This window comes from Homo sapiens, chromosome 13, assembly GCF_000001405.40.
Source record: "Homo sapiens chromosome 13, GRCh38.p14 Primary Assembly".
NCBI lineage: Eukaryota > Metazoa > Chordata > Mammalia > Primates > Hominidae > Homo > Homo sapiens.
The window spans coordinates 48,556,394-48,628,482 of record NC_000013.11 but is presented as its reverse complement, the minus strand read 5'-3'; the positions used below and the strand labels follow the sequence as shown (position 1 = coordinate 48,628,482).

Below are 72,089 nucleotides of genomic sequence, written 5' to 3'. Positions count from 1 at the left end.
AGACACCTGGTGGGAGGTAATTGAATCATGAGGGTGGGTCTTTCCCATGCTGTTCTCATGATACTGAATAAGTCTCATGAGATCTGATGGTTTTATAAAGGGGAGTTCCCCTGCACATGCTCTCTCTCCTGCCTGCTGCCATGTAGGACATCCCTTTGCTCTTCCTTCTTCTATCATGATTGTAAGCCCTCCCCAGCCATGTGGAACTGTGAGTCCATTAAACCTCTTTCCTTTATAAATACCCAGTCTTGGGCTGGGTGTGGTGGCTCATGCCTATAATCCCAGCACATTGGGAGGCCAAGACAGGTGTATCACTTGAGGTCAGAAGTTTGAGACCAGCCTGGTCAAAATGGTGAAACCCCATCTCTACTAAAAAAATACAAAAATTAGCCAGGCATGGTGGCATGCACCTGTAGTCCCAGCTACTCAGGAGGCTGAGGCACTAGAATCACTTGAACCCAGATGACAGAGGTTGCAGTAAGCCGAGATGGCGCCACTGCACTCCACCCTGGGTGATAGAGTGAGACTTGGTCTCAAAATAAATAAATAAATTACCCAGTCTCAAGTATGTCTTTACAACATGAGAACAGACTAATACAAGACCCAAGAGTGATCTTGTTAAAGGTGATTTTGATCATGTCACTCCTCCAGTCTACAGCCTCCAGTGCCCTCCATGTCAAGGTCTTATGGCTGTGGCTAAGGCCCTCTCTGATACCTCCTTCCTATCCTTACCTCTCTCACCTTCCCCTGGTCACTCTCCCCCTTGTTCACTCCATGCCTCTGTGTTGTTCCTTGAACAAATCAAGCACTCCCTGACAGTAGGGCCTTTGCCTCTGCCTGCAAGGCTCTTCCCCAGCTGTCCACCTGGCTTCTCCCTCACCTGCCTCAAGTCTTTCCTCAGGTGTCACTTTCTCAGTGAGGGATATCTCGATTACTGTATGTCAAATTGCACCCAACCCACCCCTCACTCCCAAAACTCTACTCATTTCTATTTTTTGCATCTCACTTAGCACCTCCTCATATGTCATATGACTTGTCAATCTGTTATGCCTTTTCACCGTGCCAAGATATGAGCTCCACAGGGTAGGGACTTCTGTTTTGCCCACTAAAGCTGACACACAGAAGGCATTCAGTCAATGTTTGCTGAGTGAATGAATGAATGAATGAATGAAATGAATGCTTCTGCTGGGACAAAAGTGTCATTTCTTAACAAAAAGCATTTTTTAAAGGGCAGACAGCCATCCTCCCAATGGTTTGTGAAGACTGAATTCCTTGGTTAATTTATCTCCAGGCCACATTCCTCATACCCAGTTTAAGCTGGGATTTTTCCAAGTCAATAAAATCAGGATTAAATTTTTAAAAAAATGTTGGTGAATGCACCTAACACAGTTCCTGGCACAGTATAGGTACCTTATAAATTGTTTCTTCTCCCCTTTCTGATAAGTATGGAATTTTATTATCCTGAAGGAGTGGGATGGAGGCTTGTTTAATAGGAGTCCTTCCGGTAAGAGGGACAAATGATCTGGGACAACAGCAGAGATTGCTCTTCCAGACTTGTGGATAGCAATGACACATCAAAACACTGACAGCATGGAAAGGCATCTCCATAGAAGTAAGCTATAGAATTTCTGGGCTCCTGAACAAGGAGACTACCACAAGCCTGCTCTCTGCATTTGGGCACAATTTTTACTGTTGATGGCCTTGCCCTTGCTCCTTAGTGTCCCCTGGCATTTTGCTTATTTAAAAAATTGTTTATTTATTTATGTTTAAACTCCTCTTACTATCATTCCCAAGCCTTCTGACATTTTGTTTCAAAGCATAGTATCAATATCAGAATGATCTGAAGTACAAAACAGTGGTTTGTGTTCGTCAAGGGGTGCTGGCACCATGAGTTGCAGTTTGACATAATCTCCCGCTCTGGGAACCCCAGCCCTTGAGATTGAAATTTCTAAGCGGCAGTAAAATCACTTAGCAATGGCTCTTTTTAGTGTAAGTGTTGCAGGATTTTTAAGGAATTAGAGAGATCGATGGAGTTCAGGAGGATATTTATCAATTATTTAGGTGCACCAGCCCAGTCAGATTAACATCCAAAGGATTGAGCCCTGAACAAAGAGTTAAGTTACATTTTAAGCATTTCATGGGGCAGGGAGAGATCTGTGCAGGGGGAGGCATACTACAGAAGTGAGAAAAAAACGCAGTTATTCAATCAGTTGAGATATGCATTACATCATTTCTTACTTTTCAAAGAAAAACATGTTTTGCAACTTGAGTTTATCTGTCTAGTGACCTTGCAGCTGCACAGCTAGGGAAACAGGATTTTCACAATGCCTGGGAAAGGAGGAGAGATAAGGTTCACTAGCCACAGAAAAACAGGCAGTTAATTTTTAAAGGACTCCAACTCTTCCTTTTTCTCAGGCGGAATTGGGTTTTCTTACATACAACTGAGTTTTTGCTTACACACTCCTTAATTTCTTTTAATTCCTGTTCCATAAGGAGGCACCTATCTCTCCAAGGAGAGCCTGGGTGACTGACACTTGCTCCAGTTCACTGTTCCACAATGAGCAGCTCTGTGCAAACCTATCCCCAAAGGCTGAGTTTGCTGAGAAGCCAAAGAAAAAGACTCACAAATCCAATTTCTCAGAAAGAAACATTTAATAGGGACTTATGAAAAGAAGCCATGTCTTGGGAAGCTGAGAGATGGTAGATCCCTGTACCCACCCTCCAGAAAGTATTTTTTACATAGCAATTTGTTTTGGTGAAACGTGTCACTGGTCATGTCTCCGACCCTCGGCAAAACTCATGACTAGTGGAAAAGCTAGGTAAGCATCTTTATGAGGGGTTATCTATGCTGCAGTCCTTGTTTCTTGACCTTGCTGCAGAATGCCTTGGTCTACAGGAGTCAAACATTGGTCATTATGATAGTTTCACTTCAAGGTGGTATCACTCTTGCCATACAACAGGATATTCTCTTATACTCCACCCTATAAAACTGGTCCTTACAATCTCATGTGCCCTCCTCTTCTGGGATAGTCCCTGCACCTAGATGGAGGATGCTTGATATTGTATAGCTTTAGCAATAGTGCATTGGCTCCATTGGAGCTGCCATGACAACAGTAAAGGCAAAGCAGGGCAGTAAACAACATATGCATTTAATACCTAAACCAAGAACTAGCTTCATCCAAACCTGCCCAAAACCAGTCATTCAAAAGAGGGGTTTGGTCTGAAAGAGTGGTTATTTGGGTTTTCATATCAGTCATTAATTTAGTGATGTTATCTGATTCATCAGGAATATAAACATAGCATTCAGTTTTTATGATTGCACAAGCCCCCCTTGTGTAACAGTGAGCACGTCTAAAGCCATGTGCTTTTGGAGGACAGACTTTCTCATGAGAGTGACTTCTGTGTTTCAGAGAGAGATTCTCTTGTGGCTATTATTAAAAGCTTTCTTTGTATAATTTGTTACAGCTTCCACATGCTAAATAACATCTTTGATGTCCCGTTGAGGAAGGAAAATAGAAGCTAAGTTGTTGTACCGATAGAAAACAGATTGGGCCCAATGGGATTCCAAATGAAGGAAATTCCCAGGCTTTGAAAGAGTGTGAACTATCTGACCTTGCACCCGTGTGTAACCGAAAGAACATATTAATTTGTGCCATGCATCCAGGAAGTTCCATGTGGGCCAACCAAGAGATGCCTGGATATATTACCCATTCTGTAGCATGCGAATCCATACTTTTAATATTATAATATATAAACATCTGTCTCTTGGTGTCCATCTTATATCCCTTGTTCTATTTGGACAGATAGCTTTAGAATTATTCTTTTGTTTCCAACATAGGGGGACAAGTTGACTAGGCTGGCCAAAAGATAGTTAACCAAATAAATTCATTCTATATTTGGGTTATTTTCATTGCAGTATCAGATCACTTCGTTCTTTAACTGAAGTGTTTCAGGCTGAGACTGAGTTATTTTCATTGACAGAAAAACTCCTCCCATGTCCCTTCTCAGAAAGAATAATATTAATGGGGCATGAGGTTATTTTATCTCTAGTCACATTGTATTCAATACCATCATGTAAATGTGAAAAGCAATAATATATTCCTGATATTCTATCTGTCATCCTTGGAAGGGAACTACCCATCACTGTAGGCCAGAAACACCGGAGAGTGGCATGAGGCTGCATACCCAACGGGTGTTTTTCTGTGAGCCACCAGCATAGTCTTGGCCCATTGTAGGAAAAGGTTTGCTTCATAGGTGACAGCTGGTAATAATGGTGACAGAACATAACAACTAAAGATGAAAAGAAAGAAACAGCGGGTACTGGCAGGGAAGGTCTCCATCTGTTAGGATTACACTAGTTGCTTTATTGAGGGTCATTAACAAAGATGCAGCTCTTGTGTTTTTCAAAGGAGCAGTATACCATACATGTTGCTCAGAGGACGAAATGTTAGCAACTGTAGTTGGAGTAATTTAGTTGGGAGTTCACCATACCAAGGAACCCACCACCATGCCATAGGGTGTGAGCATTTCTCCTGAACACTTACAGCACATGACCATAGATCTGGTGTTCAGTGAGTTCAGTGGTGACCACTCTAACTGTCCAAGATACTCCCTACTCTCTGGCAGGAAATAGTCTAATCAGCCTGGGGATATTTGCTATTCTAAGCCCCAGTAGAGTATCCCCTCCCCGGTACTATATCCATTGGCATCTTCATGTGCAAAGCAGGCTGATTATCAATGAGGTCTGGGAGCAAAGCTGTTATCTCAGTCATCCATATATGCACAGTGGTAGGTTTTGGGGGCAGTTGTACCAACCTGTCTATGGGGCACATGTCCTCCCTCTGGCTGAATTTAAAGAGATAAAGGCTGCAGATAACACATTCATCTACCTGTGCAAGACAGGATTCCCCAGTAAAGTTTGAAGTCGTGCTTTTAATAGGCCATTGTTTTCTCTCAATTGACCCTACTGCTTGGGGTTTATGTGGGAGGTGGAAATGCCCTGCTATATCATGCTCCCTGGCCCAATCCTGAGGGTCACGTCCAGCAAAATGGATCCCTGAGTCACTGTCAATGTGCCATGGATATCCATACATAGTACCAAGAGCCCCTAATCCTTTAATAGTACTGGTTTGATTTGCTTGCTTACAAGGAAAACTTTGCGGCAGTCCAGTAGCAGCATCTACACAGGTCAATACATACTTTTTACCTTGACTTACATGGAGAGATCCTGTCTATCCACTTGCCAGTCTTTGACAGGGTGGACAGCCTTATAAATGTGTCCTGCTTGATGGGGTCTATCAAGCAGGACACATATGTAGACACAATCGCAAACATGGTAAACCGTTTGTTACAACTGTTGGGAAGTCACTATATTTTAAGGGTAGTCTGCCCCCTTGGCTATCTCCCAGGCTACTCTTGTACTTCTGTGACCACTTGTTATATACCTAGGTTGCTTGTTCAGTGGCCTGGGCCAACACGATGTTAGGGTGTTGCTTCTATATTTCCCAGAACTGAGACTTTTGTGTTTGGGGCCACTTTAAATACAATTAAATAGGCCATAGGGTGTTGCAGCTTCTCCCATGTGTCTTGCCACATGTTCATGCCCCATATGAGTCTGTGCATAATTATCCATTTTTCTCATTCCCTTTAGGCTAGCCACATAGTTAAACCTTAAAAGACAGCCCGATGATCAGTACAGGTGGTAAGGGGCCAAGGCTCACGTGTCGTTACTAACCAAGCAGTCTGCAATTCAGCCCATTGATTACTCTGATTGTACCCGTATCAAGCCAGATAGTGTCAGTTTGTGGTTGTATTGCCACAGCAGTTCAAATACAGGGATATCCCCTGCTGGAGCTGTCTGTATACCAAGCATCATCCGGATGAGTAACACTCCTTCTCTTATGCTGTCAGGCACTGGAGAAGCAACTGAGTAGTAGTTGCTCATATGTAACAGGGCCTAACATAGCATGCAATTCTGGGCTCAATGAACTTGTTACCAGAACCCTTCATCACTGCAAATAGGCATGTCATTTATTCAAGGTAGGTGTCTGGGTTCCAGCAGAGATGGGTCTTTTAAACAATCCTTCTATCCATCCCTTGATTGGTAGGCCTGTTCTCACATACGCAAGAAGGGTCTTTGTTAATGGTTCCACCTTCAGTAAAGCATTAAATACTGCTGGCACTTGTTCAATGGGAGTGTATCTGGTTTCAGCCCCTTTCCACAATTGTGACCAAAATCCTAGGTCCAATTCATACCCTCAGGAGGAGCAGTAACATCCAAAGTCCTAGCTGAACCCTCTAAAGGGGTGCCTAAGGCTTGTGCATGCTGTACTAGCACTTTAGCCTGTTCACAAACTTCCTGCTGAGGCGTGTCCCAATCCCAATGTGTCCCATTTCTAATAATTCTATAGTCCCATTTCGAATAAGTTGTCTTAAACATTGGGCTAAGTGTGGAATAAGTTCTTTCCAACAGCCCAAAAGACCCACACATGTTTGGACTTCTTTTACTATTTTCTGAGTTTGAAGTTGTTGGATTTTGATATGGTTTGCCTGTATCCCCACCCAAATCTCATCTTGAATTGTAGTTTCCATAATCCCCATGTGTCATGGGAGGGACCAGGTGGAGATAATTGAATCATGGGGGCAGTTTCTACCATGCTGTTCTCATGATAGTGAGTGAGTTCTCACGAGATCTGATGGTTTTATAAGGGACTTCCTGCTTCATTTGGCACTTCTCCTTCCTGCTGCCATGTGAAGAAGGACATGTTTGCTTCCCCTTCTGCCATGATTATAAGTTTCCTGAGGCCTCCCAGCCATGCTGAACTGTGAGTCAATTAAACCTCCTTCCTTTATAAACTACCAGGTCTCGGGTATGTCTTTATTAGCAGCATGAGAACAAACTAATATAGACTTTGTCAATTACTGTACCCGGTATGAAACCAGTCTTCTCCTGAGAACTTCACTGCAGATCCTGGGCCCTGGATATTCTGAGGATTGATTACCCATCCTTGTTCCCATAGATGAACACACAATGCTATAAGGCTTTCCTGTGTTAACCAAAAAAGTTAGGCAGATGTCTCTATCAGTAGATGTTTATTGAGCCAACGTTTGAGGATGCACTGGGAAAAACACAAGCCACAGGAACGTCTGTGTCCTGTGCTTTTCAAAGAGGGCTTGGGAACTCAGTGTTTAAGGGTGAAAGAGCAAGAAGGAGGGAAAAAGAAAGGGAGGGTAGGCAGTGAGGCAAATGTTTACATTCTTGTGAAGCTCTAATTAACACTCAGTAAATCTACATTTTAGATAAGATAAGGTAAACATTTGAAAAGAAGGAGTAGCCCAGGTGCAGTGGCTCATGCCTGTAATCCCAGCACTTTAAGATGGCAAAGTGGGCAGATTGCTTGAGCCCAAGTGTTCGAGACCAGCCTGGGCAACATAACAAAACTCCATCTCTACTGAAAACACGAAAATTAGCCAGGCGTGGTGATATGTGCCTGTGGTCTCAGTTACTCAGGAGGCTGAGGTGGGAAAAATCACCTGAGCCCAGGAAGTTGAGGCTGCAGTGAGCTGTGATCATGCCACTGCACTCCAGCCTGGGTGTTGGAGTGAACCATTAAAAAAATAAATAAATAAAATTAAAAAAGGAAAGAATGAAAGAAAAGAGGGAGTAGAGGAAAAAGAAGTTAATTATGCATCCATCTCAACATAGGCAGAGGAGTGATTTATTGTCTTGCCCTTGGTCTGTGCCTGCGAAGACAAGCTAGATAAGTTTGTCATCAATATTGTCAGTGTGAGATTTAACAGAAATCAGTTTTAGGAGTTAAAACTTTGGTTGCAGACCCACGGTTACAATTGGCATGGCTGATTTTGTAGGGGGACATGTATCTTGAATGATTTCAGGGCTAACAAGGAATTTTCTTGTAAGCAATTTGTGAGGCAGGCTATCTGGGCAGGTACATGACCTTTTTCCATTGTTGGAACTTGGCTTAGGTATAATGCTGTGACAGAGTGTTGTGAAGTTACACCTCTCTGGTTAAGGGAAAAAAGGAAGGCAGTGTTGCACGACTTATTTTCCAGGCTTAACTTTCTCCTTGGCATACTGAGTTTGGGGTCCCAAGGTTTCATTTTCTTTTACACCTGTAACACATTAAAATCTTCAGAGGCTAACAAAATGTCATCAATATAATGAAACGAAGAAAGAAAGGATAGGAGTGAGAAAAAAGACAAGTCTCTAGCCACCATTCCTTGACAAATGGTAGGACTTTGAAGACATCCCTGGGGCAACAGGTGAAAAGTCCACTAGCAGCCTTGCCAGGGAAAAGCAAATTGGTCTTGTGATTGTTCAATGGAGGAGTGCTGAAAAAGGCGTTAGCCAAATCTGAGACAGTGTGATGTGTCCCCAGCACAGATACTATGTCATCAACTGTTTAACTAATATTAAGAACCACAGGCCGGGGCTGGGTGTGGTGGCTCATACCTGTAATCCCAGCACTTTTTAAGGCTGAGGTGGGCAAATCACCTGAGGTCAGGAGTTCGAGACCAGCATAGCCAACATGATGAAACCCTGTCTCTACTAAAAATACAAAAATTAGCCAGGCATGGTGGCGCATGCCTGAAATCCCAGCTACTCAGGAGGCTGAGACAGGAGAATCACTTGAACCCAGGAGGTGGAGTTTGCAGTGAGCCGAGATCATGTCACTGCACTCTAGCCTGGGTGACAGAGCAAGACTCCGTCTCAAAAAAAAAAAAAAAAAAAAAAAAAAAGAACTGCAGGCCAGGAACAGCAGTTCACACCTGTAATCCCAGCACTTTGGAAGGCCGGGTGTTAAGGTTTCACAAATGCACCACAATGTAGCAGTCTCTCTTTGTGAGGTATTACCCGGAGTTCTTTGTCTCACCACCAAGAGAATTAAGGAGCGTGGACACAAAGGGTGAGGTCGGAGCGAAAGCTTAATAAGCCAAAGAAGAAAGCTTTCTGCCACAGAGAGAGGGCCCAGAAGAGGGTTGCCATTTTTACAGTTGAATACAAAGGCTTTTATAAGAAACCAATGAGGGCTGGGCATCTTATTTGCATATGGTGCAAATTTCTGGTAGCTCCACCCCATCCTCCTGATGCACATGTGGGCCCTTAGCTTGAGTTACTCTATATTGCTTTGTTCCCCATACTGCACATGTGTCGGGGGACAGAATTTTCCATTGTGGGCCTGTCTGGGCAAGTCACCTGTGTAACCTTTCTTATCTGTGTGGCTGTGGGCATGTCTTAGGCAAGCCCCCCTGTGCGAGTTCCCTTACCTGTGCCTGCAGGCTGTTCTTTTACTTGAAAGAATTCAACCGAGGACCCACCATAACTGCCTGCCTGACCTGTTTCTTCCTTTCTCCTCTCTCAGAGGTGAGCAGATTACTTGAGTCCAGGAGTTCAAGACCACCCTGGGCAACATGGTGAAATCCAGTCTATACAAAAAATACAAAAATTAACCAGACATGCTGGCACATGCCTGTAGTCCCAGCTGCTTGGGAGGCTGAAGCAGGATGATCATTTGTGCCCAAGATGCGGAGGTTGCAGTGAGTCAAGATCACACCATTGCACTCCAGCCAAAAAAAAAAAAAAAGCAAAAAAACAAAGAACTGTAACATTATTCAATTCCCAGGTCTACTGCCATTTGCCAGGTATCCTCTGGTTCATGTACCGGTCAGATGGGGCTGTGAAATAGGCTTTGAGCTGGACAGATAATATGCACCTTTGCCAGTTCCTCAACAGTTGCACTTATTTCAGCATGATTCCCAAGCAGTTTGTATTGTTTAATGTTGACAGCTTGACTAGGGGCAGGGAATAGTATGGGTTCCCGTTTTGCCTCTCTCCTGAGAATGCTTTTACTACACATACCTTCATTTGAATTATCCCACTGAAGTTTGCAAAGTCCTTCCTAACAGAATATCCATGCTCAAAATGTTTTCTGGAATAGAGGAAATAAACGCCATATATGGGGCAGGGGGAGCTTTTCCAATACCTAGATGTATAAAGTTCTTTTTATTGGGATACTAAGGCCCTCATAACCATCAGTGGTGGTCCGCTGACAGCGTGTCTTTCTGGATTTCCATGGATTAAAGTACATTCTGTCCTACTGCTGGAACATGGGGTCAACCTTGGCCCCACTCCTAATCTTGGGGCCAGGGCAAAATCCACCCCTAATAAGCCAAGGCATTAGAATAAGGGGTTGAGTCATCTTCCTCGTCTGATGGAGGGGAAGAAGGGAAGAGACAAAACTGCAGTTCAGGCTTTAATTCCCTCTATAAGGCTACTAATACAGCATTAGTTTGTTTGTCTATTTTTTTCTTAGGGTGTTCCAGCTCCCAATAAATCATGCTGCATTTGCTTATGCTTGACTTGTCAGTCTCCTTCCCCCTTCATTCTCCTTCTCTTAGTGGGGCTTTCTTTTTCCCCTTTGTTAGTCCTTGTCAGATTACCAAGCATACCCTGTCCCTGGCTTTCTTGTTTTCTTCCAAAACTGTGATGGCTTCTCCCACATTATATATGTCTTGTCCCACTAAAGAACTCAAAAAACACAGCAAAGGGCCATGCCATTCTCTTCATGTACCCCATGGCAATCTATTTTTCATCCCGGCAGTAAAATCTGCCTTATCTGGTCCCACGGAAACCTGAGCATAGATGGTTTGCCTCAGTCCCAATTATCAGAGAAGCCCCTGGGGTCTCTTTGATTGACTGCGAAGAGCTCATCCCTCTTGGTAAATGTCCTTCATTAAGCCAAACCTCTCTTATAGCTAGAATGATCCAGTCCATGAAGCTATGATTCCCTTGTGTTTGCCTTGCATTAGCAAGGTGTTGCTGCAGGGCTGGGTGGGTGGTGATATTTCTCATTTTTTCTACTTTATTCTTGGCTAAGAAAATACCGTCAACCACTATGTCCCACTATTGGACCATCCAAGTGTTGAAGTGTTCCCTAGGTAGTTGTTTAAAGGTCTTTGCAATCTCTAAGAGTTCTGCAGCAGTATATTCCCTGATAGTGAGTGTCTCCTGTATTAGTTGATCCCATTTTGCTGCAGGTATTGAGCTTTAGCTTTCCTTTGCATGAGAGGGCAAGCTTGCCAATGCTCTTCATCCCCTCATCATTATCAATGACCTCTATATCATCAAGATTTTCCTATTTGTAATATTTCCAAAGATTCCATATTTTTATATTCCAATCAGGCTTAGTTATGATAGCCCTGATTTTTTGTCATTTCCAGCTCTTCCCCTAAATAGACAAATCTACATGCTAATATTTCAAGCTTTGTTTCTTGCTCCTTGATTTTGTCCACCAGATTTGAGGCAAGGAGAGAAGTGGAAAGGCTCATGTTCTCCTCTAGCCATTTAATTTTCACTTCCAATGCTAACTGGGCCTCTGTTGCCAAACGAGTGGCCCAAAGAACTAGCCAACCCACTGCAGTGGCTGCTAGCATCCCTTCCCAACCACAGTGTGATGTATGGCTCTCAGTTTGGTTAACAATCATTCTAAACTTTTTGGCATTTTCAGAGTACACTCACCCTTCAGATGTTTGTGGACCCACACAGTAGTCTACAAGCATCTAAACGGTGAGCCACACCATTCCAAATACAAGTGACTGGCCACCCTGGGATTTCCCCCACAGTTGCCTCATTCCCTTTACCCATTTCTTGATCTCTCAGCTACTGGCAGGCTCACATATCTCTTAAAGGAGATCCTGGGTAACTGGCCCTTGCTCCAATTTACTGTTTGGCAGTGAGTAACTGGGTCTATGCAAACCTACCCTCAAAGGCCAAGAGAACTGAGAGACCATTTCTTTGGCAAATCCAGTTTCTCAGAAAGAAACATTTAGTAAGGACTTAGGAACAGAAGCCATGTCTTGGGTGGATGGGAGATGGTGGATCCCTATGCCCACCCTCCAGAAAGTGTCCTTTACATAGCAAGTTGAGAGAGCTGTTTGGAGAGACAGCCACAATGCACTCTACAACAGAGCTTCCAGGAATAGCACCCAAATGAACATTGCCTTTATAAAGATGCTACTGACATGGAAAGTGGTGCTTTAGACCTATCTATAGTGTCTTTTTTTTTCTTTTTTAAAAATAAGAATGCTTTTGGGCAGTGTATAGTAAAGGATTGTCTCAGTAAGTCTAAGTCGTTCAAACCCTATACACTTCAAAGAAAGATTTGGCCCCTGCTTGGCTCCTGGAGCATAACCTCTAAGCCTTTGGAATATCCTGCCTGATAAGAGTGTCACCTGGGAGCCTTGGGCCACACAAGATGCTTCATGCTAACAATGTGACTTATGATGGGGGGCCTTAGGCCTGTTTCACAGGCCTGTTTCACAGCCCCTCTGACCTGTACATGAACAAGAGGATACCTGGCAAATGGCAGTAGACCTGGGGCCTTAGGCCCCCATCCTATCAACTTGATCTCTGGAGAGGCTAGAGTAAGGTCAACCATATTGGCAGTCTGTCATGCCAAGATGACAACTCCTTCTCAAATATACCCTGGGCACCAAGGCTCAGGTGAGCTTCCTTTGTTGGCAATACTGTGTGAACATGTTATCACACATTGCTGCTGGGAGAATTAAGCATTTTCCATCTGTCTCCACTGGGAAAGAACAAGTGAAAACTCATGCCTGTTCTCTCCTGTATTTTATCCTATGTACCTTTTTGTGTTATTGATTTTAATCTGTATCCTTTCACTGTAATAAATCATAATCAAGGTTATAAAAGTTTTGCTGAGTTTTATGAGTCCTTCCAGTGAATCACTGAATCCAACCATTGTCTTGCAGACCCCAAACATGGGATAATAAAAGTCCATAATTTTTTTCAGTTCCTTCAACATTCAGTTCTGGCAAAGCCCAGAATTACAAACTTCATTACAGTGAGGATTGTGCCTTTACTATATTCATCTTTATATCTCTCTCCTCCCCACAATACACATAACAAAGCTTTGCATATACTGATATTCAATGGGAACCAAATGGAAATAAAATTGAACTTGGAGACTGTACTGAAGAAGTAGCTTCTATAATCAGAGTCGACTTGCCCTTTCTCCCAGTCATTGGTAAGCATTGCTGTAAATCTTCTTGTGAACAGGATTCAGCCTTGGCTTTATATCAGTCACACAATGAAAACCAATCTGGCCAAGGCTGGTGTGTCTGAATTAATCCTGTGTTGTCAGGGAACATGCATTTCCTCTTTTCTTTCTTATTGACAAGAGATCTCTGGCTATTTGCAAAGGAGAGTCTTTGAGTTACAGCTTCTGCAATTTCTGACACATGTCGTGATGCTATACCATTGTAAGTGGACAATCTTGCTCAATTGAGAGGTTTAGTGAAAGGCTATACTGGGGGCTGAGCAACTTCCTAAGTTGCAGCCCTGAAACAGATGCCATGGCTCTGCAAGAAAAAAAGCAATGTCCTCAACAGGTTATTTATTTTATAACTACAATTTTAATAGACTTCTCAAGTTTGGTAAAAGTCTTAGTCTTTGAAGAAATAAAGCTGATGAATTGTTGAATTATGGCAAATATTAGGATCTTTCCAATTGTCCAGAGCTAGCATACTTCTCAGGGGTCTCTATTTTGTTTGCTTTAAGACAGAATTAGATATTTAAAGTACATGATGCCAAGTAATAATCTAAGAGACTAATTGGCCAGTGTACACTAAAATAGAGAATGTAAGCATTGAACAAAGTGGAGCTATATTCTGTTGCCATTCAGAAATAGTTGGATTTTTTACACTGCTTCCTTTTTTTTTTGTTTCTCTGTTTTTTTCCCCTCATATCAATATCTCCCCCAGCAAAGTTGTTTCAGTAAAAAACAAAACAAAATGGGTAGGTTAGTTGATTTTCAACAAGAGTACCAAGACAATTACACAGGAGCAAGGGCAGTCTTTTCAACAAATGGTTCTGGGACACTGGATATCTGCAAACAAAAGAGTAAATTTGGACCCCTACCTCACACCATCACTAACAAAAACTAACTCAAAGAATCAAAGACCTAAATATAAGACTTAAAACTATAGAATACTTAGTAGAAAAAGTGTTTATCTTCATGACCCTGGATTAGGCAATATTTGTTAAATGTAACACCAAAAACAACAGAAAGAATAGTTTTTTTTTTTTTTATTTTGCCGGGCATGGTGGCTCACACCTGTAATCTCAGCACTTTGGGAGGCTGAGGCAGTTAGATCACCTGAGGCTGAGAGTTTGAAACCAGCCTGACCAACATGGAGAAACCCCATCTCTAATAAAAATACAAAATTAGCAAGGCGTGGCGGCCCATGCTTGTAATCCCAGCTACTCGGGAGGCTGAGACAGGACAATCACTTGAACCCAGGAGGCAGAGGTTGTGGTGAGCCGAGATCGTGCCATTGCACTCCAGCCTGGGCAACAAGAGCAAAACTCCATCTCCAAAAAAAAAAAAAAAAAAAGAATAGATTCTTTAAAAAAGACATCATGAACATTTCAAACTTTTGTAACAAAGAACACCATTAAAGAAAGTGAAAAGACAACTCACAGAATGGAAGAAGGTATTTGCAAACCATGTATCTGCTAAGGGACTTATATGTTAACATTCAATAATAAAAATGTAACATTTTTAAATGGGCAGAGAACCTGAACAGATATTTCTGCAAAGATATACAAATGACCAATAAACACATAAAAAATGCTCAACATTATAAGCCATAAGGAAAATGTAAATCAAAGCCGTAATGAAATACATCACAACCACTAGGATGGTTAGAATCAAAAAGTCAAACAGTAAGTGCTGGCAGGTATATGGAGAAACTGAAATCTTCATATACTCCTGATGGGAATGTAAAATGATGCAGCCACTTTGGAAAAAAAGCTGGTTGTTCCTTCAAATGGTTTAATGTACATTTACTATATGACCCAGCATATACCTAAGAGTTTCTTTCTAGTATATACCTAAGAGAAATTAAAACATATTTTCATGCAAAAACCTTTATACAAATGTTTACAATGCCATTATTCATCATGGCCAAAAAGTGATGTGGGCTGTCAGAAAACAATACCCCAAAATGAATGGTATCAGAAGCAGCTCTCTCTGACCTCCTGCCCTCCTGTTTCTGACTCTTCCTTCTCACCTGAGGTTAGCCATAGAAACTGGAATTCCTCTTCCCCAAGACAGGTCATAGAAACCAGAAATCCCTTTCCCCTATAAAAAGCTAAAAGCCAGCCATAAAACCTAAAAATATTACTGTAACTTTACCCCCATCTCCACATTTCTGCATAAAACCTGATCATAAAGAAATGATCTGATCTACTTTGATTGTAGGTCATAACACCACAAGAGAGGATCTTGCCCCATACCCAATAGAGAAAAATGCATGCTCATAGATACCAAGAAGAATCTGCACAGACAGGCCTTGCTGGATTTCCACATTTGGTCTGTTAGCATTAGATTATACCCTTTTTGTCCAATCATATTTCTACATGGCTTTCCATACTTTGTTGAACCTAAGCATAAAAATAAAAATAAAACAGTTTCCCTTGCATCTTTGGGTCTTCATTCTACAGGATCCCATGTCTCATGAAATCATGCTTTAATAAATTTGTATACCTTTTCTCCTGTTAATCTGTATTTTATTTTATTTTATTTTATTTTATTTCTTAAGAACGGGGTCTTGCTATGTTGCCAAGGCTGGACTTGAATTCCTGGCAAGCAATCTTCTCACCTCAGCCTCCCAAGTAGCTGGGACTTGGCCAATAAACACATAAAAACATGCTCAACATTACTAGCCATAAGGGAAATGCAAATCAAAGCCATAATGAAATACTTCACAACCACCAGGATGGCTAGAATCAGAAAGTCAAATAGTAAGTGCTGGCAGGTCTATGGAGAAATTAAAACCATCACATACCCCTGATGGAAATATAAAATGGTGCAGCTACACCCTGATCTGCTTTTTTTTTTCTTTCCTCCGTCATTTTCAGCAAACTTTCAGTGAGCAAAAGGGAGATTTCTTTTGGCTTCTGCAGTGGAAACAACCCAAATGTCCATGAACTGATGAATGAATAAATAAAATGTGGTATATCCATACAATGGAATATTATGTGGCAATAAAAATAAATGAAGTGGAGGAGGGGGTAGAGCAAGATAGCCAAATCGAAGGCTCTACCAACAGTCCCCCACTGCAAGGACACCAATTTAACAACTATCTACACAAAAAAGGGCCTTCATAAGAATAAAAAATCAAGTGAGTACAGTACCTGGTTTTAACATCTACCATTGAAAGAGGCATTGAAGAGGGTAGGAAAGAGTCCTGAATTGCCAGTGCCACCCCTTCCCCTATCCCACAGTAGTGGCTATGTGGTGCCGAGAAGGAATCTGAGTGCTTGGGAGAGGGTGAGCACCACAACTGTGGCACATTGCATTGAACTTGGTGTTGCCACATTTTAATGGAAAGCAAAACCAGACTGAACTCAGCTGACACCTACCCATGGAGGGAGTATTTAAACCAGCCCTAGCTAGAGGAGAATTGCCCATCCTGGCAGTAAGAACTTCAGTTCCATCAAGCCTCACCACCATGGACTAAACTGCTCTAGGGCCCTAAGTAGCTGCCCCAGCTGGTGTCTCAGCAGGCTGAGGCAGCTAAGGGAATATTTGTGCCATACCTCCCTTAACCCCAGGCTGCACAGCTCGTGGCTCCAAAAGAGACTCCTGCCTTCTGCTTGAGGAGATGAAGGAAGAGTAAAGAAGACTTTATCTTGCATCTCAGATACCAGCTCAACTACATCAGGATAGGGCACCAGTCAGAGTTATGAAGCCCCCTTTCCAGGCCCTAGCTCCTGGACAACATTTCTAGACACACCCTGGGCCAGAAAAGAACCGCTGTTTTGAAGGGAAGGACCCAGTCCTAGTCGGACCCATCAGCTGCTTACCAAAGAGCCTTTGGGCCCTCAATAACAAGCAGCAATACCTAGGTAGTACACCATGGGCCTTGGGTGAAACTCTGTGACTTGCTGGCTTTGGATGAGACTCAGCACATTCCCAGCTGTAGTGGCTAAGAGGAGAGACTCCTTCTGCTTGAGAAACATGGAGGGAAAAGTAAAGGGGACTTTGTTTTGCACCTTAAGTATCAGCTAGGCCACAGAAGAGTAGAGCACCAAGTGGGCTCTTAGGGTTCCCGATTCCAGGCCTTGGTTCTTAGATGGCATTTCTGGGCCTACCTTGAGCCAGAGGGAAGCTCACTGCCCTGAAAGGTGAATCCCAGGCCAGGGAACATTCATCACAAACTGACTGAAGAGCCCTTGGGCATTAAGGGATTATTAGCAGTAGCTTGGAAGTACTCATAGTTTGCCTGTGGAGTTGGTGGCCACAAGGTGAGGCTTCTCTGCCTCTGGAAGAGGAAAGGAAGAGTGGGAGGGATTACATCTCATGGTTTAAGTGCCCACTTAGCTGCAGTACAATAGAACACCAGGTAAACTTCTAAGGTTTTTGACTCTAGTCCCTGGTTCCTGGATGGCACCTGTGAACCCATCCAGGGCCTAGGGGAACTCACTACCCTGAAGGGAAGAACACATACCTTGCTGGCCTTGCCACCTGCTGATCGTAGAGTCCCTGGGCCTTGAGTGAACATAGATGTAGCCAGGTTGTAATTACAGTGGGCCTTGGATGAGATCCAGTGCTGTGCTGGCTTCAGGTCTGACCCAGCACAGTTCCAGTGGCCACCACCCCCAGTGATACCCCACTACTAGTTCCAGATAGCTCAGAACAGAGATAGAGAAAGATTCTGTTTGTCTGGGAGAAAGTAAGGGAAGAGAACAAGAGTCTATGCCTGGTAATCAAGATAATTCTCCCAGATCTTATCCAAGACCAACAAGGCAGTACCTGTATGAATCTGCAAGAACCACAGCGCTGCTGGGTTTGGGTTGCCCCCTAATGCAGATACAGCTTAAAGCACAACACCGAAGTCCTTTCAAATACCTAGAAAGCCTTCCCAAGCAGGATGGGTACAAATAAGCCCAGACATGAAGACTACAATAAATACCTAACTCTTCAATACCTAGACACAGACTATCAACAAGCATCAAGACCATCCAGGAAAACATAACTTTACCAAATAAATTAAATAAGGCACCAGGGACCAATCCTGGAGAAAGAGAGATATGTGACCTTTCAGACAGAGAATTCAAAATAGTTGTTTTGAGGGAACTCAAAGAAGTTCAAGATAATGCAGAGAAAGAATTCAGAATTCTATTAGATAAATTTAACAAAAAAATGGAAATAATTACAAAGAATCAAGCAGAAATTCTGGAGCTGGAAAAATGCAGTTGGCATACTGAAGAATGCATCAGTATTTTAATAGCAGAATTGATCAAGTGGAAGAAAAAATTAGTTAACTTGAAGACAGAGGAGACAAAAAAAAAGAACAAAAAACAATGAAGCATGGCTACAGGATCTAGAAAATAGTGGCAAAAAAGAAAGTCTGAGTTATTGGCCTTAAAGAGGAAGAAGAGAAACAGAGAGGAGTAGAAAGTTTATTCAAAAGGATAATAACAGAGAACTTCCCAAACCTCTACTGATGATAGAAAGATATCAGTAGCCAAGTACAAGAAGGTTATAGAACACCAAGCAGATTTAACCCAAAGAAGTCTACCTTAAAGCATTTAATCAAATTCCCAAAGATCAGGGATAAACAAAGGATCCTAAAAGCAGCAAGAGAAAAGAAAGAAATTACATACAATGGAGCTCCAACATGTTGGGCAGCAGACTTTACAGTGGAAATTTTACAGGCCAGGAGAGAGGCATGACATATTTAAAGTGCTGAAGGAAAATAACTTTTACCCTGGAATAGTATATCCAGTGAAATTATCCTTCAGCCATGAAGAAGAAATAAAGACTTTCCCAGACAAACAAAAGCTGAGGGATTTTATTATCAACACCAGAGCTGTCCTACAAGAAATGCCAAAGGGAGTACTTCAATTGGAAAGAAAAAGACATTAGTGAGCAATAAGAAATCATCTGAAGGTACAAAACTCACTACTAATAGTAAGTAAACAGAAAAACAATATTATAACACTATAACTGTAGTATATAAACTCCTCTTAAGTAGAAAGACTAAATGATGAAACAATCAAAAACAATAACTTCAACAACTTTTCAAGACATAGACAGTAAAATAAGATATAAGTAGAAAAAAAACAAAAAATTAAACAGTTGGGGGAGGGGGATGAAATTAAGGTATAGAATTTTTTTTAGCTTTCTTTTTAATTGTTTGTTTATGCAAAAAGTGTTAAGTTGTTATTAACTTAAAATAATGGGTTATAAGATAGTATTTGGAATCCTCATAGTCACCTCAAATTAAAAAACATACAACAGATACACAAAAAATAAAAAGCAAGAAATTAAATCATACCACCAGAGAAAATCAACTTAACTTCCACAAAGACAGGAGAGAAAGAAAGAAAAAGAAGAATACCACAAAACAACCAGAAAACAAATAACAAAATGGCAGGAATACATTCTCACTTATTAATAATGACATTGAATTAAATGGACTAAACTCTCCAATAAAAAGACATAGCATGTCTGAATGATTTTAAAAAAAGACACAATGATCTGTTGCCTACAAGAAACATACTTCACCTATGAAGATACACATAGACTGAAAATAGAGGGATGAAAAAAGGTATTCCATTCCAATGGAAACCGAAAGAGAGCAGGAGTAGCTATACTTTTATATCAAACAAAATAGATTTCCAGACAAATACTATAAAAAGAGACAAACAAGGTAACTATACAATCACAAGGAGTTAATTCAGCAAGAGGATATAACAATTGCAAATATACATGCACCCAATCCTGGAACACCCAGACATATAAAGCAAATATTACTAGAGCTAAAGAGAGAGAGAGAGAGACACCTAGACAATAATAGCTGGAGACTTCACACCCCCACTTTCAGCATTAGACAGATAGTCCATACAGAAAATCAACAAAGAAATATGAGACTTAATCTGCAGTACAGACCAAATGGACCTAAGAGATACTTACAGAACATTTATCCAATGGCTGCAGAATACATATTATTTTCCTCAGTGCATGGATCATTCTCGAAGATAGACCATATGTTGGGTCACAAAACAAGTCTTAAAACATTCAAAAAAATTGAAACAATATCAAACATCTTCTCTAATAACAATGGAATAACAGTAGAAATAAGTAACAAGAGGAATTTTGGAAACTATACAAACATATAGAAAATAAACAGTATGTTCCTGAATGACCAGTGGGTCAATGAATAAACTAATAAGGAAATTGAAAAATTTCTTGAAACAAATGATATGGAAACACAATATACCAAAACCTAGGGGATACAGCAAAGGAAAGACTAAGAGGGAAGTTTACAGCTATAAGTGCTTACATCAAAAAAAAGGAAAAACTTCAAATAAACAATCCAATGATGCATCTTAAAGAACCAGAAAATCAAGAGCAAACCAAACCCAAAATTAGTAGAAGAAAAAAATAATAAAGATCAGAGCAGAAATAAATGAATTTGAAAATAAATAAACAATACAAAAGATCAATCAAATAAAAACTTTAAAAAACAAAAGACTGATAAATCTTTAGCCAGACCAACTAAAGAAAAATGAAAGAAGACCCCAAAAAATAAAATCAGAGAGGACAAGGAGACATAACAACTGATACTGCAGAAATTCAAATGATCATTAGTGGCTACTATGAGCAACCATATGCTAATAAATTGGAAAATCTAGAAGAAATTGATAAATTCCTAGAGACACACAACCTACCAAGATTGAACCATGAAGAAATCCAAAACCTGAACAGACTAATAGTAAGTAATTAGATCAAGGCCATAATAAAAAGTCTTCTAGTTAAGAAAAGCCCAGGACCCAATGGTGTTGCTGCTGGAGTCTACCAAACATTTAGAGAAGAACAAATACCAATCCTACTCAAGTTGTTCTAAAAAACAAAGGAGAGAGGAATATTTCCAAACTCATTCTACAATGCCAGTATTACTCTGATACCAAAACGCAAGGAAGTCAAATTTTAAAAAAGAAAACTATAGGCCAATATCACTGATGAATATTGAGGCAAAAACTTTCAACAAAATACTAGCAAACCGAATTCAACAACACAATAAAAAAAAGGTCATTCATCATGACCAAGTGGGCTTTATCTCAGGGATGCAAGGATGGTTCAACATATGCAAATCAATTAATGTGATACATCATATCAACAGAATGAAGGACAAAAACAATATGATTGTTTCAATTGATGCTGAAAAAGTATTTGACACAATTCAACATCCTGACATGATTAAAAAAAAACCGTCAAAAAACTGGATATAGAAAGAACATACCTCAAAATAATAAAAGCTATATTTGACAGACCCACAGCTAGTATCATATTGAATGGGGAAAAACTGAGACCCTTTCCTCTAAGATTGGGAACATGACAAGAATGCCCACTGTCACCAATGTTATTCAACACGGTACTGGAAGTCCCAGCTAGAGGAACTAGACAAGAGAAAAAAATAAAGGGCATCCAGCCAGGCATGGTGGCTCATGCCTGTAATCCCAGCACTTTGGGAGGTTGAGTCAGGCAGATCACTTGAGGTCAGGAGTTTGAGACCAGCCCAGCCAACATGGTGAAACCTCATCTCTACTTAAAATACAAAAATTAGCCAGGTGTGATGGCAGGTGCCTATAATGTCAGCTACTTGGGAGGCTGAGGCAGGAGAATTGCTTGTACCCGGGAGGCAGAGTTTCCAGTGAGCCTATACCTCACCACTGCACTCCAGCCTGGGTGACAGAGCGAAACTCTATCTCAAAAACGAAAGAAAGAAAGGGCATCCAAATTAGAAAGGAAGAAGTCAAATTTTCCTTGTTTTAAGATGACATGATCTTATATTTGGAAAAACCTAAAGACGCCACCAAAAAACCACTAAAACTGATAAGCAAATTCAGTAAATTTGCAAGATACAAAATGAATATATAAAAATCAGTAGCATTTCTATATATCAACAGCAAACAATCTGAAAAAGAACCAAGAAAGTAATCCCATTTACAATAGCCACAAATAAAATAAAACACCTAGCAATTAACTTAAACAAAGAAGTAAAAAATATCTACATTGAAAACTATAAAACATTGATGCAAGAAATTGAAGAGGACACACAAAAAATGGAAAAATATTCCATGTCATAGGATTGGAAGAATTAATATTGCTAAAATGTCCATACTACCCAAAGCAATCTATAGATTTCATACAATTTCTATCAAAATACCAATAACATTCTTCACACAAATAGTAAAAACAATCCTAAAATTTATATGGAACCACAAAAGACCTAGAATAGGCAAAGCTATCCTAAGCAAAAAGTATGAAACTGGAGGAATCACATTACCTGACTTTAAATTATACTACAGAGCTACAGTAATCAAAATGGTATGGTACTGGCACAAAAACAGACGCAATGACCAGAGGAACAGAATAGAGAACCCAGAAATAAATCCATACATCTACAGTGAACTCATTTTTGACAAAGGTGCCAAGAACATACAGTGGGGAAAAGACAGTCTCTTCAATAAATGATACTGGAAAAAACAGACATCCATAGGAAGAAGAATGAAACTAGACCCCTATCTCTCACTATATACAAAAATCAAATCAAAATGGATTAAAGACTTAAATCTAAGACCTCAAACTATGACAACCAAAGAAAAAACTGAACAAATGAGATCACATCAAATTAAAAAGCTTTCACACAGCAAAGAAAACAATCAATAAAGTGAAGAGACAAGAATAGGAGGAAATATTTGCAAACTACCCACCTGACAAAGGATTAATAGCCAGAATGTATTAGGAACTCAAACGACTCTGTAGGAAAAATCTACTAATTTGTTTTAAAATGGACAAAAGATCTGAATAGACATTTCTCAAAAAAAGATATACATATTGCAAACAGGTATATGAAAAGGTGCTCAACATCATTGATCATCAAAGAAATGCAAATCAAAACTACAATGAGATGTCTCACTCCAGTTAAAATGGCTTTTATTCAAAAGTCAGGCAATAATAAATGCTGGAGAGGATGTGGAGAAATGGGAACCCTCGTGCACTCTTGGGAATGTAAATTAGTGCAACCACTATGAAGAACAGTTTGGAGATTTCTTGAAAAACTAAAAATAGAGCTATCCCACCATCCAGCAATCACACTCCTAGGTATATACCCGAAAGGAAATCAGTATATCAAAGAGATATCTGCACTTTTTTCTTTTTTTTGAGATGGAGTTTTGCTCTTGTTGCCCAGGCTGGAGTACAGTGGCGCAGTCTCGGCTCACTATAACCTCTGCCTCCTGGGTTCAAGTGATTCTCCTGCCTCAGCCTGAGTAGCTGAGACTACAGGTGCCCACCACCACACCCGGCTGATTTTTGTATTTTTAATAGGGATGGGGTTTCACCATGTTGGTCAGGCTGGTATCAAACTCCTGACCTCAAGTGATCCGCCCACCTTGGCCTCCCAAAGTGCTGGGATTATAGGTGTTAGCCACCACGCCCAGCCTGGATATCTGCACTTCTATGTTTGTTGCAGCATTGTTTACAATAGCTAAGATTTGGAAGCAACCTAAGTGTCCATCAACAGATGAACAGATAAAGAAAATATGGTACATATACACAATGGAGTACTATTCAGCCACAATAAAGAATGAGATCTTGTCATCTGCACAACATGGTTGGAACTGGAGGTTGGAATTTCATTAAGTTAAGTGAAATAAGCCAGGCACAGCGAGACAAACTTCACACGTTCTCACTTTTTGTGGGAGATAAAAAGTAAAACAATTGAACTTATGGCAATATAGAGTAGAAAAATGGTTACCAGAGGCTGGGAAGAGTACTTGGGGTTGGGGGGTTGGGGACTGTAGGGGAGAAGTGGGGAAGGTTAATGGGTACAAAAAATAGAAAGAATGAATAAGACCTAGTATTTGCTAGCATAACAGGATGACTATAGTAAAAAATAATTTAATTTTACATTTTAAAATAACTAAGAGTATAATTGGCTTTGTTTGTAACACAAAGGATAAATGCTTGAGGTAATGGATACCTATCCACCCTGATGTGATTATTATGCATTGCATGCTTGTATCATAATATCATATGTGACCCATAAATATATATATACCTATTATATACCCACAAAAATTAAAAATTAAAATTTTTGAAAAGAAATGAAATACTGATGCTGTATAACATGAATGAACCTTGAAGACATTATGGTAAGTGGAAAAAGTCTATCACAAAGGATCACATATTGGATAATTCCATTTATATGAAATGTCCAGAATAGTCAAATCTGTAGAGTAAAAACATAGATTAGTGGTTGCCTAGGACAAGGGGGGAAAAGGAGGATTATGGAGGGGGGATGATGCCTAAGGGATGTGAAGTTACTTTTTAGGATAATAAAAATGTTCTAAAATTGATTGTGGTGATGGTCATTAAATTGTAGTCTTTAAATGAATGAATTGTATGATATGTGATTATATCTCAAATATATTTAAAACTGTTTTTTAATAAATAAAGGTAAATATTTAGAGATTTTTCTAAAAAGCAATTATTCATGCAAAAAATCATGTAGGTTAATTGTCTCCTTCCCCTATCATTCTCCCACCCCAGAAGAAAAGAACTAGCACTTGTTGAGCACTTCGTTGGTGCCAGGCAATTCTGGTTCCAACTCTGCCAAGGTCATACAAGCAATAAAAGGGGACACCAGGTCCCCTGAGGAAGGACTCTGCTACATTGCCAAAAATGTATACCGTTTATCTTTCTCCCAGTCATCCCCAAAGGGACCTGCAGCCTTTTATCAGAGGAACTGTGCACTGGGGAAAAAGAAATAATCAGATTGTTTCAAGGATGACTGGACACTGGCTTTGAACTGATACTAATTTCAGGAGACCCAAAATATTACTGTGGTCTGCCAGTCACAGTAGGGGATTATGGCTGTTAGGTGAGGGGATGGTTAATTTTACATGCTAACCACTGGGCTGCAGGGTGCCCAGATAAACATTATTTCTGCGTGTGTCTATGAGATTGTTCCTGGATGAGATTAGCATTTGAATCGGTGAACTCAATATAGATGGCCCTCTCCAATGCAGGTGGGCATTCTCCAATGTATTGAGGGCCTGAATAAAGCAAAATGTGGAGCAAGGAGGAATTTGCCCCTTTTTTTTCTGCCTCACTGGGACATCTCATCTCATCTTCTGCTCTTGAACTGGGATTTACACCATCGGTACCTCTGATTCTCATGCCTTCAAACGTAGACTGAAGTACAATACCAGCTTTCCTGGGTCTCCAGCTTATAGATGACAGACTGTGGGACTTCTCAGCCTCCATTATTGTGTGAGCCAATTCCTAATAATAAATTCCTCATTCCTCTCTCTCTCTGTCTCTCTCTCTCTCTCTGTCTCTCTCTCACTCTGTCTCTCTCTCTCTCAGTCTTTTTCTCTGCAAATCCCCGACAATGGAGTTTGACTACGTCCACCTCATAGTAGACCCAGCGGGTCCCTGAACCCATCCTGTGGTTATTTCCCCATTTCTAGAATGCATAATTGGAATAGACTTACTCAGCAGCCTGCAGAATCCCCACATTGGTGGAATTCTAGACTGAAATTCAAGTCTGTTCTTTCCATTATGCTGAATGTCTTGAGGGCGAAAGACCAAAGTATTAACATGGGTGCCAGCAGCACTGGAATTTATTCCTACTTTCTACATAATGAATTTATGGCTGGGGATCTGGTTTCTCAGAGGTGATTAGAAGCAGCAAATTAGAAGGAGACACAAATTAGACAGAGACATACTAATGTCAGCAGTGAGGGATAAACATTGACAACCCACAGTGAGGCAGAACCCACAGGAAGTAGGCAGAAACTCAGGGAGCAAAGCAGTCTGCCGAGGATGGGCAGAGAGGCTACCTGCCTCCACCGCCCTCAAGGGCACACCTCAGAGCAGAGTGGCCCTTCTCAAACTTGAGCATGCATGAGAAGCACCTGGAGGGCGTGTTAAATCACAGAGTGCTGGGCTCCACCCCCAGGGTTTCAGATGCAGCATGTCCAGGGTGAAGTCTGCACTTACATTTCTGAGAATCTGCGTTTCTAACAAGTCTCCAGGTTGAGGGGTTGCTGATGCTGCTGGTCCAGAGTCCACACTTTGAGAACCCCTGGCATATATTGGTGTTCCCAATAATGATCCTGAATCTTTAAAACAAGATTAGATTATTCTGGATTCCTATGTACAATGAATTTAAAGTAATTCGGGTCAAAATAAGTAAGAATAAACTTTTTGGCATTTAAAGAGTTAAGGTTTGAAAATTGGAAAAATTTATTCATAAAGACCCAGCCCCCACATCACCAGAGGAGGCCTAGGGCCTTCCCTGATTACCTAATCAGGTGGCCTCCTACAATATCACTCCCTCAATCTCCTGCCCACTTTATATCATTTCATAGCACATATTGCAACCAGATATTATATGTTTTTTTGTTTATGATCTTTCTCCCACAAAAAAATAAGCTCCGTGATGACAGGGCTTGTTATCTTTTGTTCACCACAGAATCCCAAAATCTGGAACCTGGCCCTTAGTATGATCTTAATAAATAATTATTAATGAATAAATGAATAAACCAAATAAAACATTTATTTTGCTATAATGCTTGGAGGAGGCCAGAGTACAGGAAGGGGGCTGATTGCTGGGAGGTTACTCTTCAAGCAAAAGGACCCTTCCCACTCTACATGTCCTTTGAGAAAATGGAATTTAAGGGGAGCAGTAAATGAGAGAAAAGAAAATGCTGTTTTTGAAGAGGCTGTTCTCCATCTCCGTCTAGATGCTAAGAATGCAATTTCAGGCCAGACAAAGTGGTTCATGCCTCTAATGCCAACACTTTAGGAGGCGGAGGTGGGAGAATCACTTGAGGACAGGAGTTTGAGACCAGCCATGGCAACATATGCAGATACTCTGAAGGCTGAGGTGGGAGGATTGCTTGAGCCCAGGAGTTCAAGGTTACAGTGAGCTATGATTGTACCACTGCACTCCAGCCTAGGTGGCAGAGCAACCCCCTGTCTCAAAAAAAAAAAAAAAAAAATCCTGAAGAAAGGGGCAGAAAGGCCCCACAGAGCTCAGCACTCATACAAATTCCAGGTTATTTCTACCCAGGGACCTCCAGCTGAGCTCATGATGCTCCTTGGAGAAGTGCTGCCTGGGCTTGAAAGACTGGCTCAGCTTATCTAGGTTTATCTGCCATTCCGTGAGCTCAGTGTTGCTGGCAAAGGGGGCAGTGCTCTGTGGCGAATTCCCTGCACAGTGACTCGCCTGTGCTGCTGGAAAATATTAAGGTTTCTGCTGGTGGAAAAATACAGAAAAAGCAAAACCACACATCATCCTTCCTCCTCTCCCCTTCTCTGCTAAACTATGTATTGTTTTCCCTCTTTGTCACTCTTCCAAGAGGCCCACCACATACCTTCCTGACACAGAAATATTAAACCAGGAAGCCAAGAGTTCAGCTAGGCTCGTTTCTTGATTACAGATGATGTCATTAAGTAGCACATCCAGGACTGAAATTCAACTCCATCCCACAACAGAGCTTTCTACCACCCCCACCCCCCATCTGAAGACTATGAGCTCCTGTGGGGAGACAGCTGCTGCATTCTCATGAACATGGTGTCTGGCACCTTAATAGGTCTCAAGAAATAGTTCAGGAATGAGTTTGTGAATGGCTCGCTCTTGTCTATTCCCACAAATACTTTGCAAGAGGTAGTATGATTGTTGATGACATCTCTGTTGAGGTTAGAAAGAGAGAAGGATGCAATAGAGAAGTTCTGGAAGGATATGCAGGTGTAGTGTGTCTCAGGAAAATTAATTTCATGATGTCAGCACTTTCCAGGGTCTAGTCTAGTTGTTTGGGTCTAGAAACCCAATCTTTACAGTGCATTCATAGTTGAGTGTTGGAAACTGCCTCAAGCTAACTAAATTCACAAAATACCAGCATGCTATTAATTAATTCACAATATGCCAAAGGGACTGAGTATTTGAACTGGCTAATTCAACCATTCTCTCCCTAAGGAAAAATAATATAATTTGGGAAGCCACCTCCTTTAACTGTGAGTCCATATAGGGCCCTTATTATGTCACTCCAACCCCTAGCACAGTGAATAATCACACAGAGAGTTATTTTTTCGTAGAAGATAGGCTCCATGAGGGCAGGCGTTGCCTGTCTTGTTCACTGCTATATCCCAGGCTCCTAAAAGAGTGCCTGCCACATACTAGGTTCTCAATGGGTGTTTGTTGAAAGAATGAATACTTGAAGAGTTCTTTAATCAGCACAAAGTTAGGACAAATAAATTTTGTTTTATTGCCCTGTTGCTATTGAAAAGCTTATATGAAGTGATACAACCAACTCTGTTAAGAGAATGCAGCTGCCAAGCAGATGTTAAGGCCATGCCCCCGACTCCTGACTGGCATCTTCTTCATTGGGTGGTATTGAAAACACTGACATTTTGCTCTTTGACCTCCCTTTCACTCTGGAGATCTGCTGGTTGGCACATTCTTTCTTGAGACAAAGTGCTAGCCAGTTGTAATTTTCTCAGTTGTACTTACCTTCTGATCACTCCTCCCCATGACTACACCTTGGCATCCTGGTCACCCTGCTTGAAAGGGGTGAGCTGAAGACTTGCCAGCTGCACATCTGTACTTCTTGGAGGGAGTCCTATTCTACACATGTTGATTCATCCTTGCTTCCTCCACAAAGGGCAACTGAGTGTCCTGGTAGCCTAACCATAGTCTGTAGCAAGTGTAGGGGTGAAACGGTAATGCCTGTCCTCACTCATTGCAAGGTCCCCAGCTAACACCCCTATGATGAAAGACAGATTCACAAGAAAAAAGTATAACAAATTTATTTAACAAAGTTTTATGTAATACAGGAGCCTTCCGAAACAAAAGACCCAAAGACCCAGAGAAAACTTTTTTTTTAATGCTTAGGTTTGATGAAGACTGTACTGCCATGTAGAAATGTGATTGGACAAAAAGGACATGTCCCAATGGTAATAAGCTGAGATGGGAATCCATCATGGCTTGTTTGTTTAGCTTCTTCTTGGCCTCTTGCATAACATTTCTTTCTCCAGGATAAGGCAGGATCACCTGTCAAATGAGAGTTTTAAGGGGAGAAGAAAGGTCAGAGACTGACATTTTTAGGTTTATGGTTTGCTTTGGGAAAGAGGGGTTCTAGTTTCTATGACCTGCTGTGGGAAAGAAATGAAAGAAAGAGAAAGGAGAGTGGGAGAAGCTCAGAAAGAACATCTTGCTTCTGAGGCCCTTCCAATCTCCCTCAGTGCAAAGTATTCAGCATACCAAAGTGCTATACTTGAGGTTCTCATGTTCTGATTCCCAACACAAACATTCAGAGGGAGTTGTGGAAAGAGCAGGCAATTGGAAGTACAAATGAAACGGGGGAGTTCCCTGACCCCCCTTGCAGGACGTGTGATGGGTGTGGCTCATCCATTTGGCCATCTTGCTCTCAAACCCCTTATGGGAGCAGGAACATGCAGACAGGCAGGTGTAGGAGCTGGGGCAAGCACTTTTGGCCTCCGGCCCCATGGTTGCATCTAGGGGTGGGTGCCTGTGACTCCCGAAGCCCAAGTGGGCATGTGTTACAGTGCGCTCTTTCACCCTTGCTGTCCATGGATGGCTTAAGTGTTAAACAGCTCAGTGGACCCTCTGCCTTTTTGCAAGGGCAGAGGGCCAGTGTGACAGTTTTCTGTATTCCGAGCTCTTGTCCAGTGTCCAGGAAAAATAAGGTCACGCCTGGACTTAAAGGATGGCAAACGTGGGAGTTTTACTGAGTGGTGGAGGTGGCTCTCAGTGGGATGGATGGGGAGCTGGAAGGGGGATGGAATGGGAAGATGATCGTCACCTGGAGTTTGGCCATGCAGTGGCCAATCTCCTCTCCTACTGTCCCCAGCCTAGCTCCTCTTGACATTAAGAAGCTCCTTCTCTTCTCTCCTTCTCTGCTCTTCTGTTTGTCTGCTTGTGGAGCCTGGGGTTAGGGTTTATAAGGGTACAGGATAGGTGGGTGTGGTGGGCCAAAAGGCAACTTTTGGGTGTGAAAACAGGAATACCTGTTCCCACGTAGGACTGAAGGTTTCCAAGATTGAGGGTGGGGCTTTTGCCAGGGAGCCACCCTCTTCTACCTAGTATTTCCCTGTTTGCTGTCTGTATCCTTTATCCTTGCACTCCATCTCCAAAATGTGGGGCCCTCCTGAGCCACTAGCTCTCAGGTCTACCCATTCACTGCAAATTCCAATTAACATGTGCATAATGCCTTAGAGTTTATTAACACTCTACACACTTTTCCTATTGCAATTCCCCTGTCATAATAAATTGGCTCTAACTGGGTAGTGGGCAAGAAGAACTCATGGGGTGGTTACAAATACAAATTTAATTTAAAAATTGTGATATAACTATATTAGTAGCTGGGGGAGGGAGGAGAAATAAGGTGGAGAATGTTAAGACAGCTAAATCTTCATCTGCCATAATAGAACAACAATAGCTACTGTCTGGAACTGACAAGTTGGGAAATAGCAATATGTGTATATTCCTTAGAAATATGGAGTTAAATACCAGAAAAAAATAGAAAGGGTTTAGAAGGTTAAAAGAGGTTGCCTTCAAGGAACAGGAATAAGGAGACAGAAAGACAGAAATGTGAAGCAAGAAACCACCATTATTTGTGTGTAGGGGAGGAGAAAATAATTTTTTCTCTACCTTTTCTGAGTTTTTTGTTAGGACAGACCCCTGTACCGAAATTAATAAGAGAAAAAAAACAAGTTTATTAATATGTATATCTCATGTATACAAGGGAGATAGCCAGGGAATGAATAATTCTTGAGAGCAGATCTCAAATAGGTAGCTTTGACTTCAAGCTTAAAAACCATCCTTTGCTAAAACAGAGAGGGAAGGGTATGGAGAAGGCCAGTTACGAGGAGACAGCCAGGAAAGCACCTGAAACCAGGGTGAGGTTTGCGATGCAGATTTAAATCCATGCCTTTTTCATTGATAAGAGTTTCTAGTGATTTAGAGTCATTCTTCTCTTCCTGTTGCAGACAGGAAGACACCCTTATGTATGGAGATCTCCTTTATAGACATAAACTTTCCTTACAAAAGGGTAACTTCTACTGTTGTTTTCAGAGATTCTCCTCTGCTGCAGTTTCTCAAAATAATCAGCTCAAAATAATCCTCATGCTAAAGAGGCATATTTGGGGGTGGCATGTTTCTGGTCTCCTAAAGTCATAGGAGAATTCAGGACATGTCCTGAATCCCATCATTTGTCTTAAGTCTTTTACTACTATTTGACATATATATGGCAAATATATATATACATGTTAACGGAAAGGCATCCAGATCCAGACCCCAATAGAGGGTTCTTGGATCCTGAGCAAGAAAGAATTTGGGGCAAGTCCACAGAGTAAAGTGAAAGCAAGTGTATTAAGAAAATAAAGAAATAAGGAAAGGCTACTCCGTAGGCAGAGCAGCCCTGACAGCTACTGGTTGCCCATTTTTATGGTTATTTCCTGATGACATGTTAAACAAGGGGTGGATTATTCATGCCTCCTCTTTTTAGACTATATAGGGTAACTGCCTGATGTTGCCATGGCATTAGTAACTGTCATGGCACTGGTGGGAGGTTAGCAGTGAGGACGACCAGGGGTCACTCTCATCACCATCTTGGTTTTGGTGGGTTTTGGCCGGCTTCTTTACTGCAACCTGTTTTATCAGCTAGGTCTTTATGACCTGTATCTTGTGCCGACCTCCTACCTCATCCTGTGACTTAGAATGCCTAACCTCCTGGGAATTCAGCCCAATAGATCTCAGCCTTATTTTACCCACTCCTATTCAAGATGGAGTTACTCTGGTTCGAATGCTTCTAACACACACACAAGTGTATACACACACATACGTGTGTATTTGTGCTTACATATATGTGTATATGTTTGTATACACATATATCCATACCTTTTCTTGATAAAAGTTAAAAATGAACAAAGAAGGCTAGGGTATGCAATGCATGATAAGGAAATTTTCATCAAAAATAGCTAGTGTCGACAAGCAACCACTTTAGATTTAAGATGCAACCTTCAGCTCTCTGAAAAATGCTCTGACGTGGTCCTCTTCACTCCCACACTGAAGTCAGCATGGCTTACCATACTCACTACACAAATCTCCTTTCAGGCTCCACCTGTTCCATTACCTGAGCAAACAACAGCAAGCAGCAACCCATGCTGCCAACTCACTCTCTGAGGTGAGTTCCAGAACCTACAGGGTGGCATTATCACATTCTTGGGCTGACAGCACTTTTGCCTCCGTGGCTCCCTCTTCATTAAAAAAAAAAAAATTAAAAATTGTATTTGAAACAACTGTATTGGTTTAAAAATTGACATAGTCTAGATTCATTATTAGGTATTCATTAATATTCTATTTTTTCTTCTGATTTTGAAAGTAATTAAAACACTTTCATGGGTCCCTAAAAGTCTCATGGGCTCTAGGCACAGTGCCTGCTCCACCTAATGGGGAAATTGGCCCTGAGAACCTGAGGCAGGAAGAAGGGACAGATCAGCAAAGCACTCTGCCACCCTCTGCAGGTCCTGGTAGAAAAGTATCAAAAGCAAAGAAATAATAAAACCCTACTGGGGCAAAGTCATCCTTACATCAGCTGGTATTTGTTAGGGAGTTGTCAGGTGCAACTTGCAAAAACATCTTGTCAAATGTCCACAGCTTTCCTGTGAGGTGACTCTCACGTCCACAGATATCCAGTGGCCCCAGAGGTTAGGTTTCATGTCTCAGTTCACCCACGCCATTCATGGCAGCCCAGGAATGTGTAACCACTCAGTCTGGCTCTTCCCTGCCTGTCAAGGAGGTGAGGCCGTAGGGTGTGGGGTGGGTGGTACACCTGCTCCCTGTCACCCTCCGAGTCCTCCCTTCCACACCCACACTCTGCCTTGCATGGAAATTAAACATCAGTGACTAATAAATTTGAAGTCAAAATCTAATGTGCTTTTTTTCACTCGCATCCGTGTGAAGAGACCACCAAACAGGCTTTGTGTGAGAAACAAGGCTGTTTATTTCACCTGGGTGCAGGCGGTCTGAGTCTGAAAAGAGAGTCAGCGAAGGGGAGATAAGGGTGGGGCCGTTTTATAAGATTTGGGTAGGTAAAGGAAAATTACAGTCAAAGAAGGGTTGTTCTCTGGCGGGCAGGAGTGGGGGTCACAAGGTGCTCAGTGAGGGAGCTTTTTGAGCCAGGATGAGCCAGGAGAAGGAATTTCACAAGGTAATGTCATCAGTTAAGGCAAGGACCGGCCATTTTCATTTCTTTTGCGGTGGAATGTCATCAGTTAAGTCAGGAACAGGCCATTTTCACTTCTTTTGTGATTCTTCAGTTACTTCAGGCCATCCGGGCATATACGTGCAGGTCACAGGGGATGTGATGGCTTAGCTTGGGCTCAGAGGCCTGACACTTTAACAATTCCATAAATGTGCTTTCCTTTGCCTCTACAAAGATCAGACTTTTTGTGACATTTTCCCCCTTCTGTTTTAGTTCTTTCAGGCTGTGCATTCTGTTTAGTTCATTACAAAAATATCATAAACTGGCTTGTTTATAAACAACAGAAGTTTATTTCCCACGGTTCTGGAGCTGGGAAGTCTAAGATCAGGGTGCCAGCTGATTCAGTGTCTGCTGAGAGACCATTTCCCGGTTCGTAGACGACTGTTTTCTCACTGTGCCCTCACATGGAGGAAGCGGGGAGGGAGCTCTCTGGAGTCTCTTTTATAAGGGTGCTAATCCCATCTGTGAGGACTCCACCCTCATCACCTAATCACCTCCCAAAGGCCCTACCTCCAAATACCATCACCTTGGGGGTTAGGATTTAAACATATGAATTTTGGGGGGACACATTTAGTCCATCGCATGTTCAAATCTGAAATATTCCTTAGTGGCATCCCTGTGTTCCTGTCCTGTTAGTGTTGTGCTGCTGACCTGGGTGGCAAAGGCTAAGCCTCTGCTCCAGCTGGTCCATTTTGCAAATGCTGTACTGTGAGTATTGCATTTGCACAGTCAGGGTCCCCTTTCCCCTGAAAATTCAAATGAGGCCACAGACAGCTGGCAATTTCAACTCCACCTCATTTTCCCCAGCTCTTACTCATTTCTGTGCCTGAAAGGGACTGAATGGGTGGGGGAAGGTGACAATTTGCATTTATATAGAATCCCAGCTTTAAGTTAATTAATCAAAACACTAAGCTACCCTGACAAATCCTTCAGGGAAAGCAGAAAGCTAAACCCTGCTGCACCTTGTTTGAAATAATGATTCAGGCTGCGGCAAAATCTCACAACAGGCCCCCTGAAGCTCGCGACCTACCACCTGCGGAAAATCTTTCTGCAGGAGGACTTCATTCACTTATCCCGACAAGATGATCTTCCTTTCCACTTTTCCTATCTCACCTCTGTACCCACTCCCCAGGCAAAAACACTCCATAATTAAAGAGAGAAAATATGCTCAAGAGGAACAGAGATGTTTCCTGAAGTAAATAAGAAAAGTAAAACAATCCATGAAGGGCTGGGTTGCACGCCTGCCCTCAGGTGGGTTGAGGCAGAGTGCCAGGCCCCAGGCAGTGGACACACACCAAGCAAGCATGACACTAGCAATCACACCCTTTGGGTTCCTTACGACACACTGTGGGAGGCTGTGAGGAAACCATCGAGGGAAGAACAGGCAGACCTGATGCAGAAATTCGATAAAAGATAGAATTCACCAGGACATTAACATATGCAATGAATATTGGGGTGGGACCCAAACTGTCCCTGGAGTAATTACCTTAGGGGAATAGGATGGAGAAGGAGGTGCAGGCATTCTTCACTTTATATTCTTCTGGAGGTTTGTACGGCTGGCCCTTGAATAACATGGTTTGAATTGCACTTTTATGCAGGTTTTTTCAATAAAAGTTACACTGAGTGTGCTGCCTCTCCTGCCTCTCCTTCCACCTCCTCCACCTCTTCCACTTTTGCCACCCTTGAGACAGCAAGACCAATCCCTCCTTCTCCCCCTCCTCTTCCTCAGCCTGTTCAACGTGAAGAAAAAGATGAAGATCCAGCTTCACTTAATGAAGAGTGAATATACTTTCTCTTCCTCATGATTTTCTTAACACCATTTTCTCTTCTCTAGCTTACAGTTTATAATGCATATAACACCCTATATATGCATTAATCAACTGTTTATGTTATTAGTAAGGACTCTGGTCAGCAGTAGCCTATTAGTAGTTAAGTTTTGGGGGAGTCAAAAATGATACATGGATTTTCAACTGCATGGTGAGGGGGGGGTGGCGGTTAGTGCCCCTAACCTCTGTGTTGTTCAAGGGTCAACTGTACTATTTCTGTTAAACAAAGAGCATGGATTGCTTTTACCACCAAAAAAAGCATTATAAAAAATAAATTATTTTCAGCTACTGCATAAAAGAAATTAAATTACAGCCACAGGAAAACCCCAAGGGGGAAATGATAAGGGCAGAGAAGCTAGAATTAAAGGACCTAAGTTCCTTATTCAGCTTTCTGAGCCTCAGATTCTTTATGCAAAAAACTGAGGAAATTGTAATACTTGCCCACTGTGGTCACCCCAGGACGATTAAATGAGATAATAGGTGGAAAAAAGTGCAGCTTATTTTTCACTTGGTCCTTTAACTTTACACAGTAATGAAGTTTAAATGCTATGGCCCCTGTAAACCAAAAATAAAATTCTAAGCTCCCCAACAGACTGAATGGACCCCTCTGGATTCAGGGGGACCGAAAGAAAACCAGAAAAACTAGTTTAGGCTATGAGGGGAAGACAGGGTGTCAGATGTGTCTCCTTATACTTTCTCCTTTCTGGAATTCCTTTCTGGAATTCAGGCACAATTGACCCGCATTAACATTAAAAGAGAGATCTTATTGCTACCTTGTAGCAATAAGACATCAAATTCCAACCTGACTCTAGTATAACATCACATGACAGATAAAGAAGGAAATCAAAATATTTTACTCCAAAATATGTTTCTTTGCCATATTTTGAAATGGTCCTGCATAGCCATCTTTTATGGGGGTAAATTTGCATCTGTAAAGAATCTCTGTTAACATAGAGTCTTTCCCCTTCCAGGGCCTCCTGATCCTGAAAAGATTAAGAGTCTAGCACCTTTCAAAGGCCTAAATAAGAAACATTTGCCAACTATTGTCTCTAAGAAGTCTCAACTATGAGACTTCACCTATATAATAAGAACCTTGGTCTCCACAACCTCTTATCTTAACCCGGACACTCCTTTCTATTGATTTCAGGTCTTTAGATAATAACTTAACTCTTTCAACCAACTGCCAGTCAGAAAATCTTTGAATCCACCTATGACCTGTAAACTCTCCCCACCAAGTTGTCCTGCCTTTCCAGACCAAACCAATGCATACCACACATGTATCGATTAATGTTTTATGTCTCCCTAAAAGGTATGACACCAAGCTGAGGGAAGAGAGAGACCCTCTCACATTGTTTTATATTGTTTTATACTCGTACCTGTTTTAAGAAAAAACAACAAGGAAGTAAAACCAAAGGCAGGCAGCCCGGTGCCAGGCCCGAAACCAGGCCTAGGCCTGCCTGGCCTAAACCCACTAGTTAAAAATCAACTCATAACTTAGAATCCGATGTTATTCACAGATTCCAGACATTGTATAGAAGAACATTGTGAAACTCCCTGCCCTGTTCTGTTTCTCTCTGACCACCAGTGCATGCAGCCCCTGTCACGTACAGCCTGCTTGCTCAAATCAATCATGACCCTTTCATGTGAAATCTTCAGTGTTGTGAGCCCTTAAAAGGGACAGAAATTGTGCATTCGGGGAGCTCGGATTTTAAGGCAGTAGCTTGCTGATGCTCCCAGCTGAATAAAGCCCTTCCTTCTACAACTCGCTGTCTGAGAGGTTTTGTCTGCGGCTCGTCCTGCTACAAAGCTATAGCCTGACCACGTTGGGCACATGTTTTCAAAACCTTTGAGACTGTGCCTCAGGCTATGGTTGCTCATTTTTTGGCTCAGAGTAAACCTCTTTAAATATTTTATGGAGTTTGGCCTTTTCATTGACACTCCCAAACAAAGTTTTCCAAGGGACTTTCCTTCGGGTGTGTCTTAGGCAGTTTGAGGGCCACCAGCCCTGAGGAGCTGCCCAAGGAGACATGGTGACCTCTCAGCCAGGTGGCCAGGACAAAGCCATCAGACTCACAGACATGTCACCTAAACAGGTGTGCACACACACTCATAGGTAAAGGCAAACATAGAAACAACATTTACCAACATGAGGCAACAGAGAGGCCAAAACAGGTGTCACGGGCCAGGCACTGAGGGGACATGACTCTCAGGCTGGAGGGAAAGGGCATTTGTCCCTAAGCAAAATTCAGCTGCCCAAAGCAACATCCCACTGAGGAATGAATGGTACTCTGAATTCCAGGGTCAAGTCAAGCTGCCACTAAAGTCTGATTTTGCTTCTTCTTTCTTTACTCATTCCTCAGCAGCCCCTCATCCCCCACAGACTAAGAATCACCACACACACTGGCCACCTCGCCAGCTGAGGGCAAGAGGTGAGACAGAGAACCTCTACAGTGGCAATATGGTTTGGCTGTGTCCCCACTGAAATCACATCTTGATTTGTAATCCCCATAATCCCCACGTGTCAAGGGAGGGCCCAGTGGGAGGTGATTGGATCATGGGGGCAGTTTTTCCCATGCTGTTCTCATGATAGTGAGTTCTCACGAGATCTGATGGTTTTACAAGGGGCTCTTCCCCTTTTGCTTCCTTCACACATGCTCACTCTCTCCTGCTGCCATGTGGGAAGGTCCAAGCTTGCTTACCCTTTGCCTTCTGCCATGATTGTAAGTTTCCTGAGGACTCCCTAGCCATGCAGAACTGTGAGTCAATTAAACCTCTTTCCTTTATAAATTACCCAGTCTTGAGTAGTATATTTATAGCGTCTAAGAACAGACTAATACAAGTAGGGTGGGGTGTGGGCGTGTCTTAGCTCAGGCTGCTGTGATAAAAATACCATAGCCTGGGTGGGTTAAACAACAAATATTTCTTTCTCACTTCTGGAGCTGGAAGTCCAAGATCAGGGTACCAGCATGGCCAGGTTCTTGGTGAGGGCATTCTTTCTGCTTTCTTGTGTCTTCACCTGGCAGAGAGAGGAAGCAAGCTCTCTCCTGTCTCTTCTTATAAGGGGACAAATCCCATCATTAGCTCTCCACCCTCAAGAACTAATTAACTCCTGGGTTTCAATATATAAATTTGCAGGGCGGGGATTGGGACACAAACACGGAGTTCATAACAGGACACTCTCCAGATTTGGACCCAGAACACTGCAGGAAGCAGAAACCAACTGCAGAGAAATAATATGCACCATCCCTAGTCTAAAGTATAACTTACCCACAATGGTCACCCCAGGAAGATTAAATGATATGCTAGTGGGAAAAAGTGCAGAAAAAAATATCTGCACAGGGTTGACAAGAATGGCATGCTGGGTTCCAGACAGAAGTATAGTTATAATTAATCATTAATCAGGCCGCACTTTGGCCCAATTCCTTTTTGCTAAAAGTCACTAGATCCTTACTATTTGCATCCCCATTGTTCATAGAGATAGGATTTCTGATGTTAGGTCAAAAGACTATTTAAAAATGGATTTGCATCCACATTGTTACTATAAATAGGATCCCTGACATTAGAATCATTAGACTTTTATTTAAGGATTGCTTAAGATGTTTTTCAGCCCCTAAATTCCAGCAACCAGTTTGAAAGCCCCCACAGAGAAACAGGATGAGCATGAGAGCACAACTGCTTTCATCTCCCTGTCCTGTGACTACACCCTGCACTCTTCAACCAATCAACACTCTCCACCCTTTGACCCCCTCCAAAACCCTTAAAAACTCTAACCCCAAATTCCTCAGGGACATACTTTTTTTTGTTTTGTTTTGAGATGGAGTCTCCCACTGTCGCCAGGCTGGAGTGCAGTGGTGCAATCTCGGCTCACTGCAACCTCCGACTCCTTGGTTCAAGCAATTCTCCTGCCTCAGCCTCCTGAGTAGCTGAGATTACCGGCATGCACCACCATGCCTAGCTAATTTTTGTATTTTTAGTAGGTGGGGTTTCACCATGTTGGCCAGGATGGTCTTGATCTCCTGACCTCATGATCTGCCCACCTAGGCCTCCCAAAGTGCTGGGATTACAGGTGTGAGCCACTGCACCTGGCCAGGAGATGAATTTGAGTTTCCCTCCCATCTCCTCTTTCGGTGACCCTATGATTAAACCTCTTTCTCAGCTGCAACCCAGTGTCTCAGTGTAATGACTTGCTGTGTGCATCGGTCAATGAGCCTATTAAAGTTAAATGACTACAAAGCTCATTGGGGAAGTGCCCCTCCATACTTACCCATCTGCCCACTGGAGCTGACAAGAATAGAGGCTTGGGTGCCAGCAGACCAGATGGGGTGAAGTGGGGGTTACGCAGAGAGAACTGGAAAGGAGGGGCCTTTCCAAATAGAGGGATGGAAGGAAAGCATCACAAGTGGCCTAGTGACACAAAGAAGCCAGGCTGCCTGGCTGGGTGTGTTCTACAGAAGGTGGCTGGTGTCACAGAAGAGGCACCAGCAAAAAGTCAGATTCTATGCCCCTGCCTCTCCTGACTGACACTACCCCTCAGCAAGTAAGAGAGGCTAAGGGACAGACTGGGGAGATGTGGCTTGGGCCTGATGATGGGCACTTCAAATGTCGGAGTGGGTAGTTCAGACTTGATCCTGCCAGGGGCATCCTCTCTCTTGTGTCTAAGCAATGTAACCACCCAATGGGCTCATCTTGCCCACTGCCCAGATACAGCTGATTTATCAAGACAGGGGAATTGCAATAGAGAAAGAGGAGTTAGCTAAATGGAAGACCAGAGTTTTATTACTACTCAAACCAGCCTCCCTGAAAATCCAGAGGCTACAGTTTTTTAACAATAGTTTGGTGGGCAGGGGGCTAGGGAAGGGGTGCTGCTGATTTGTTGGGGATGCAATCATAGGGTCATAGAAAATAGTCCTCATGCGCTGAGTCAGCATCTGGGTAAGGGACATGGGTCCAGGTGGAGTCATCTGGTTGTCAGAAATGAAAATCTGAAAAGACATCTCGAAAGGCCAATTTTAGGTTCTACAATAGTGATGTTACTTACAGGAGTAATGGAGGAAATTACAAATCTTGTAACTTCCAGAACAATGACTGGTAATCATTTAACTATGCCTGCATCTTAGCAGAATTCAGGCCCCTCTAATAATCCTAACCTTCCTAACCTTGTGACCTTTCATTAGTTTTACAAAAGTAGTTTAGTTTTGGGAAGGCCTATTATAATCCTTGCCTTAAGGTTAAACCAGAAACTAAATTTATCCAAAAGTTAGCTTGGCCCGTGCTCCAGAATGACCAAGGTTAATTTGAAGGTTAAAGGCAAGATGGAATTGGTTAGAGAAGGTCTCTTTGACTGTCATAATTTTCTCACTGCTATAATTTTTGCAAAGGTGGTTTCAGCAATCTGGGGTAATTTGTGTAACAGATATCCTGTTCTTTTTCTTAGTTTTATTTTATTTTATTTTATTTTTGAGATGGAGTTTTGCTCTTGTTGCCTAGGCTGGAGTGCAATGGCATGATCTCAGTTCACTGCAACCTCCACCTCCCGGGTTCAAGCAATTCTCCTGCCTCAGCCTCCCGTGTAGCTGGGATTACAGGCATCCACCACTGCGCCAGGCTAATTTTTTGTATTTTTAGTAGAGACAGGGTCTCACCATGTTGGCCAGGCTAGTCTTGAACTCCTGACCTCAGGAGATCCACCTGCCTTGGCCTCCTGAAGTGCTGGGATTACAGGTGTAATCCCACCACACCCAGCCTTTTTTCTCTTTTTTTTAAGAAAAAGTCTTGTTTTGTCACTCAGGGCAAGTGAGTGGCACAATTATGGCTCACTGCAGTCTCAGCCTTCCGGGCTCAAGCAATCCTCCCACCTTAGCCTCCCAAGTAGCTGGGACTACAGGCACATACCACCATGCCTGGCTAATTTTTCACTTTTTAGTTTTTTAGGGATGGGGGTCTCACTATGTTGTCCAGGCTGGTCTTGAACGTTTGGACTCAAGAGATCCTCCCACGTCAGCCTCTCAAAGTGCTGGGATTACTGGTGTGAGCCACTGTGCCTGGCCTCAGATTAGCCTGTTCTTAAGCGTTTCTAAAATGTTCATCCTGCCTAGCCTGCTTCCAGGACTTCTGGGTATCTCTGCTTCTTCCATCCTTTATGTTAGTGCTCAAAATACCTACCAATTTTCACTTCCTAGTTGGTTTCCTGTGATTGTTTCTAAACCTTGTGGCCAAGTTGTTAGCACCTCATTTCATCTAAAAAGTCAAAACATGCTTACCTTCCTCACCCCAAATATGCTAACCTCTGATGGTACAAATGATCTCCTGTGATTAGACCTTCCTGTCGTGTCTCCCCTGCAGCTAATCAGGAAAGCATCCACCTTTGACAATCACTCATCCTGGCAGCTCTGTTTCCTCTTTATCATTCATTCCCTGTTGCTTCCCTGAGCATAGCATCAGCTCCTGTTAGACCAGATAACCTGGAGCCCATCAGCAGGCTCCAACACAGACTGCTGTAGACAGAGGCTGGACGTTAGCCCAACTCCGAGGAGGGGCCACAGCCTTTCTGTGGGTGTAAGCACTTGGCAGGAAAACTTGGTTGTGGCAGCAGTCAAGACGTGAGGCTCCAGAAGTGAACACTGAAGGCTTCCGTTGTTGCTGCTGTGCTCCCCTTCACGCCCCCAGATAACTATGTTAATTTTCAAAAGTAAAATAAGGGGTTTCCTCCAAAAGTTTAACCCAAAATTTAAGTATCATCTTTAATTCATAAAAGCACTACTTAGTAACTGAAAGAGTAGGTACAATGTGATTGTTCTATCACTAGATTCAGAACTCATGGGATTCCCTAACCCATATAACCAAAGGATTTGAGAACTGCTGGTCTTCCTGCATGTTCCATGGTTGAAATAAAGGGATTTTTGGTTTTTTTAAATTTAAGAAAGTGAGGCAAGTGCTGACAGAGATGGAAATAAAAAGGTGAAAGCTGAAAGGCAATAGTTACAAACATCAAAAGAAAAAAAAAGAGAGAGAAAATAGACAAACCTCAGTCATTAAGGAAAAGTGTACCTTGTATGTGTAACTGATAAATTCACTTTTGGTAGAGAAAGAGTACGTGTTCTTTTTCGATGTGTGAAGTAGTTCAAGGTTGTGTAGCAGTATTTCCTGAGATGAGGGATAAACAGATGAAACAAACATTTCAGTAAGGTATGAAAATTAGGACATTTGAATCCCTGTATAGAGTTGCCAGGTGAAACACAGGACACCCAGTCATATTTCAATTTCAGATAAATAATTAATAATTTTTAAATCCAAGTATGTTCCAAGTCTTATATATTAAAGATTATTCATTATTTATATGAAATTCAAATTTAACTCAGCATCTTATATTTTTATTTGCTAAGTCTGATAACCCTAATAATGCAGAAAAAAAGATGGAAAACAATAACTCTTATGGAGTTTGGCATGAGAATGGCATTTAGAACACAAGAGAAAGGTCAGTGAGAGGTCATCCAATAAACACCACAAAGGGTTTTTTATAGAGGATGTTGAAAAAAACATGCGGTAAAGAGCCAGCTTCTTGGCTCTATAAAAGGCTGGCTTTGTTTCTTAGCAGGATAGAGGCTGCCCTCGCTAACCCCAATTTACAGCCAGATTGGAAAACTCTCTCAGAGTAGAACTGGTCTCCATGAGAACATGCTGGCTGCCAAATACCCAGAGGCTTTTTCAAGTGCCAGGTGTGCAGAGCCCAGAGAAAGTGCTCAATGGAAAATGGCAGGTTGAGTGAGAGGCAGTGGAGGAATTCTCTAAATTTTAGCATCTAAAGAATGAGCAACTATTTCAAAAAATGAATTAGCAATCCAAAGTGTTCCTATCTGGACTCATTTGGCCATGTTCAATTTTTAAGTATAAAAATGAACAGATTGGCCAGGCGCAGTGGCTCACGCCTGTAATCCCAGCACTTTGGGAGGCCAACGTGGGTGGGTCACTTGAGGCTAGGAGTTTGAGACCAGCTTGGCCATCATGGTGAAATTCTGTCTCTACTCAAAATTACAAAAATTAGCTGGGCGTGGTGGCACAGACCTATAATCCCAGCTACTTGGAAGGCTAAGGCATGAGAATTGCTGGAACCCAGGAGACGGAGGTTGCAGTGAGCCAAGATCGCATCACTGCATTCCAGCCTGAATGATGGAGTGAGACTTGGTCACAAAAAAAAAAAAAACAATTATCCTGTGTGGAGGCAAGCGCCTATAGTCCCAACTTCTCAGGACACTGAGTTGGGAGAGTTGCTTGTGCCAAGGAGGTAGAGGCTGCAGTGAACCAAGACTGTACCACTGCACTCCAGCCTGGGCAACAGAGCAAGACCCTATCTCTGGAAAAAGAAGAAAAGGAACAGATCTTCAGCCAAAGTCACTCAGTTATGCAACAGCAGCACTAGGAACAAGAAGCTCCCAGGCAAGAAACCATCATGTTGGGCCATCTACCTTAGCACATATTTCCATTCAAGAACTTGCCTTCCCACGTGATAGCCAAGACTTTCATCTTTATAGTACAGAATGAAACCACACTTTTCCAGAGGCATAATTCTTTATGCATTGAGTAATAAAACAATTTACACAGTCCCTGTTTTCTCAGTTCTTTGGTCCAGCTCAGCTGGTTTGCTTTGGAAAACCCTCACACTGCAGAATCCCTCCAACTACCCTCCTATTTATTTGCAGATTTATGATTATCCAAATGAACTTAGTCCCTATCAATTTAGATACACTTTAGGTAGAACTTTTTCATCCCTTGTCCTGTTAGGTTGATGGAAAAGTAATTGCAGTTTTTTTCCATTAAAAGTAATGGCAAGAACCGCAATTACTTTTGCACCAAAATACTTCTCACTTATCCTGTCCCCATTAAGTGACGGTACATAACCCATCATTTAAATCAAAGCTACACATTTAGTTGGGAGTTGTATACTTTGGAGGTTAGGATAAAGTTTAATTTCTGTTTATTTTATTATGCATCTGTGTCTTTGATAAAATTTGGAAAGATTCCCAAAGACCTGTGGGCACTTGGCATGTTTTTAAAGCTATGAGAATCAACAAATGAATCTGGATCTTGAGCACAGTCTCTCCTATGAAAGGGAAAAAAAATCCATGAACAAGGTTGGGCTTCCTGTTTTCCCCTGGATGCCTAGCACACCAAGGTCGTCACTGAACTCGGGTCTACTGACCTTTAAGCACCAGGCAGCACCTTCGAAATGCTATCTGAAGGTATGCCATTGTGATATTGTAAAATGTATGTTTGATCTTCCTACCCATTTCCTGAAATACAACTCCAAAAATTCTTGGAATCTTCAGTGATATGTGTCCTTCTGTGTGCCACCCACTGGACTGGTGGCCAGCAGCCCCTAGATAGCTTCAGTATGGGGGCTGGTCACCAGAAAGACCAAGGCAGGACTAAAAGATGGGGACTTTCAGCCCCAAACCCTACCTCCAGAGAGGGGAGAGGGGCCAAAGTTTAAGTTGATCACCAATAGCCAGTGGTTTTATCAATCATGCCCACATGATAAAGCCTCTATAAAAACTCAAAAGGACAGTGTTATGAGAGCTTCCAGATAGCTAAACTCATGGAGGTTCCTGAAGGCTCCTGGGAGGTCATGGAAGTTTCACACTCTTCCCCCATATCTTGCCCTATGCGTCTCTTCATCTGTATCCTTTGTAATGTCCTTTATCATAAACCAGTAATTGTATTTCTCTGAACTGCTCTAGCAAACTGATTGAAGCCAAGGAAAGCGTTGTGAGAACCCCAATTTGTAGCCAGTAGGTCAGAAACACTGGCAAAATAACCTGGAGCTTGCAATTGGCATCAGAAGTTAGAGATGGGGGCAATCTTGGGGACTGAGCCCTCAGCCTGTGGGATCTGACATTATCTCCACGTAGACAGATTGGAATCAAACTGGGCCAGAGGATACCCAGCTGGTGTCCCCTCCAGAACTTATTGATTGCTTGCTTGCTGGTGGGGAGACATCCCACACATGTGGTCACAGGTGTCTTCTGTGCTAATTTTTCGGGTATGAGAGCAGAGGACAAACAGTTTGAGTTTTTCCACACTTGGTCATCAATCCATGACAAATTCCCTGATCACAATCACAATTCCCTCACGCTCACGGATGCCTGTTGCTGGAGCTCCAGAAGAAGCTATCAGGTTTTAGAACCCAACCTGTTGTTCTTTAGACGTGTGGAGAGAAGAAGTGCCTGCTTTGATCTGAAGAAATAGGGTAGCAATTTCTGAGTACCTGCCCTGTACCAGATATTGAGCTAGACAGCTGGGAAGTATAGAGATGGAATTGACTCTCTCTCTTCAAAGGGCCTTGAGACATGTAGTTAAAGAATTATAACACAAGGCAAAACACAAGACATGCCCTTAAAAAGTACAGAATGTTGGCTAGGTGAGGTGGCTCTCAGCTGTAATCCCAGCACTTTGGGAGGCTAAGGTGAGTGGATCGCTTGAGGTCGGGAGTTCAAGTCGAGCCTAGCCAACATGGTGAAACCCCATCTCTACTAAAAATACAAAAAAATCAGCCGAGGTGGTGGCATGAGCCTGTAATGCAAGTTACTTGGGAGGCTGAGGCAGGAGAATAGCTTGAATCCAGGAGGCAGAGGTTGCAATGAGCTGAGATCATGCCACTGCACTCCAGCCTGGGCAACAGAGGGAGACTCGGTTTCAAAAAAAAAAAAAAAAAAAAGGTACAGAATGTTAGAGGAGTGAAGAGAAAGCAGTAATCAGGAAATAGTATTATAGCTTTAAAAAGATTCCCATTTTTACAAAGGTGAAAGTCAAGGCAAGTCAGATATGGTTCAAAGGGGGAAGCAGGTTCTATCAACGGGCAGTGGTCAGGTGGTGTAGGACCTGAAATATCCTGGTCTGACTTTCAAGGTGCTCCTCAGCAGACAGTGAATCATCTTAGTGTCTCCCGCTCACTCAGGCCCTATGGTGTAACTATCTTCGTCCACCCTGGGCACTTTGTCCAGCCACCCACCAGGCAGGAAACCTCTTGACCTGTCTGTATGAACAGACAGCTGCTGTAAACTGGCATTCAGCTTTTGCTAGACAGCTCCTGGAGGCCAAAGTCATCTTCCAGACCTAGAGAAGGATGAGTTATTTTCCAGGAGGACTACTCTTTAAAAAGCATGACACAGGCATATCACAGCCATGCCCTCTACGTGCCCCTGAAGGAAAGCTGTTAAAGACCAGAGCAAGAGTGGAGAGATAAGAAAAGCTACCTGAACATAAATGACCTCTTGCACACTGTTCTGTGGCCAGAGCATGGCCCCAGGGGAGCTGTGTTCCTCCTCCAGTGAATTAGACCAGCTGTCCACAAACTGAAGGATGTCACCCCTTAGATGGGATGTGTGTTCCACATCTTCAACTTCTGCATGTCCTCCTTAAAACTGATTGTCAGGGAAATTCCTGGGGTAGCTCAGTGGGCTGCTCCCCTGCCTCTTGTACCTTTCACAATCTCCCTTCTCTCTGTTTACAAGAGAAGACATACACCTTTTACCATCCTGAAACTTATAATACACCGTCCTGGTAATCCCAGCACTTTGGGAGGCCAAGGTGGGCAGATCACCTGAGGTCGGGAGTTCGAGACCAGCCTGACCAACACGGAGAAACCCAGTCTCTACTAAAAACACAAAATTAGCCAGGCATGGTGGCACATACCCGTAATCCCAGCTACTCGGGAGGCTGAGGCAGGAGAATCACTTGAACCTGGGAGGCGGAGGTTGCGGTGAGCCAACATCATGTCATTGCACTCCAGCCTGGGCAACAAAAGCGAAACTCCATCTCAAAAAAAAAAAAAGAACTTGCACCAAACAATGGGACAATAAGAAAATTTAGAGCTAAGACAGGAGAGTCCCATGAAAGTAAAACTCCTTTTGCTTTCTCAGAAGGCACCCCTAAAGGAGCAATGCCTGGGTCACCTGCGCCAGCTCTATCTAGTCACCTACCTCAGTGTTAGAAGTCAGCAGCGCAACGATGTCCTCCAAAGCACAGTTCTGTTGAATTTAAGTCAGTCAATGATATGGTTTGGCTGTGTCTCCACCCAAATCTCATCTTGAATTGCAGCTTCCATAATTCCCACGTGTTGTGGGAGGGTGCCAGTGGGAAATCATTGAGTCATGGGGGCAGTTTCCCACATACTGTTCTCATGGTAATGAATAAGTCTTTTCAAACAACTTTTCAACAATGTTGAACAGAATAAGTCTTTTCAACAATGAATTTCAAAGTCTTTTCATCAAACATTTGATGCTTTTATAGGGGTTTCCCCTTTCGTTTGGCTCTCTTTCTCTCTTGCCTGCTGCCATGTAAGACGTCCCATTGCTCTTCCTTCATCTTCCACCATGATTATGAGGCGTCTCCAGCCACATGGAACTGTGAGTCCATTAAACCTCCTTTTTTTTAAGAATTACCCAGTCTCGGATAAGTCTTTATCAGCAGCGTGATTAATACAGTCGAGTAAACTATTTTTCTGTCAGAAAGCAATTCAAAGTTAGCTGATTGGTCTGACAATGAGGGCTGGCTTTGCCCACCAGGTGATACAGATGGTGTTTTTCATAAACTAAACTGGATACGCTCAATCTGCAACTATTTAAAGCTCAGAAAATGTGTGGGAAAGAACATCCTTTGCAACTATTAAGGTGATAAGGCAAATTTAGATGTCAACTTAAAAACACGCAAGGAGGCACATGATTATTCACAATTATTTTAGGGGGGTATGTGAGAAAACTCTGGAAGACCATTGAATCTTCCAGTTCTCTTCAAATTAACCAGTGTTGGGAAGTTCGTTTAACCACCTAGAGTTGCGATCCTAGTTTTGCTCTGCAGAGGGCAGCATTGCTAAAATATTATTCGACTGTAAAGAAAGGATTTTTTTTTTTTTTTTAACAAGCTCTTTCTAGGCTAACTTACCTCTCCTGTCTTGTGGCATTTTTTTTTTAATTCTTAATTTTTAATTTTTGTGGGCACATAGTAGGTCTATATATTTGTGGGATACATGAGATATTTGGGTACAGGCATGCAATGCATAATAATCACATCATGGAAAGTAGGGTATCCATCCCCTCAAGCATTTATCCTTTGTGTTACAAACCATCCAACTATACTCTTTTAGTTATTTTTAAATGTACAATTAAATTATTATTGACTATAGTTACCCTGTTGTGCTATCAAATACTAGGTCTAAGCTTCAGCATTTATGGCCTCGAGGAGAGAGTTGCTATTTGACCAGAACAGAAATACAAAAGGCCTCTGTGTCAGGCACATTTTTCCAGGGCAGAAACAGCATTTTTTTTTCCTTTACTAAACAATTATCTGTCTTTCTGGAGTCTAACACAGTGCCCAGCACCAACAAGCGAGTGCCCAAAAAGTGTATGATGGATGAAAAGTAGTGCAGTCTCCAACTCCAGGGAAGCTTTGGGTTAAACATGCAAGACATGGCTCACCAGCATTCCTGAAACTCTAAAACCTGCCTTGATCAGATTGCTGTAAGTTCAAATAGTCCTTAGAAAGAGCAGCCACCACCTGGAAGGACTTTGGCACTGGCTGACACAAAATGGCCTGACTCCAGCTACACCTGGTTATGGTGCTCTTTGGTCCCCGGAAATCTTCTGATGCCATTTCACCAAGAAAGTCACATGATTTTCTTATAGTTGGTAAATTCTTTCCAGGCCTTAAATAAATGGCCAAAATTTTACACTTAAAGCGCAGGTTAAGTATGGAGACAAATTACCCATACTTCCCGGTGAATTCAGCTGTAACAGGAATTGAAACTTTCTCTCAAAAATAAGAAAGGGAAGGGAGATCAGGTCGAAAGAAAAAGCATGAAGTAATGAATTTTGACTCTGAGGCTCTCAGTTCCTCTTTTCCAACTTCGTGTCTCCTCCCTGTGGTGTTCAGCTCCTACCCCCAGCTAAGTGTCTGCACGTTATTTCTGGCTGCAGAAATTGTCTTCAGGCAAGTTTTAACTTGTGGGTGTTAACTGCTTCCACCAGGGCATTTGAGTATTTGTTTAATTTGAACTAAAATAAAGGGTTATGCTTCCTGTAAAGGGATCCCAGCATCAGGAACAAGTGTGCCAGGCAGCGTTTTCAGAGAACAGGCTCTCTGGCTGCTGCTAAGCCTGGAGACAGGCAGGGGAGGAATACAGTGGCTTCCCCCAGTATCCTCCCATGGAGCTGCAAAGGTCCCACCGCTAATAAGATAGGATGGGACTGAGTCAAGGTCTGTTGAACTAGAAACCTGTGTTCTTAACCTACTGACTGCTATTCTCACTCTCTGGACTGGCCCAGACTGGCCCCGGACAGGCTCAATACATGATTGTTGAGTTAAAAACAAAAAAAAACAAAATCTCATTGAGAAAGAAAAGAAACTTTATCTGAAGAATGTGAGCCATTTTAAATTATCAGGCCCAAAGAGGCATTGAAATGTGACAGCAATTATGTCTCATTCCCTGCCTTGAGCTAAGTAATCACCTCTTGAAGCCACTTGCTATGTGGGCTCAAGACTGACTGACACCAAGTGGCCATACATTAACCTAACAATGCCATATGCTAGATACCATAGCTCTTACCCTATAGCTCAACAAGGTATAGCCAATCATGAATCAATATTACTTCTTTAAGCCAGTGAGAATTCCTGCCAAACAACTTTGTATCAGCCTATTCCTTGTTCCCTTTTGCCTTTAGAAACCTGCTTGTGGTTGGGTGTCAGGGCTCATGCCTGTAATTCCAGTATTTTGAGAGGCTGAGGCAAGAGGATCACTTGAGCCCGGAAGTTCAAGACCAGCCTGGGCAATATAGGGAGACCTTGTCTCTATGAAAAATTTAAAAATTAGCCAGGCATGGTGGCATGTACCTGTAATCCCAGCTACTTGGGAGGCTGAGATGGGAGGGTTGCTCGAGGCCAGCAGGCCAAGGCTGCAGTGAGCCATGATTGTGCCACTGCACTCCAGCCTGGGTGATGGCGTGAGACCCTGTCTCAAAAAACAAACCAAAAAAAAAAAAAAAAAGACCCTGCCTGTGCAAATACATAAGGGAGCACTTCCCAAGACAACTTGGAAGTGTTTCCCGGGCCGCTGTCCTCACTGTGACTCAAGTTAACTCCTTAAAATTGTATTTTGTGCCTCAGCTTCTTCCTTTAGGTTAACTCCCATGAAGAGCTTTGAAAGAAATAGAAGGATATTACATCCTCTTGGATCAGTCTTGTAAGTAAAAATCACTAGTAAATACGATATTCATGGTCATAGCTAATATACTATTTCCGTTTGTGTCTCAGAAGGAGGAAGGGAAGGGAGAAGGAAAGGTGAGAGGAGAGGATGTGATATCTTTGACCTGCGTCCACCTCTCTTTCCCAATAGGCAAATGGAGAACCTGCTCTCTGGGAGAAAAGTCAAATCGGTCCCACGGCTCTCTTCTCCCACTAAGAACAACTGGTTCCTTCCTTCAGAAGAAGATGTGTTATTCCCACCAGTAGTGGTGAGCGCCTGGATTCCAAAAGGGTTAAGAATTCGGAGATGTGACCTGCCTCATTCTGAAGAACGTGGCCCAGCATGTGTATGAAGCAATTAATTGCTCCACAAACCCTGAAAATTTGATCACTGGCCAGAGTAACGCTGAGGAGCCATCCTGTCTTCTGCTTGAGTGTCTTCACTCTGGGGATTCTGGCAGGCTGGTTTCCTGGCCAGATGCTTCTCATCCACACCTGTGGACCTCAGGAAACCAAAGGTGACCTCTGTTGGCATGGCCTTGACTTCCTTTCCACCAATGCCCATGAGATGTGGAAATTGAGCGAACATCCACACCAGAACCATACACTCAAACAAGCAGGTTGGGGCAGGGAAACTCCATCACATCATGGTGAGGCAGAGATGCTGCAGCCACCCAGATCATTGTGTAGTAGAGGTGGCACCATTTTACTATGTGTCCTCCCTGCACTCAGTGAAGTCTGTGAAGGGAGGGGTCAGTGCAGCAAGGAGCTCGCTCTGCCCCAGAGGAGAGAGTGGAATGTTCGAGGACACATGAAAGCAGTTACTCTGCCTACCTTTTAAAACTCTTTCCTCCTGGGGAACTGGTTTATTCTGTACTCCTAAACAGACTATATCCATGTATTCACTCCTTCTATAAATATTTGAGAAAAACCTACTATATGCCAAGCACTTTTCTAGGCAAAGGAAATGCAATAGCCCTTTCTTCCCATAGCTTCCAGCCTGGTGGGGAATAAAGGAATTAAATAAGCAATTACAATAAAGGGTGCTCAGTGTCATAACAGGAGGGGTACAAGTGTCACAGATCAGGTGCACCTAACGTTATTCAGGCTGTTTCTGTCAGCTGTGGGATTTGATTTCATCCTACTTGTAAGCTAATTAGTTAGCCTGTTACTGTATCATGGATGTTGTCAGACGACATGAGACTCCTGAGTCAGAGACAAGGGGCCTTATTATTTACAGTCACCAAGCAGCATAAGCATTATGTTTCAGCTGTTTTCCTTGCTTCCAAGTCCCAGAGGGCAACATAGGGCTCAGATAAATGCTGCCATGCAACAGGTTGTATTACAGGAGAAGAACCTAGGCTTGGGGAATCCACCTCTTTCACAGCTGGTGGTAAGGAAACCTGCTCTTTGTTGGGGGGAGATATTATCTCGTCCCTCAAGGTTATTCACAGCAAATAACCTGAGAAAGGGCCCAAGTGAAAAGCAGTCAAGCCCTTGCATTCTTGGAAAAACCAGCAAGAACATTCCGAGCTCGAGTACAAGGATGCTCAGGGCCTCTCATAATAGTTCTCCAGAAATTCAAATTCTGAATCCCCCTTCAAGCTCCACAGCTCTCTCTCTCTTTTGTCCAGAATTCTTTTTCCCTTTACCTTCCATTTTGATATTTAATCATGTGCTGCTTTTTGCTGTCATCTTTTGTAGTCCCACAATGTCATCCACAAATATTGGCTCCAAAACAACTTCTGAAGGAATAAAAGAAAGCCCTTCTGTAGCTACCTGTAGGTGACATGTGGACAGAGAAGAGGCAGGAACTCTTCATTTGTGATATTCACTCTGAAATTACCTTGGGTAAAGGGCTTAATTTCTTCCTTGTTAAATTCCTGGCCTGTAAATTGAAGATAATGATATTTGCCTACCTTGCCTTTGGAATTAATTAGTGGTTGTGTTGCATTTTGAGTCTACAGATGAAAGCCTTTTTGTAAGTACAGGGCACCATCATCATCATTATTATCACCATCATCATCATCTTCATCATCATTGCTATCATTGCCTTGGGTTCTGAAGATAAAAGTGATGGAATTCCCACACAAAGCTTCCAAGAAACTTGACCTTTCTAACCCTTTCAACCTCCTCCTCTATGCTTTTTAGAAGGACTAACTCACTTTCCCCTTTTTTGAGACCTCACTGTCAGGAACTGAGAGCCAGCCATAATGTCTGAGAGACCTATGTTTTGTACACTCTAACTTGACTGTGCATTTCTTTTGGCAATCAAGCCTAGACCTTTCAACCATACTTCAAATCCAGAATATAAAAGAGCTGTATTAGAAGCAGAGGTAAGGAGACGCTTTTAAGAAAACTTTCCAAAAAAAATCTCAACCTGGCATGGTGGCTCACGCCTGTAATCCCAGTACTTTGGGAGGCCAAGGCAGGTGGATCACAAGGTCAGGAGATTGAGATCATCCTGGCTAACATGGTGAAACCCCATCTCTACTAAAAATACAAAAAATTAGCCAGGCATGGTGGCACGTGCCTGTAGTCCCAGCTACTCAGGAGGCTGAGGCAGGAGAATAGCTTGAACCCGGGAGACAGAGGTTGCAGTGAGCCAAGATCACCCCACTGCACTCCAGCCTGGGTGACAGAGAAAGACTCCACCTCAAAAAAAAAAAAAGAAAGAAACTACTTCCTTGTTTGAGGATTAAATGACTTATTTGTGGAGTGCAGTGACACAATCTCAGCTCACTGCAATGTCCGTCAGCACAGCGAGCAATAGGAGTATTCCCAGCAATAGCTTAACTCTACCTGGAAGAGGCTACAACACACATATACACATCCCACTAAACCCAAACTAAATGAGTCTCCCACGCAACTCCCTAGAAATGCACGGACACATGATGCCACTGACAAATGAGGAAGAATGATGGGAGGAATCAGAAATGGGTGGAAAAGAACAGGGTCTTAATTGATGGTTGTTCAAATATTTCTTACAGATTTTACAGAAATCATACGACAATAAGGTCTATCAAGCTTTTGCTTTTTTCATTCATAAACTGCTAGAGACACCTTGCTTTTGTAGTACTGCTTCAGACTTGCCTATAAACTCAGAGATAGATGTTGTGGCATGTGATTCTCATCAATATAGGAAAGAAAAATACATATGGTATATTAAAGTCATCTATGCTGCATTTTCCAGTATATTCCTGACAGGAAAGAACTTGTATTTTCACTAGTCTTCTTTGACAACTGAATTTTCTACTTACTGACAATTGCAAGAATGCTCCATAGACTATCTTCCAGCTTCAAACATTTCAAACCTTGTTTATCCTCCACTCTCCTTATACTTAAGGTCATGTCATGACATGGCCTCTGTCTCCTTCACCTTCCTGTCACAGCTCCCACTGAGTCAACACAGTGAGCAATAGGAGTATTCCCAGCAACAGCTTAACTCTACCTGGAAGAGGCTACAACACACATATACACATCCCACTAAACCCAAACTAAATGAATCCCCCGCGCAACTCCCTAGAAATGCACGGACACACAATGCCACTGACAAATGAGGAAGAATGATGGGGGGACATCAGAAATGGGTGGAAGAGAACAGGGTCTTAACTGATGGTTGTTCAAATATTTCTTACAAATTTTACAGAAATCATACAACCATAAGAACCTAGTTCTAGGGCCTTAGAAGGGCTGGCGCAAGTGAGGGCCCTGCCATGTAAGTTTCATTTCCTCTAGTTGGTACTCAGGCAGGAAACAGGCAAATGTGCCAGTCCCTCCACGATGATGGGAACCATTGTACACCTCTGCCCTGAGGATCCCAGGAGCTTGAGGACAGTGAAGGGACAGGGCTGGCATCTGGCTCCCCAAAGCTGACCTTAGCTATGTGACTTGAGCAGGGTGAGTTGGGGGCAAGGAAAGAACATTCATATCAGTATCACCCTGGGAGTGCTTTCCCTGCCTGCTGGCAAAGGATGTAGTGTGAGTGTGTATGTGTGTGTGTGTGATGGGAGAGGGCAAGAAAGAAAGGAAAAGCCATCTAACTTTTCTGATCCTCAAAAGCTACTAGTAGTCACCAAAGGTCTCTTCTGACATTGAATCTTAGTTTCCCATCACCAAAGTAATCAACTTATTTATGTATGACCATTTTTTCTAAACACAGCCATTTCTCCTTTATGTGCATGTATGTATGCATTCTGTGAATTGTAACCACAACAGACTACCACAAATAGCACTTTGGATCTGCCTCTCCCATCATCAGTTGTATGTTCAAAAGAAATAAAAGTTAATATTACTGGTAGACCAAGTAAAATATAAATCAACTGGTGGATCAGTTTAAGGCAGAAAGGTAACATAACATATCCCATAGCCAAACAGAAATTATTCTTGAAAATCCCCTGTTTGCTTCGGGCTCTTGGAGGAAGAAACATTTTTAGAGGCCTACTTTGTGCCATTCATATTGTCTCCTTTAATCCTCACAATACTCCTGGGAGGAAGTATTTTTATTCATATTTTGCAGATGATGACACAAGACCATAGTGGAAAAGAATAGCAGGAAGTGTTGGGCCTGAACGAGACGACACAGATAACAAGGGTCGTGTAACCCTCAAGCTTGTTTTTTCGCTACTCTAGATTGACAACTGAAAACCCCATAGCCTCAAGTTCCCCTGATGGCCGGAGTCCTCCTCACCTAAGTGCTCAGCAGGCAGAACTGTCACACTGCGCACCTGGGACCTGACTGGAAGCAAAGAGAAGCTATTCTTCAGAACCCAGCAAAACACCTTCCTTGGACTTTATAGGCACCTCAGTGTTTGCTGACTGAGCCAGGCAACTGATCAACATATTTCATTATTTTCCTGAAGAATTACCACTACCCTTTGAGGTGAACCCCTAAGCTGGGATGGTTAGTAGAAAACTTATTTTAGAAGTACCTTAAAGCTCCATTTTGCAAACTCTACATTAAGGAGCATGGAAGGTCAATTGTGCCAAGTATGGGGTGCACTAAATCTCAGAATTCATCCCTATATAATTCATCCATATAACCAAAAACCACTTGTGCCCCAAAAGCTACTGAAATATGTGTATATAATATAATACACACACACTTTTTTTTTTTTGGACCCAGGGTCTCATTCTATCACCCAGGCTGGAGTGAAGTGCCACAATCACAGCTCACTGCACCCTTGACCTCCCAGGCTCAAGTGATCTTCCCACCTCAGCCTCCTGAGTGGCTGAGACTACAGGCACATGCCACCATGCCTGGCAAATTTTTGTATTCTTTGTGTAGAGACAGGGCTCTGCCATGTTGCCCAGCCTAGCCTCCAATTCCTGGGCTCAAGCAATCCTCCTGCCTCGGCCCCCTGAAGTGCTGGGAGTACAGGAAAAAAATATTAAAAAAAAAAACCAAAAAAGAAATATAGGCCAGACGTGGTGGCTGATGCCTGTAATCCCAGCACTTTGGGAGGCCAAGGTGGGCAGATCACCTGAGGTCAGGAGTTCAAGACCAGCCTGGCCAACATGGTGAAACCCTGTCTCTACTAAAAATACAAAAATTAGCTGTGTGTGGTGGCGGGCACCTGTAATCCCAGCTACTTGGGAGGATGAAGCAGAGAGAATTGCTTGAACCCAGGAGGCAGACATTGCAGTGAGCCGAGATCACGCCACTGTACTCCCAGCCTGGGTGACAGAGCAAGACTGTCTCACAAAAAAAAAAAAAAAAAAAAAGAGAGAGAGAGAGAGAGAAGTATAAAAAAGAAAAAGAAAAAAAAAAAACCTCCTCTAAATTCTGTCATCCAGAGACAAATACTGTTAACATTTTGATGAATATCCTTCTGGATATTTCTCTATGCATCTACATTATTATCTATCTAAAAAAGTACGAATGAATGTTCCATTTTCTCCAACATCTTTGGAGTCCTTTAAAGTGTTCAAAAGGCCTATTGAGCATTTTCCATATTGACCTAATGAAATAATGAAAAAGAGTATTTGTCTACTTATTTATCCATCTACATATTATTCCCTATAAAAACTGCTGTTGGATTTAAAAGAATAGTGCCACATATGATTATTTTTTTAAAAAAAAGTTCTCATTTTTTAGCCATTTTAAATAAATACAAGCAACGTTTTCACTCTGTACTCCTAGAAACCAGTCAGCCAAACTTTGGCTTCCTCTCTGAGTTCACATATCTGAGAGGAAAGTTGATACTTCTTGCCTGCATGCCTGGGAGTTGTTTCAAAATGAAACCAGAACATTCCTAGTCTGCAGGCAGCTGCGGTAGCCACAGACAACTGGAAATTATTCAGTTTCAGTGAAATAGGTTAGAGACTCTCCCAGCACCCCACACACAAACAGAGGGGTGCATGGATTCTTTTAAAATGAAGACTCAGGGGTCCATGACCGCAGTTACAGAGTAGCAACCCTCCTGGGGCTGTTTGCTGTCTGTGGAGTGGGCGGTGTGGGGCCTCAGGAGAGGAAGGGGCCTGGGGTACTAGCCTTTTGATTCTGCCAAAACTTTAGAGACATTTCTCGAAGAACAAGCACACTATCTCTTTCTGTCTCTCTCAAAAATAAAAAATAAAATAAAAGAATTACATAAAACACATGGCAGGAAATGAAGGCTGTTGGGTTTTCTCCCACAATCTCGTGTAGATATTTTAGGCTCTGTGGCAGACAGAATGTCCTCCATCTGTCTGTGCTATTCACCATGCCCGACCCATGCCTTCAAGCTTCAAGCTTCGGATAACTTTTCTTTTCTTTTTTTTTTTTTTTTTTCTGAATTATGGTCTCACTCTGTCACTCAGGCTGGAGTGCAGTAGCACAATCATAGCTCACTGCAGCCCTCATCTCCCCAGGCTCAGATGATCCTCCTGCCTCAGCGTCTAGAGTAGGTGGGATTATAGGCATGCACGCGCATGCCTAGCTAATTTTTTAAATTTTTAATAGAGATGAGGTATCCCTATGTTGCCCAGGCTGGTCTTGTACTTCTGAGCTCAAGCGATCCTGCTGCCTTGGCCTCCCAAAGCGCTGGAATTACATGTGAGTGTTTTTAATGACTTTTTAAATGACAAAAATAATCATCACTTATGAGTGACATCTTTCTCTTGGGCAGCACAAAGAGTTATATCCTTCTGGTTAGCCCTGACCTTTCCCTAAATTTCATTCCACACAGGACTGTCGCATGGCCGTCGGTGCCTGTGTCTCCCCGTCTCCAAGCCTCCTCTCTCCCTCCCAGTGCCCCGTCATCTTCATCCCACTAGAAGCCCAAGCCTCTTCTAGTGACCCTACATTCTCAGAGCCCCGAAGCAGAGAACAGAAGCTGCTTCTACAGCCGCTCCAGACCCAGAGGCCAGACCTCACTTGTGAGCTGTTTACAAACACAGGGTCCTAGAGCCCATCTCAGACAGACCTGCTAAATTGGAACCTGCATTCTGATGAGACTTTAAGTATGTGAAGCACTGGTCTATATCATTCTCCTGGGGCATAGTTTGAGCTTTGTCTCCTCAAACTTGCATGTGACCTGGGACAGGTCAGAACACATCTCTCGGGCCTCATTTTCTCATTTGTGGGGAGGAGGAAGTAAAGCCACTCCAGGGGACAGTGTGATAAACAGAGCAGGCTGTGGAGTCTGGCCGCCTGTTGCACCACTAGGTCAAGTGACCCAAACTCTCTATGCCTCATTCTACTCATCTGCAAGATACCAACAGTAAGTACCCAACTGTTAGGGCTGTCACATGAAGGTGGAGTGAGAACATCTGTATTCATTTCCAATGGCTGCTGTAAAAAAAATTACTATAAATGTAGTAGCTAAAAACAACACAAATTTTTTAATCTTCCAGTTCTGGAGGTCAGAAGTCTGAACTGGGTTTTGCTGGGCTAAGATCAAGGTATCAGCAGGGCCAGGAGGGTCTAGGGGAGAATCTATTTCCTTGCTTTTCTAGCTCCTGGAGGCTGCCTGCATTGCTTTGGCCTGTGGCCCTCTTCCATCTCAAAAACTGCAGTGACCAGTCAAGTTCTCAAATCACATCACATCACATCACTCCAACATGTGCTCCTGTCCTTTCAGCTCCTTCTGTGACTTGCCTGCCTGCCACTGTTACCTGCAAGGATGCTGTGATGACATGGGGCCCACCTGGATAATCCAGGACACTCTTCCCACCTCACAGTCAGCTGGTTAGCAATCTTAGTTTCTCCATTGCCTCGTAACATAGAATATTTATAGACTACAGGGATTGGGGTATAGAGGTCTCTAGGGGGCCATTGTTCTACCCACCACACATAAAAGGACTGCTTCTGTGCCTGGCAAGTAGCACATGATAAATGTCAGCTGTTTTTCTTGTGTTCTGTGATTCTGAAGACAGCCTGCCCCACCACACAGGAGCAGAGCACTGGACTAGCTTTGTTTTTGCAATGAAGTGACCAAGACATTGTCAGTAGAAGCTTTCTCTTGTTCTGTCTTGTCTTACGCTCTCTAACTTTGGCTGCTGTGGCTGGACACACACGAATGTGTCTCCCTCGGCCTCTGGCAAGCCAGTCTTGGTGACCCACCCACCATTCCATGTCTGAAGATTGAGAAACCTTTATGTATTAACTATTCATGGTTGCTAAGTTATAGCCTCACTATGCAGTTATGGAATCCACTGCACCCATTTATCTGAATTCTTTCCTACAGACCACCCACTCTATTTTGTGCATTCATTCATGCGTACATGCACTCATTCATGCAGGAAATATTGAACGCTTATCATGTCCTAGGCGCTGGAGTTAACATGGTTGAGTGGTACTATCTCTGTCTCTCAGTAGAGGCCTCACTCCCTGCAGAGATGTTTTGTGAGCTACCAATGGATCCGGAGGAAAGCTGAATGTCTCTGAGTCCCCCAGGCCTTGCTTCAACAGAGCAGCGTCAAATTTTTCTGTTTTACATATTGGGGTTCTTGTAAGATTTTGTTTGAAAACAGAGCCTTCTTTCTAGTGCCTGGCACATAGTAGGCACTCATAAATGCAAATGAGTGTCTGGAGACTGCTGGCTCAGGACATCAACTGCTGACACCCTGGGATCCTCATTTCAGGCTCCTTTGTCACTAAGCCTGGAAACTCCTTTCCCCCCAGGATCTCCCTATATGTGTAACCTCCTCCTCCGACATTTATTGGCCTTCATTTCTGATTTATTTATTTATGTATTTATTGCTATTTCTGAGCCACATCTTTTGCCCTACTTCTGCTATTTCTGAAGCACATTTGGCCGTTCCTACCATCCTTCTCTCTCCTGTTAGCTAAATCCCATCTCATCATCATAATTGCATTCTACAAACTGCTGTGACGTCTCCTGCCTTCCCCAACTTCAATATCTCTCTCTCCAACCCCAGCCCACCTTTACCGGGAAAGAGGAGTCATGCTACCTTCCCCACCTCAGCCCGCCCTCTCTTCTCTTATTACCACAGGGCAGTGCAAATATCTAAGACTCTCACACAGCTCTTTGTACCCTGAGGCATTTGAAATTACTTGAATTAAGCTGCCCCATTATTTACTTTCAACAGCTTCTAATAACACTTTATATTCATAGTTCTTTAGAGTTTGCAAAGCTCTTTGACATTATCACATTTAATTTGAGCCTCAAACGCCCTTATGAGGTAAGCAAGAACATGACTTTTATTTTTGTTTTACAGGGAAGGAAACAGCCTCAAAGGGAACCAATGCTTTGCCCAAGGACACTTGGCACTAAAGCGGAAAAACTGGCCCCAAACCCAGATTTTCTCAAGTCCAGCACTTTCTGCACCGTGTGTTGGGCCTCAATTTCAAAGATGACAAAGCTTCAGGACCTGTTTCAGTTTTGTCTTACGAATGGATTTGGCAAAGAAGGCAGTACAGTTAATCCTGGCTGCAACTGCTGGAAAATTTGCTACACCCTCCTCAGTGCTAGCTGTGTATTGAATTTGGAACCTCAAACAAAGCTTGATAGAAGGAAGACAAAAAAGCTTCCGTTTACATTCCATTTTGGTTCCCCATTTGACTTCAAAGAAAGGAAAGAGAAGGAGGAAATTCACATTTTTGTCATTGTTACAGTCACTTTAATTATGCAACGTTTTGTTATGAAACACAGTTTTCTTTTTATGAAATAGTGCAGCCCTTTGGAAGCAGTGAAAATGCTAAGTTCAGAAAAATTTTACATGGCACACCATTGATCTGCATGATGATAGAAGGATAATTAAGATGCTGTATCTTAATTATCTGGTAGCAGAAATATGAGTCTCCTAGTCTCAAGACTTCAAACAGTAAGCAGTGGACTGTACAAGATCACGAGGCAGTCATCCCCTCTCTGCTCTGTTCCCTCTCCTCTACAATCCTTGGAGAAAGCTGTATAGGTTGGGTTGTCCTCAAAACCTTAGACATATGTGAAATACACAGGATTTTGGAAAGTGGTGTTTTTGTTTGTTTGTTTTTTAAGGTACTAAAAGAAATAAGAGATTGTACCTTCTGAGTCAGGCAAAATGAATGGAAACTGTTGAAAGCTCCTTAGGAAAAGGGATCACGGTAAAAGCTAATCAGGCTTCACATCAGCTTTCCCTTACTGGGTCACTTTAGGAGCAAAATAAGAAATAAATGATTACAAACTTGAACATGAGTCAAGAACCACTCCTGACTAGGGATCACTGATTTGAGTTAAAGAATGTAGAACGCCTTTCCATTAAAGGAAAAACTCTTTGGTTTTGAATTGGGAACAGGGGATTCAGTAAGATTCAGTCACAATTTAAATAAATATGTATTCTAACTATCTCTACTAAAGGGGCCAAGAAGCAGTAATATCTCAGTAGCAATGGACACATCTGATACCCAGATTTTGGTTTCTAAATATCATTGCACTGGGCATCTTGGAGAAACTGAATAGGTTCAGGGCTAGGAGAGAGAAAGTACAAGGTAAGCCTGTTCTGTACCAGAAAGTAGAAAAACATTCAAAGACCTATAGGTTTACGTAAAAAAAAGACATAAGATCTTGCAGGCCCAAACAGGGATAAGTGGCTCCCTGAGGAAGGAATCTAATGGACAGAAACAACTCTACCCACCAGTCATGTGGTTAATGTTATGTAAATGATGCTTTTGAAGCCACTTAAACCATACAAAGTTTTCTTTTCTTTTTTTTTTTTTTTTAAGAGTTTTGCTCTTGTTGCCAAGGTTGGAGTGCAATGGCGTGATCTCGGCTCACGGCAACCTCTGCCTGCCGGGTTCAAGCGATTCTCCTGCCTCGGCCTCCTGAGTAGTTGGGATTACAGGCATGTGCCGCCACCACACCTGGCTAATTTTTTGCATTTTTAGTAGAGATGGGGTTTTGCCATGTTAGCCAGGATGGTCTCGATCTCCCAACCTCAGGTGATCCGCCCACCTTGGCCTCCCAAAGTGCTGGGATTACAGGCTGAGCCACCGTGCCCAGCCTATAAAGTCTTAAATACCCCAAATTAATCTTGGTCTTCTTTGTATATTCATTCTCCTCTTTCTTGCTCATAAGATTAGGTACTTAGTTTATATTTATGGATTTGATTTAGTTTTTTATTGTTTTTTTTTTTTTTCATTGAAAGGGACTTTTGGAAAGTAACCAATTATTTGATCATATAAATAATCACCTTGAGGGTTATCTGTTTTCCAACTTTAGATTTTCCTATACTGGATTTCCTAAAAGCAAAGAATATACACTGTACTCATATATGTACGTGTATATTACAGAACTAAAAACTATAAGTGGTGGTGTATGAAGTTTATAAATGAATTTAGGTAATTAATGGGAAAATTAGAATGAAGTTCCAAACATATTGCAATTTGTTTAATAGATGTTTGATTCAGACATCACCTAAAGTTTTATATTGTATTGTAAATATATTGAATAAGCTTTAATAACGAGTACAATTGAATTAAACATATAAAGTTTCTCTCCATCATCCCCTAACGCACTCCCCACAGAAGACTTACAGGCCTCATAATAACTAAGGGCCTGTGTGTCACAGACCCTAGGACACAAAAGGCAGGAATATCTTTGATGAGATTATCACTCTCTAGTACCTCCTCCGAAATCTGGAGAATCCACCTGCAGTACCTCTGAGATGAAGGACATTTTGATTTGATGTGGCAAAGTCAGATGAGCCACATGAAATTTCAAGAATACATTTCTCACGTTCCCAGTTGCAAGCATACCTGTGAAATATAGCCTAATAGATGGAATGTTACCTGAAGCCTACAGAAATTAAAGGCTGATGCCTCATGTTGTCCCTGGGCTAAATCTGTGGTCCTCAGAAGACTGACCTCACCAGCATGCCTCATCTGGGGCACACGCACATGCACACTCACACTCATGCTAACACACTCACACATACCTATGTTTCCCACTCCCTGCTCTGGCTGATCGAGTTGCTTGTGTGCAGACTGTTTCATCATTGCAACTACTACTTGTTTTCTGGTCTGTACCTTGGCTAACTTGAGGAGAGCCACTTTTTTCTGTGTGCAGATATGAGAAAAAGCCTGAATTCTTCCTTCTGGTTGAATTAGTGACTACAGGAGTTTCTTACACTCTACCTAAGATCGGTGAAATAATCCAAGAATTACCCGACTCAGGTGCAGTTTGGTGGCCTCTGGCCATGCACATTGGATTGGGTACCTTAAATCATGGCCTAGCAGCTCCATCTCAGTCAGGGAGTTTCCTGACCCCAGGCTTGGCGTATGGGAGGCCTTATTTATCTGGTCAACCTTCCAACTCTCTAGGAACAGAGCTGTTCCTCCCCTAAAAAGGCATACCACAGAAATCATCTGTCCACACCAAATGTTTATTGATTTTATCCTTATAATGCTCATCAGGGTTTCTCAGCTTCAGCACTATTGACATGTCGGACTGGGTGACTGTCGTTGGGGGCTTTCCTGTGCATTGAAAGATGATTAGCAGCACCTCTGACCTCTACTCACTGAATGCCAGCAGACCTTCCAAAGTTGTGACAACCAAAAATGTCTCCAGGAATTGCCAAATGTCTCCTGAGAGACAAACTCATCCATGAATAGATACACTGATATACACAAATAATATTGTTCAAATTGGCTAACCATCTTGGGTTACAATCACCTGAAATCTGTACAATCGTCTTACCATTTCATGCTTAGCAATTACCTACATTATCATAAGGCAGGTATCAACTACATTTTAAAAAGCAGAAAATATTGAGTGGTCATAACAGTTTGAGCTATCATAGTCTTGGTCTTAAACTGTATTCCTACTTCCTCTAGTCAAATATATCTGTGACTTTTTTAGGCCCCTTTTTCCCCTCACAATACTCAATTCTAAGATAAACTGCAGTGCGCATTTGTTTTTATTTTCTCTTGCCTAAAGAAAGGACACAGGACAAAGTTACTGATAACTCCAAGTTGCAGAGTCAGTATTTGTAAAACCTCTCAAAGTGTCTCTTATCACTGTTATAATACAGCAGGTCAGCAGTCAAAAGAGGAAAGGAAACAGGGAAAGATGATCTTTTTAAACTGGTGTAAACATCCTTCTTTATTTGCCATGGCCCCTTATTATCATCACTTTTCCTTAGCTGGGACATTATTGCCAATTTCTCCAGAGATAAGATAGCATTTATTTATCATTATTTCTACATAAGAAACTTGAGGACATTGTGTTTTTCTGCCTTTGAAGTAGCAATTTCATTTTCAATCTCTCTCCAAGATGCTGATGGGCAACTGTATATCCTATCTTCCCTTGGGCACTTTTACCAACAAACCGTCTAAAACACTAGCAGAATCTATTGCTCTGTCTTCCGGGTGAGTCACACAGCTTATTAAAAGCTTATCAAGGCCAGAGCAAGCTCAGATGACTTGATAGTTGATGAAACAGAAAAGTTTTTTTATTTTTTAATTTAAGGAAGTCTCACATGGCCTAATTAATGCTAAGGTTCCTACGGCCATGGTCCCTTATAGTTTAAACACTTATATTTAAATATGATAATTACCCTTAAATAATTATAGCAATCCAGCCTTGAATACAAAGCAACCAGAAGAATGGGATTGATAATTGGAAACTTTATAGAATAATTAGGGAAGAAATTACTTTCTCTTGGTCCTCTGTAGAACTGGGAATTTTTAGAGCAGGGAGAGACTTTGGGGTTTACCTAGACCAGTCCTTTTATATTACAGATGAGGAAGCTGGGAGTCAGGGTGATCTGGTGATTTATCTAAGGTCAGCAGACAGCTGTTGACCAAAAAAAACAAAAGAAAAGACAGAAATTTTCCCATGTTTTTCCATTAGACCATGGATTTATATTATTTTTGGACATTTGGACAATAAAGAAATCTATTTGCTAATTAAATTGAGACTTTTTATAGCTAGACATGATAACAGTAAGGGGCCATGATGATAATAAGGGACCATGGCAAATAAAGGAAGATTTTTACACCAGTAGCACCAGTAGTGCTAGACATTATATGTATCTCTTAGAAAGAGGTTTGTAGTACAGAGATCTGGGCATAGAGAAAAGTATATTATTTATGGCTTCAATACAGATTTCTAGGAACATTTAGATATTGGGTACATTTAAGTTCAGTGAAGAAGAAAGAAAATCAAGTTCATCATTTTGTGATTTTTTTTTTTTTTTTTTTTTGAGACAGAGTCTTGCTCTGTTGCCCAGGCTGGAGTGCAGTGGCGCAGTCTAGGCTCACTGCAATCTCCACCTCCCAGATTCAAGTGATTCTCTTGCCTCAGACTCCCGAGTAGCTGGGACTACAGGCATGCACCACCACACCCGGCTAATTTTTGTATTTTAGTAGAGACAGGGTTTTGCCATGTTAGCCAGGCTGGTCTTGAACTCCTGACCTCAGGTGATCCACCCGCCTCGGCCTCCCAAAGTGCTGGGATTACAGGTGTAAGCCACCGTGCCCGGCCTGATTTAAATGAAGAACTGATTGCATTTGAAACCATTTTGACCAATAGAGGAGATAGTCAAGTATTGCTGGAAATAAAATGTTTTCTGCCAGTTGCTTTTGGTTTCAGCAATCTTGAGTAGAGATATCATTGAAAAAGAAATCTGATAGGAAGAATTCAAGGCAAAGAGACCATTGTGGTTGAAGAGGCCTATCATTCTAGACAGAGATGGGAAATGGCATTGCCTAACATCTAAGTTAATCTAGACAGCTGCAATGGTCAGGAGCCCTTGTTCTGCAGCCTCCACTGCCCAGTTTCAAGCCACATCTGCTGTATTATATTAACCTTGTCCACCTTTACCCTGTATGACACTACTATAATTAGGTTCCTTCTCCCTTCAGGTAAGAAATCATTAAAAAATTTTTTGGTGTTCCCATAGACTTTGTCCAAGCTTAGGCGTATTATTTAGTTGGTCTGAGGAAATTGTACCAAGTTTGAGTCTGCAATTTTGGGCAGAGAGGTTTACTCCATGGCAGAACAGAAACCCACACCTGAATCTCCCTGGTTCAAATATGAAGCCACACTTTGCATGAGTAAGTACTTCTGTGGTTCAGAGGCAGCTCTCACTACCTCTATGGGAGCTAACTCTCATGCGAGTGGTTTGAGGTTTCCTTCTCTGAGGTGAGTGTTGCTTCCTGCAGATAAGCGACTAAACATCTCAAATCAGGGTGTATCACATTTTCTATGAAGGTGATATTCAGTGAAGAAGACACTGGTCCACATAATTTCTATTTGCAGTAGACTTGTTTTTTGATTTATCATCGTCATCCTGAAAGAATAGCTTTCAACAGCAGGTTTCTGTATACTTTTGGTCTGTGAGTCCATTTCAGTGAACATTTTCTAAACACTGTCATTGGGTTCACTGTTTTGACAGGTCCAGTAGAGAAAATGGTCCTTTCAGGAGCAACATCTAGTTTATTTTTCCTGTCACTTTACTGTAGTTTAGATACATTTGCTTCAAGTTGCATGGGTTGTTTTGTGTATCTCAGTCACTTACTTCCTTTTTCAAAAACATCAGAGCAGTAAATGGTGCAATTGCTGCTGAATTTTTTTGTGTACTTTATTCCCCTGATTAAGAGTGTGTAAATTCACTGATTCAGATGCTACATAACAATAAACCTAAAAATAGTAATATCAATATTTATCAATGTTTACTTGGTAAATGACAAATTTATCATGACCTTAAATATTTTAAAAATTAAATATTACTGCAAATAGAGTCACAAAAAATGACTGAGCATTTTGGGTTGGATTTTCAAAGTCTTAATGGAATGAGTAAGTCTGGTTTCTTAGTACTAATCTCTCAAAAAATCAAGGTGTTTGGGAAAGAGCCAATATTATAATGAGCTTGAGGAATATTATCAAATTAGTCCTGGTTGATGCAGTGACTGTCCTAACTTGTGAAGCCACTAGTCTCCATTTGAAGATGTCAACATCAAAAGTGAAACCGTGCCCACAGTGCTCCAGGCAGTGAAGAGGAAACCAAAATGAAAAAGCCTCACCCCCATGAGCTTCTAATTACAGGGAAATAATAGGTAGGAGATTGTAAGGGACAAATGAACAGAAATAACAAGATAATATTGAGCAAGAAGAAATTTTAGAATGAGCTCAGGAAAATAATTCCATCAAACTTCTCAGTATAATCACTGGAGCCATTATACTGCATAATGTTGTTGGGGCTATTAGTATTAATAATAGTAATCATCATTACTACAAGTGCAGTGGAGAGAACAATTTTGCAGCTGTAGAAAGATAGTACAGATAGACTTCAAGAGAAATGTCCCTTCAGTCACATGATGCCATGTACAATATGAATTCTAAGAAAAAAAGATCCTAACCATTTAATTACCAAGAAAATGCTGCCTGACCACATTCGAGGGAAGTGTCTTCTTTACAACCATACTCTTTTAATTATAGAAGATAATTTTTTTTTTTCGTTCGGGTCTCACTCTGTCTGCTGTGGCACAATCATGGCTCACCGCAGCCTCTACCTCCTGGGCTCAAGCGATCCTCCTATCTCAGCCTCCCGAGTAGCTGGGACTACAAGTAAGCCCCACCCCACCTGGCTAGTTTTTGTTGTTGTTGCAGGTCTTGCTATGTTGCATAGGCTGACCTTGAACTCCTGAGCTCAAGCAGTCTCTCACCTTGGCCTCCCAAAGTGTTGTGATTATAGGAGTGAGTCCGGCAGAGAAGATGATTCTTAATATAACTGACTCAGCTGAAAAAACACCAGAACCGAGAAGGGTCGTTTTACTACTTGTTAGTTAGTAGCACATTTATCCATCTTACTATTTTCTTTCCTCTTTCAGAAATAACCTGCAAAATAAGTTTACCTTGTAACCCTGTGTAAGAAATCAGGTAAAGGGTATAAAATAGAATTTTAGATAAAAATTAAGATGTATAGATTATTTAATAGAGCATTTTTATAGAAATTTTTTATTGAGATAATTGTAGATTCACATGCAGTTGTAAGAAATAATCCAGAGAATACTTTCTACCAGTTTCCCTCATTTTGCAAAACTGTAGTATAATATAACAATCAGGATATTGAGAGTGATACAAGCCACCTATCTTATTCATATTTCCCCAGTTTAACATGTAAATATTTGTGTATTTAGTTCTATCCAATTTTATCATGTATATAGGTTCATGAATCCATCACCACAGTTAACATACAGAATATTTCATCACCACGAGGGTCCTCCTGCTGCCCGTTTATAACAACACCCACCTCTCCCCTCCCCCATCCTTAACCCCTGGCAACCACTAATCTCCATTTCTAAAAGTCTATCACCTTTAAACTGTTACATAAATAGGATCATAAAGGATGTAACCTTCCAAGATTGGCCTTTTTTCATTCACCGTAATTCCCTGAAGAATCACCCAAATTATGGCCTACGTCAATAGTTTGTTCCTTTTAATTCCTGAGTAATAGTCCAAGGAATGCGTGTATCACAGTTTGTTTAATCATTCATGTCTTGAAAGACATCTGGGCTGACTCCAGTTTTCAACTCTTACAGAAAGATGCTATGAACATTCTTATACAGCTTTTTATTTCATTTGATCAAGAGTACAATTGCTGGTCATATCGTAATTACATATTTAGCCTTATAAGAAATTACCAAACTGTTTTCAAAATGACTGTATCATTTTGCATCCCCACCAACAATGTAGGAGTGATCCTGTTTTTCCATATCCCTGACAGCACCTGGTGTGGTCACTGTTTTTTTATGTTAGTCATTCTGATGTGTGTGCAGTGATAGCTCATCATGGTCCTAAGCTGGATTTTCCTAATGGCAAGAGATGTTGAACATTTTTTCATATGCTTACTTGACAACCGTATGACCTCTTCAGTAAAATGTCTTTTCATGGCCTTTGTCCATTTTCTAATTGGATTGGTTTTTTGAAAGTTACATTTTGAGAATTCTTTATATTTTCTGGAAACCAGTCCCTTGTTGACTATGTTGTTTGTAACTATTTTCTCCTAGTCTGTAGTTGATCTTTTCATCCTCCTCCCATAGACTTTTGCAGAGCAAAGTTTTTAACTTTGAGGAAACCCAGCTGATATAGTCTAAAAACTTTTTGCCTAGCCCTAGATCTTGAAGGTCTTCTTCCTGTTTTGTTTTTGGTTGGTTTGTTTGTTTTTGTTTTTGTTTTTTTTCTGAGACAGAGTCTTGCTCTGTCACCAGGCTGGAGTGCAGTAGCACAATCTCGACTCATTGCAACCTCTGGCTCCTGGATTCAAGCAATTCTTCTGCCTCAGCCTTCAGAGGAGCTGGGACTACAGGCGTGCGCCACCATGCCCACCTAATTTTTTTGTATTTTTAGTAGAGACAGGGTTTCACCATGTTGGCCAGAATGGTCTCCATCTCCTGACCTCGTAATCCGCCCGCCTCGGCCTCCCAAAGTGCTGGGTTTACAGGCGTGAGTCACCGCGCCCGGCCTTGTTTTTAATATTTTGTAGTTTTGTGTTTTACAGTTAAGTTCATCTTTCGGTTGGTTTGTATAACGTATGATATTTAGGTTGAGTTCTTTTGTTTTTGATTTGTATTGTTTTGTTTTTTGCCTATGGGTGTTCAATTGCTCCAGCACCATTTGTTGAAAAGATTTAACTTCCTCCATTCAATTGCTTTTGTGGATGTATTGTCAAATGATTTTTGTGTGAATTGACACTATCATATTATCTTTTCCTTAGGCCGATATACCAATGTTTAATTTTGAATGTTGAACCAATCTTACATTCCTAGAATAAGTCCAAATTGGTCATGGCGTAGAATTCTTTTACACACTATTGGATTTAGTTTGCTAATATTTTGTTAAGGATTTTTATGTTTAAATTCATGAGAGATATTGGTTTGTGGATTTCTTTTCCTTTCTTCTTTATTTTTTAATACTGTCTTTGTCATATTTTAGTGTCAAGGTAATACTGGGCTCATAAAATGAGTTGCGAAGTATTTCTGCTGTTTCTATTTTCTGGAAGAGTTTATGTAAAACTAGTGCTAATTTTTTTAGATGTTTGGATAAATTCACCCATGAAAACATCTGTGACTGAAGATTTATTTTTCATGAGCTTTTAAATTATGAATTTAATTTCTCTAATGGTTATAGCTACTCAGATTGTCTATTTCATCTTAGTTGAGAGTGGGTAATTTTTGGTTTTTAAAAAATTGATCCACTTCTTTAAGTTATCAAATATATAAGCATAAAGTTGTTTGTAGCATTCTTTTATTAACTTTTTAATAGCTATAAGATCTGTAGTGATATCTCTTATTTTATTTTTGATTTTGATGATTTATGTCTTCTTTTTTATTTTGGTCAGTCTTGCTAGAGGTTTATCAATGTTATTAGTTTTTTTCAAAGAACTAGCTTTTGGTTTCATTGATTTCTCTCTGTTGTTTTCCTGTTTCTATTGCATTGACTTCTGTTTTTACTTTGTTTCCCTTCTTCTGCTTACCTTGGATTTATTTTGATCTTTTTTTAAAAGTTTCTCAAGGTGTGAACTTAAAGTATTGATTCGAGGCCTTTCCTCATTGCTAATTAAGCATTTACTGCTATAAATTTCCTTCTCAGGACTGCATTAGTTGCATCCCACATGTATTGATATGTTGTATTTCATTTCACTCAGTTCTATGTATTTTCTTTCCTTTGAGAGTTCCCCACTGACCATTGGTTAGTTAAAAGTATGTTATTTAATTTCCACATGTTTAGAGATTTTTCTATCATTTTTCTGTTATTAATGTCTAGTTTAATTTCATTATGGTCAGAGAACATACTCTGTATGATTTCAGTTCTTCTGTTGAGGGATTTTTCTTTAATGGCCTATGATATGATCTACTGGGAAGGTTCTATGTAGCCTGAAAAAAAACTGTGTCTTCTATTCTCATTTGGTGGGGGTATTCCATACATGTCAGTTAGAACTTGTTGTTTGACTGTGTTGTTTAGATCCTCTCAATCCTTGCTGCTTCTTAGTCTGTCAGTTCTAAGAGAGGGTAGAAAAACATTTTGAACAGAAAACCTAGGCTAGTTGTTTACTTTCTTTCACATATTAGTTTACTAATTCAATATGCACAGAACGTTAAGAAAAATATTTAGCATTTTATGAAAAATAAACATTAATGATTACTGAAATAATCTCCACCTGTTTAATTTCAAAGAAATATAAAAGTGAATGACTCAAAACCTAGACGGTGTTTTTCCAACCTAAACAAGTCTTCTTTCCTCATTAAATCTTAAAGAGACCATTCATATTTTGCTAAATTTGCACCAGTTTCATATCTGATGATCAAACATTTTACTGTACCTAAATTCACATTGTAAAGTAATCCATGCTGTTGTTTTCTATTATTTCTAAGATTTCTCTGTGTGTGGTAAGGATTTGTCTTGACTTACATGAATTTTGAGTAATGCAAAATCTCCACAACTACATGCCTTCCATGAAGTGTGACTGCTGTATAATAAAAAGCTAGTCAAGTGAAAAGAATATGGCCTTAGAGTTAAAAGGCCTAAGCTGATGAAAGAATCTTCAGATTGTGGAAGTATGAGTTAGTAGCAAAAAAAAAAAAAAAAAAAGGAAATTTATTTTAGCTATTTCATGGTGAATCTGCATAATAAGAAGAGTAATGAGAAAAAACGTTAAAGCAACCTGAGGAAAACACATATATTAAGAAGAAATGAAATTTAGACTCAAACAGCACATGACTCAATAGCAACAACAAAAACCGGATGGTAATAGTCTGTTATCTTCAAATTGCTAAGAGAAAATAAATGCCAATCTAAAATTTTATATCAAGCTAAACTACGATTTAAATGTAAGGACAAAATGAAGACTTTTCAGCTAATAAAAACTGAGCTTACCATTTTTTATCACTCAGTTGTTGCTGAGTAATCAACAAAGGAATATAATTAAGAAAACAAGAAACAGGACACAAAATGAGTATGTGGATATAAGAAGCAACATTAAGCAAAAAAAAAACTGGGTAACATGTGGGTATATCCAACGAATTATTAACTATAAACTGATTTAAATGATTAATTTTGAGATGTTTAAAGGGAATATAGAACCATAAAAAGACTACAGCATGGAATATTGGCAAGCATGGGAGAAACTGGAATTAAAGCATAAGAATGGTATGTAATTTAGTATGAGGGACAAGATTTCATTAACATTTCAGT

General features: G+C 41.6%; 3 long non-coding RNA genes across 5 annotated transcripts, besides 4 other annotated features; 2 read left to right on the top strand and 1 right to left on the bottom strand.

Moving 5' to 3' along the window:
- Positions 1-28,922: 28,922 nt before the first annotated feature.
- On the bottom strand, positions 28,923-47,292 carry LOC105370202 (uncharacterized). Its single transcript, XR_941958.4, has 3 exons — positions 47,217-47,292; positions 46,491-46,737; positions 28,923-29,181 (listed from the first exon to the last, which is right to left on the bottom strand). It is a non-coding gene; the product is annotated as an uncharacterized LOC105370202 (long non-coding RNA).
- On the top strand, positions 37,885-60,885 carry LINC01077 (long intergenic non-protein coding RNA 1077). Of its 3 annotated transcripts, NR_170269.1 has the most exons (5): positions 37,885-37,997; positions 50,624-50,990; positions 55,105-55,375; positions 58,536-58,642; positions 60,136-60,885. It is a non-coding gene; the product is annotated as a long intergenic non-protein coding RNA 1077 (long non-coding RNA). The 3 variants fall into 3 exon arrangements; NR_170268.1 differs by lacking the exons at positions 50,624-50,990; positions 58,536-58,642 and adding an exon at positions 57,642-58,175; NR_170270.1 differs by lacking the exons at positions 50,624-50,990; positions 55,105-55,375; positions 58,536-58,642 and having other exon boundaries at positions 37,885-37,961.
- Positions 41,556-41,850: a silencer, noted in NCBI's record as "tiled region #13035; HepG2 Repressive non-DNase unmatched - State 7:EnhWF". NCBI's record gives its function as "represses a minimal TATA promoter and a strong SV40 promoter by Sharpr-MPRA in HepG2 cells {active_cell/tissue: HepG2}" and the evidence as "EXISTENCE:reporter gene assay evidence [ECO:0000049][PMID:27701403]".
- Positions 47,582-51,509, top strand: LINC00462 (long intergenic non-protein coding RNA 462). The gene is made up of 3 exons (NR_051983.1): positions 47,582-47,642; positions 50,395-50,470; positions 50,624-51,509. It is a non-coding gene; the product is annotated as a long intergenic non-protein coding RNA 462 (long non-coding RNA).
- Positions 48,860-48,909: an enhancer, noted in NCBI's record as "active region_7736". NCBI's record gives its function as "activates an Ori minimal core promoter by ATAC-STARR-seq in GM12878 lymphoblastoid cells {active_cell/tissue: GM12878}" and the evidence as "EXISTENCE:reporter gene assay evidence [ECO:0000049][PMID:35858748]".
- Positions 48,930-48,999: an enhancer, noted in NCBI's record as "active region_7735". NCBI's record gives its function as "activates an Ori minimal core promoter by ATAC-STARR-seq in GM12878 lymphoblastoid cells {active_cell/tissue: GM12878}" and the evidence as "EXISTENCE:reporter gene assay evidence [ECO:0000049][PMID:35858748]".
- Positions 66,788-66,887: an enhancer, noted in NCBI's record as "active region_7734". NCBI's record gives its function as "activates an Ori minimal core promoter by ATAC-STARR-seq in GM12878 lymphoblastoid cells {active_cell/tissue: GM12878}" and the evidence as "EXISTENCE:reporter gene assay evidence [ECO:0000049][PMID:35858748]".